Here is a 72,089-nt window from a genome sequence, read left to right as displayed (position 1 = left end):
TGTCATCCTCCATGACTTGGGACTATCTATGGATGCCATAATAGATTCACAAATAGGACATTCGTTCACATAATTAAAATAACATTTCAGAAATTATAACTTATCGCATAACAGTTGAAACATAGTTCATATCAACATATCTTTACAGAAATGTTACTCACAGTGGTTCTCGCAAACGGTCAATCAATCTCCAGACATTGACCTACAAACACAAAGTACATAATACCAACATTTCTTATCATTACGCATTCATGTGTCCATCACGGCTTAGCTTTTGTTACATTGGTTCTCGTTCTTTCTTATCACAATGCTTAAACACACACACACACACACACACACACACACTTGCAGTTTCTCAACTTAGTACATTCCTTTCGTAGTGTGTTTCTAATCCATAACCTCATTACTATGGCTTAATTAAGGCTTATGAATGCCTAAGATGCCATAAGGATACCAAAATGTGAGTTGGAACACTTAGTCAAATTTCTGAAAACAGGGTCCTCGCTCGAGCGTAGCTTTCCTCGCTCAAGCGGACATACAAAATATGAATGGCCGCTCAAGCGCGGCTTCCTTCGCTCGAGCGGTCTGCAAAGATATGAAACTTTTAGGAGCTTTCATTTCATGCTCGAGTGGACTTCTAGTCGCTCGAGCGGAAGTGTATGAACTCAGAGTGGTCGCTCGAGCGTAAACTCCTACGCTAGAGCGTAGATGCAAATTCTGGAATTTCCAGATTTGATCACCAAGCTCAAAACTCGAATTCAACTCTTCAAAATACATCTCTTGGGCCCCAAAACTTGAGATGACATAGTAAACTTGTAAAATGTGAAGAATTAAGGATCATTTCACAAAATCATGGCCCAAGAGTTTGCTAAAAGCTCACAATTCATCTTGAAATTTAAGAAACAAAGCATGCATGTAAAATCCTTCAAATTCTTTTCCCCAAAGCTTATGAAGTTAACAAAATTGAGCTCATAAGCTCCATGCATGTAAGAAATTCCTTCTCAAAACATGAGTTCAAGTGATTAACATAGTAATTCTAACATGCATGTACCAAATAACTTACCATAATAACTTAGATGCTCAAAATCAAACTTAACATGTCAAAACTCCATATATTCATGCATGCATGTGGATTTCTCTTCCAAATTCTCTTTCAAGACTTCAAAAACATAGGATTGACTTACAAAACTTGATGAAATATGCATGCATGTACAATTCAACCTCCAAATTCAACACAATTGGTGAAACTCATAGCTAACTTGGTGATTTAACACCTACATGAGCATGTATGTATGAATTGTAACCCAATCCTTTATCCTAAGCTCAAAGTACACATTTAAACTCATAATCTTCATGTTAATAACTTAGATTCATAAATTAGGGATTGAATTCATACCTATAGTCTTGAATTCACTAGATTCTTGCACAATATTGGTGACTCAAGCAAAATGTTTAACTCTACCTTGAATTTCTTCTTCCCTCTCTCTAGAATTGCACTCTCTCTCTCTCTAAAATAAATTCTTAGATTTTGGCACTAAGAGGTAAAAGACTTGAGCTCAGAAATGAGCTTAAGGCTCATATATATAGTTATGATGCCAATAATACAATAATTAGAACATAAGGCTTGCCAAACGCAACTTAATGAATCAGACTGAATCAATTTTTAACAAAAATTGCCATAGTGTTCTAAAAATTCCAAATAATACATTCATGTAACCAATTCCGATTCCAGATGCCGATAAGGCTTTTAATTTTCATATTAAAGCAGATTTCACAATAGATGTTACTACAAGTGACAGATAGAAAACAAAATAATATATAAAATACAAGATAAACACATAATTTATTTTATCCACTTAATTAACATCCTCAATTACGGGTTAGCAGCTAATCGCGGATCGGGGTTGTTACATTCTGAAATGCTATATTTTGTATGAATGAATTATTACCTAATTTCTGACGTGTATTTGTGGTATCCCTAACGTCATGTGATATCTGTTAGCTGTTACCCGGTATCGGAGGTTGCTTTATGGAATTGACAAGTATGATGGCCCTTGGCCGGAGGTAATAATACTATGGTCTCATGGCCTTTGCCCTAGGGGTAACAATACCGTGGCTTAAGTATGTTACAAGTTTCCGGTACCGGAGGTTCCTCTATGGAACTGACAAGTATGACTCTGAATGCTCTGTATTTGATCTGTTAATGCTATTGGATATACCATGTATAATCAGGCACAGATTCAGATTTCTGTTTATGATATGAACAAGAATTTGAATCTGTTTCAAGAACATGAACCTGTTGCTACTCTAAATTCTGATTTCTGAATTTGACATGGGACATCATTCATTAAACCTCTTTGCTTTGTTATTATTCACTGGGTTTTCGCTCACTATTTATATTATGTATGTAGATGAGCAGGCGCATAACTAGGCCAAAATTGCTGCCTGGAGAGTTTTGGGTCAGCTAGCCACCGTGCCTTCCGAGGAGGTTCCCGTTTAAGAAGTCAAGTTTTGTGGACTATGTTAGAGTTTGTCTTGTGAAGAGCGCTTTGTTTTGTTTTTGTTCATCCGCACACCTTGTACGGTGTTGCAAGACTTATGTGGATATGACGTCATACATATGTATATTTTATACAAGATTTAAATTTATGTCCCATATATGTCAATATAGCTCAATAGACTACGTATATTTATATATTTGCTTCTGTAGCCTCTAATTATATATTATTCTGTTCAGAGACCTTTGGTAATTCAAGGATCACTGGCCGGTTACGACGCTAAACTTTTAGGGGCGAGTTTGGGTCGTGACAATTACCCTCATTTTCAAATTTTTAATCAATTTTTTGAAATTTTTATGAGAAAAATATAAATTAATTTGACAAAAATAAATACCAAAAAAATATTTTTTAATTTTTTTACCCCTAAAAAGATGAAACCATATTGAAATAAGAAGTTTTTTTTATCATTATTTATTTTTGAAAACATATTATAAACCTATATCAAATAGAGTCTAATTTATTTTTATTTTTTTTTCTTTTTTTCGTTCATCCACTCATTTTTTACTGTTGTTGCCGTCACTTTCAACCATTTATTGCCACCACCATCGCCACTTCTAGCTCATCCCCCTCTATCCTAGGGATAAGGGGTGACTGTTGTGCTCAAAGCACAGCAGTCACTGTGGTGTCTCCGTTTGAGGTATATTATGGCCTTATTTTTATGATCCAAACCGTTTATTTTGTAGGGTTTGTTAAGTACTTCATGCCTACCAAAAATCATATTAATCGGATATCAACAACTATATGATCAAAAACCAAAAATATAAATAATAAGTTTTTCATTTGAGAAATAGCATAAACAATATGCTATTCGATCATATAGTTATTGATATCCGATTAATATGATTTTTTGTAGGCATAAAGTACTCAACAAACCCTACAAAATGAACGATTTAGATCATAAAAATAAGGCCATAATACACTTCAAACGGAAGCACCACGGTCACTGCTGTGCTTTAAGCATAGCAGAGACCCCTGTTCCCTATCCTAGACCTTCACAATTAACATTGAGTGATTCATGGTGAGAGACTTGTAGGAGTGTATGGTTCATGGCGGAAAATGATTACAGTAGATAAAAAAAGAGGCAACGAGAGGGAATGACAGATGAGAGAGGTGGCATTGGTGATAGAGGATGGTTGTGGCATTTTAGAAATAGGGTTTGAGTAGAAGAAAATGAGGGTATTATGGTATTTTTATTCTAGGACAAAATTATATTAATGAAAATTTTCATTAAGTGTGTGAATTGAATGGAACTAGTGTATGGAAATAGAATTACTCATTTATTCATAAGGATAAACCCGTATAAAATGACTAAACTACCCATATATATATTTATATATATGTGCCATATACGTATACACTGACGCCCCTATCTCTCGAGTTAAGATCCTCTAGAGTAATACCCTACAATGATTTCCTTAGTGAAAGAGAGACAGTCGACACATGGCCCACTCACCAACCATGGGCTGAGATTTAAAATCACCAAAACAATGTCGTTTTGGTGAGTAAATTGAAAAAAAAAATTTCAAATTTCTTTTGTTCTGGGTTTTACTTTTATCACCGACCCCCTCTCTAAACCTAACCCCACTCCGGCACAACCTTCCTCGCTGGCAATCTTTCCGTTATCACCCGTCCATCTTCAACGATCTGTCGCCTCTTTCGTCCTCGTTGTCTGTGTTAGCTTTTGATAAAACTCTCTTTAGAATGAACTATATTTTGTATTGATTTTTTCTCACTTATTGATTCATATCTTTTGCCCAAAGGCTTACATCTTTTTATATAAAGAAGGTTATACATAAGTTCAATGAATAAGATCCATGAACCTAAACAACATTGTAATTAACTAGGTACATGAATATAATCTAGACAATGTACTTAATAAATATAAAATACATGAATATAAAAATACATGAATACAAAGAATGTATGAACTCAATGTATCCAATGCATGCAATGTATCCAATGTATCTAATGTAAATATGGCATTAATTTTAACACTCCCCGTTAATTCCATACTGTGTGACACCCAACATTTCTCTTAAAAATTCAAATTTGTCCCTTGGTAGAGCTTTGGTGAAGATGTCTGCAACTTGATCTTCAGTCTTGCAATGCTTGATTTGAATCTCATCATCTTCCACAGCTTCTCTAATGAAATAATGTTTGATAGCAATGTGTTTGGTACGAGAATGGTAGACAGGATTCTTTGTCATAGCAATAGTAGATTTATTATCACACATAATTGGAGTAGCTTCACCTTGCTTCTCACCAAAATCATCCAAAATTCTTCTTAGCCAAATTGCTTGTGCAGTTGCCAATGATGTTGAAATATATTCGGTTTCAGCAGATGATTGTGCCACAATTTGTTGTTTCTTGGATGACCATGAAATTACACCCGATCCAAGAAAAAATGCATACCAAGAAGTGCTTCTCATATCATCAACACATCCGGCCCAATCACTATCACAAAATCCAATTAACTTTGCATCAAGAAATTTCTCATAAAAAAATCCATAATCAAGTGCACCTTGAATGTATCTTAACACTCTTTTTGCAACCCCAAAATGAATTTGGCTTGGACTGTGCATGAACCGAGACAATAAACTTGTAGCATATATGATGTCCGGTCTTGTAGCAGTTAAATACAACAAACTTCCAACCAAACTTCTATAACAAGATGCTTCACCTTCTTTGCTTCCAACTTCCTTTGACAACTTTTCATTCACAATCAAGGGAGTAGCAAATGCTTTGCAATTCTTCATTTTAAATTTCTCAAGAAGTGTTTGAGCATACTTCTTTTAGCAAAGAAAAACACCACCATTGTTTTGGAAAATTTTAATGCCTAAAAAATGATGCAATAGTCCCAAATCACTCATTTCATATTTCTTCATCATCTCCCTTTTAAAATCTTCAATCAATTTTTCATCACTACCGGCAAAAACCAAATCATCAACATAAAGTGAAACAATAACAATACCGGTTGTACCTTGCCTCTTGATGTACAAAGTTGGCTCACTTTTGCTTCTTTGAAAACCCTTTTCATTGAAGTAAGCATCAATTTCACTATACCATGCCCGGGGTGCTTACTTTAGGCCATATAAAGCCTACTTCAACTTGTATGCTTTATCTTCTTTGCCTTTGACAACAAATCCTTGAGGTTGATCAACATACACCTCTTCTTCTAATTTTCCATTTAAAAATGCTGATTTACATCAAGTTGGTGCAAGAACCAACCCTTTTGAGCTGCCAAAGCAATGATAGCTCTAATTGTATCAAGTCGAGCCACAAGAGCAAAAGTTTCTTGGAAATCAATTCCAAGTTCTTGTGAATACCCTTTTGCCACAAGTCTTGCTTTGTTCTTTTAAATAGAGCCATCTGAATTGAACTTTGTTTTGAAAATCCACTTCACTTTTTTGGGTGAATAAGACATAAAAGAAATCCACTTCACACCAATTATTTGAAAATCCACTTCACACCAATTATTTCTTTTTCTTTCGATTTCTCCACTAACTCCCAAGTCTTGTTCTTCTCAATCACATGAATTTCATCTTCCATGCTTCATCTTTAATTGCCGCTTCAAAATTTTCAGGTTCAACAATGCATAAATTGCATCTTGCATACATATCACTAAGACTCCTTATATTTCTTGGAGTTGAACTTGGAGATGAAGAACTTGAACTTGAACTTGAACTTGAATTTGGAGAAAATTGTGAACTAGCAATTGGTGACAATCTTTGTGGAGATTCAAGAGTTGCAACATCTTCAACTTGTAGACTTTCTGATTCTTCATTGAAAGAAATGCTTTGATCTTGGACTTTCTTTTCCTTCCAATCAAAAGACGCCTTCTCATCAAAGAGAACATCTCTACAAATAATCACCTTTTTTTGATCCAAACTGAAGAGTCTATAGCCTTTGGATTTTGAGCTATAACCCACAAAGATGCACTTCTTACTATTTTCATCAAGCTTGTGCCTCACTTCTTTTGGAACATGAGCATAACAAATGCAACCAAACACCTTCAAGTGATTCACCGATGGTTTCCTTCCACTCCAAGCTTCAACTGGAGTTTTGTCCTTAAGAGCTTTTGTAGGACATCTATTCATCAAGTAAACTGCTGTATACACGGCCTCACTCTTTTGGGTAGCCCCTTCTCATGTAGCATATACTTGGACATCTCCTCTATGGTTCTATTCTTTCTTTCCGCCACACCATTTTGTTGTGGAGTGTACTCAACAGTCAATTGCCTTTCCATTTCAATATCTTCACAAAATTTCATAAACTCATTTGAGTTGTATTCTCCGCCTCTATCACTTCTCATCAAACAACCACTTTGTCTTTCAACAAGATTTTGAAATTTCTTAAAGATAGAAAAAACTTCACTCTTTTGTCTCATGAAATACACCCAAGTAATTCTAGTAAAATCATTAACAAAGATAATGAAGTACTTGTTACCCCCATGAGTTGGTATATCTATAGGTCCGCACACATCGGTATGGACAAGCTCCAATGGTGCTTTAGCTCTCCATGCTTTCTCTTTTGGAAATGATTCCCGGTGATGCTTTCCAAGTGCACAACCTTCACAAATATGTTGCACTTCATGAATGGTTGGCAACCCAAAAACCATATTGTTTTGTTGTAGATGCTTCAAGCTTTGAAAATTCAAGTGCCCAAATCTTCTATGCCAAAGCCATGAATTATCAATCACATCCATCTTCAAAGCCGCATTTTTGCTATACCGGAAAATGAAAGGAAAACTTCTATTTTTCTCCATCTTGATTTTTGCTACAACTTGGCTTTTCCCCCATTTGTCAAAAATTTTGCAAAAATCGTCTTCAAAGTGAACAAGATATCCATGCTCCATAAGTTGTCCAACACTTAGCAAATTTTGCTCCGAGTCTAGAACTAAGAGAACATCAGAAATGAATCTTGTACCCATCTTGGTTTCTATAGCAATAATACATTTTCCTTTTGTTTGGACTAAGGCACCATTCCCCATTTTTACTTGAGAACTGGAGGAAGCATCCATTTTCACAAAAATGCTTTCATCTCCTACCATGTGATTGCTACATCCGCTACCGAGAAACCATACATCCTTGGTTTGATCCGATGCCTGTGACAAGCATAGAACATGTGCCCTTCACTTTCTTGCTCCTTGGAAAAATTAGCTTGTTGAGTGCTCTTGACCAGGCAATCCTTCTTGACATGCCCAAATTTGTTGCAATTGTCACATTTTAGCTTTCCTCGAAACCAACAATCTTTATCAGCATGATTGCTTCGGTTGCAAATTCCACACTTTTGTTGAGTGGACTCTTCATTTTCCTTTCTTTGAAAATTAGACCTTCCTTTTCCTCTTGCATTTCTTGCTCTTCCGGTTGCATTTCTTCCTCCTCCTCTTTCTCTTCCTTAGGAATTAGAGGTACTAACATTAAGCTTGGATTGAAAGGCACTTTCAATTGACTTTTCAGATTGCCTACTCAACCTTTGCTCAAATGCTTTAATTGAACCCATCAATTCTTCAATACTCAAATCAGCAAGATCTTTAGTTTCTTCAATGATAGCAACAATGGGATTGTATTTCTTCGGTAAACTTATCAAAATTTTCTGAATAACTCTTTGATTAGTAATATTATCCCCATAAATTTTCATTTGGTTTACAAGTTCCGTAACCCTAGAAAAATAATCCTTCAACAATTCCATTTCCTTCATCTTTAAATTTTCAAAATCTCTTTTCAATGATTGAAGTTTGATGGTTCTTACCTTCAAGTTGCCTCTATACTCTTTCTGAAGAATATCTCATGCCTCCTTCGCTTTTGTCGCATTGATAATTCTTGGAAAGATTGCTTCTGAAACTCCTTGTTGAATCAAAGAGAGAGCCTTTGAATCCTTCTTCCTTTGCTATTTTAATTGGTTCTTTTGGGGATTTGTCAAACTTCCTTCATCTTCAGGTTCCTCGAACCCATTCTCAACAAGATCCCAAAGCTCTGTATAGACAAAAATAGTTCTCATTTTCACATACCAAGAATCAAAATTTTCATCATTAAAGATAGGAGTAGATACATTTTGGTTGTTGGGATTCGCTATGGACGTCGGTTTGTTCTTCTTCGAGGCTTGTTTTCCCGTATCCGATCTCTACGCCTAGCTTGCTCTTGACCCAACCAAAGCTCTGATACCACATATGTTAGCTTTTGATAAAACTCTCTTTAGAATGAACTATATTTTGTATTGAATTTTTCTCACTTATTGATTCATATCTTTTGCCCAAAGGCTTACAGCCTTTTATATAGAGAAGGTTATACATAAGTTCAATGAATAAGATCCATGAACCTAAACAACCTTGTAATTAACTAGGTACATGAATATGATCTAGACAATGTACTTAATAAATATAAAATACATGAATATAAAAATACATGAATACAAAGAATGTATGAACTCAATGTATTCAATACATGTAATGTATCCAATGTATCTAATGTAAATATGGCATTAATTTTAACAGTCTGCCACCCACATCGTTTCTCTCTTCCTCATTTTCATTCTCCTCCCCTTAGAGCAATGGTGCCTTTTGCGGTATAGCAGAAAGAAGGAAGGGACTTGGATTCTCTGCCAGCATCGCCGGATTCCTCCCTCTCAGACGCCGAAGCCATCTCCAGTTTCTTCTTCTCCTTCTCATTCTTCCACTAACTGTCGCCCCACCTTCCTCCACCAAAAAATCTTCAACTTCAAACCATCTCTTAATTACACACCACCAGTTTGGTTCAATCCTTTTAAAACATTGATTTATGACTCTTTTCAAACACCGAAAATGAAAAACTTTGTGAAATACCCAAATCAAATTTCTGAACATTCCACGTATATCATTCACAAATCCAGAAAAACAAAAGAAAATAAAATTTGTCAAATAGAAACTATTTTCTCAGTGAGTATCCAAGAAACAAAAATTTGACAGATCCTGAAACACTCAAAACCTCTACACCCAAAACCTCTACACCCAAAATAAAAATTCTGAAACTTTTTTTGATAGCTTTGTAGGTAAGGTGAAGGATGGTGGTTGGGAAACAGGCGAGGATGGTGGTTTTGGACTGCGGATGGAGGGCTGACGACGTGGGGGTGCCGTCCGAGACTATGACGGTGGAATGGAGGGACAGGGTCGGTGATGGAAGTGCAATTTGTTCGTCCATTTGGCTGGTTTGGTTTTTGATTTTTTTTTTAAAAACGATGTTGTTTTTCTGTTTTTAATCTCAGCCATTGGATGCAATAGAGAGATGACTCTAAAGGGTATTACTCTAGAAGATCCGCACGCCTCTCTCTCTCGAGCAAGGATCTTCCCCTTCATCTTTCTCCTTCGTTCCCTCCTTGCAGGGGCCTTCGGGTCCACTTTGAGACCCAATTTTGATAATCTGAACCGTTCATATTTTAATATTTATTCAGTATATCATACCTGTAAAAAATCAAGTTGATCGGATATTAGAAAGTATGCGTTCAGAAAATTGGGACTACAAACTATTTTTTAATAAACAGTTTTCCGAACACATACTTTCTGATATCCGATCAACTTGATTTTTTACAGGTATGATATACTGAATAAATCTTAAAATATGAACGGTTCAGATTATCAAAATTGAGCCTCAAAGTGGGCTCGAAAGCCCTGCAAGGAGGGAATAAAGGAGAGAGATGAAGGGGAGGATCCCAATTCCTCTCTCTTTTCCCTCTATTCTCTCTCTACCTCACTGTTCGTGGCCAACTTTTCGTGCACTTCTCCGAGTTCAAAAATCTCCTCCGTCTATCGTCGGCGACGCCTCTCCTCCGTTCATCACAGGCGACGCCTCTCCTCCGAGCTTAAGAGTAGAAACTTTTGTAGAGAAGACCATTGATGCGATGAAGAAAAGCATCAATCTCATTCAAACAACTGTCGCCGATTCAACGGCGGTTTTGGAGACCACCAACGCTGCCACCGCACTTCTGATCACGAATGTCGCGCCGTCGCCTCTTCACCTCCTCTCCAGATCTGATCGGTCGGCTTCTCTCTCTCTGTTCTAGATACGTTGCTGATCCACAGCCACTCTCACTTCGTCAGTGTGCACAAGCTTTGTCGTCCAGACCCACTTCCAATTTGACTCTCCATAGCCTTCGTCGCTCCTCTGATAAAATCTAATGGCTGGATTTCATGGGCCATAAACCCTACTGCCACTGGAATGGTTGGCTGTCAGGCTTTCATCGCCTTCAAAGACTCGAACAGTGCGATGACTGTGAAGACCTTCAATATCAGTTCCTACAGGTTCATCGTGCCTTCGAACCTTTTTTTTGATGTTACGGCTATATCTGTCGATTCATCAGGAGGTATGATGAGGATTTTTGCAATGTTGACTTTGTCAAACAAGACGTCGACGACTCCGAACCAAGTCCGGCAGGTCAAGCCTGCGGTTACTGATGGTTTTCCGAACAAGCATGATTTTCAGCCTACAAATCTCAACTCTAAGGAACATGAACCTCGCGACCATGCATTTCGATTCAGGAACCGGAGATTGATGAGGATTCACAAAATCCTCAGCATTGCCATCGATGAGGCTCGTGAAGAACGAGCTTAGCGCCAAACCTTACTGCATGAGGCTAGAGTTTTGTTGATTCTGCTGCTCATTTTGATTTTTATGATGATGATGATGATACAGATCTGAATTCATGAACTCTCTTGGGAATCAATCTTTTGAAATCAATCTTATTAAAAAATCATAAGTAAAACATGTATTTTTATAGATACATGTATTACCTTTATATATGCACCAATTAATTCACACACATTGATGGTCATGGAAACTTGTTGAGGTTTTGGTTTCAGATGTTCTGCATTTGCTGAAAATTTGGTTTCTACAACGATCTAATTTAGTTATATATTCTTTTTGTCTGTTTGCTGAGAAAATTATACAAAAAAATTTGTACAAATAAAAATTGCACAAATATAAAAATTGGTCTAGAAAAATTTGGATAGAAAATTTGTATAGATAAAAACATGAACAGATAGAAAATTTACATAGAAAAAAATTGAATAAATACACAAAAAATGAACAGATAGACAAAAAATTTGAATAGATAAGTATAAATTTGAACAAATAGTTAACGAAAAGCCAAACAAATAAAAAAAAGGTCAAGGGATATAATTGAAAATAAAATGTCTTCTAAAACTTCTCACCAAACTATTTCACAAATGATGGACAAAAAAAAAAAAAAAAAAAAACCACTAGACGTAATGCCTTAGACAATTGTTAGAGTGGATTTTCCCCTAATTTTTTCTAAAATTTTCTTAAATTATAATTTGTAAAATTTTTAACTTATTTAAAACCCCTAAATAAATATAGACAAAATAATTGATTGAGGCCGAATTGTGTAACACTGAGGCTGATAATTAAGATCTCTTAATCCTACGTGCCTGCCAAATTATATATTTTATGCATATTTGATGTCAATCAGACTAGACACCATGGAAGCATAAAATGAGCAAAAATAGAGAAATTGGAGAGAAAAATGTTTCTCGCACGTGCGGTCTTTTCATCATAACTAAACAGAGCCTGAAAAAATTGTACGTGTAGAGGCCCATTCCTACACGTGCGGAACCCTCTCTACACGTGTGGTGGAATTTTCCACATGTGCAGGCATATCTCGAAAAGCATGCCCGATGTTTTGAATGTGAGAAAAATAGCAGAGGTATAAAAAGACAAAGAAAAGGCTGGATTAGGGTTTTGAAAATTTCAAAAGAGATAAGAAGCTAGAGTTTGGAAAAAAAGGATTCTCAAACTTCAAGGATAATTTTCATGGAGGGTTCTTCTTCTTTTACTTCTTCACACTCCTTCATAAGTGGCTAGGCTCCTATTTCTAGGGTTTTAATGAAACTCTAGCCAAGTAAATAGGTTTTCTTTTTGGTTTTCTTTTATGTAATGGTTTGAATAGTTGTATGGTTCTCAAAAAGTTTTTTAATATATTTTCCATTATTTCTTCAAGTATTTTGCTTTCTGTGATTGTTGAATACTTTCCATACAATGGTGTTCTATTGTTTCATGTTCAAGATATGAGACGAGCCATACTACAAGGGACAAGTCGTGTTACTACCCTAATTTAGAGCGAATGACTCGTACTACTTGAGATGGTTCATGCCTATACACTGAACGTGTTGATTCTCTTGATAATGCTTCGAGCTTGTAGTTGTGAAGTATTATTTAGTTCGAACCGTAACATAATTAAGTCTCAAATTGAAGCCTTATTTATGTAACTGGTGGTGAATGCATTACTCTAGGTTTTTTTCAAAATCAGTAAATTCCAATTTTACTTTTAATTGCTTAGTTTAATCTCTTAGTTTATTTTAGTTATTACTAGTTTATGAATCATCATCTTTTTAATCAAATTGAATTAGGAATTTAACAATTAAATTAGTTTAATTTCCTATTTGTCTCTGTGGATCGATACCTAGACTTACCATTATTCTAAGGAATTTGGTACAGTTTAGTGTTTATTTTTGGTGTGTGAAATAACCCATCAAGAATCTCATTTTTCTTTTTGGTCTTAATTATAATTTTTGAGGACATATTGGATATTTGTATTATGTGACAACTTATTTAATTAAACAAGTTCAACTTTTTTAGAAATTATGAAAAATTACATCAAATAGATTTAAAACTTATTTAAATTTTTTTGAGCTAATAATTCGAAAAGTTTCAATCATAAAGCCAATTTAAGTGATATCAAATTGACTAACACATAATTTTTTAGGGCATATTGGATATTTGTATTATGTGGCAACTTATTCAATTAGAGTGATTCTACTTACACCATTATTTTTCATCTTTACACTCTCAATCTCATTATATCATTAAAAAAAAAATATGTGATTCTTATTACACTTATTATATTACCAAAATTAATCCTAAAGTAGATTCCTTAAGACATTTTTATCTCTTTACACCAATAGTTTTTTGAGGGAATAAGAGAACAGAGAAAGATGCAGGGAATACAGTGAGTGAAACCCACAACGAAGTGTCTGTTCTCACATAGTGCCAAACAATTACATTCCTCCGGTGTTATGTTGTCGGAAAAAATATATTTCTCTAACTTTTTGTTGCTATACATTTACAAGTCACTTTCTTCCAAACAATGATTTTTAAATTTGTACCAGGCTTGTTCGGTAATACAATGCTAATGAATTTAAATTAACCAAGTACCATGTTACCAGACAAACTTTTTTTTTTTCCAGCAATATGTTGCCGTTCAATTGGATGATAACAAGAATTTAATTCGGAGCCACTTGTGAAGTGCCTGTTCGGTGATACATTGCTGTACAAATTAAATTATTTTAGTGTTATGTTGCCAAATTATAGTAAATTTATCTAGCCACCTGTCGCTGAACGTTAAAAGATTTATTTTTTCCTTCAAACATCCATAAAAAAATCCATAAATCAATACGCATCCATAAAATCATATATGAAAAAGTATCCATAAAAATATCAAGTATACGAACATTCATAAAAATATTAATAAAATCTGCCATTATTTGCATCCATCAATCAAACATGTTATCACAATTTGTCTATATTGATAGTTTCGGTAGTTACTACATCGGGGTTGACAAGCGTACGAAATTGATGAATACGGGTAGTATATGTTTTCTCCTATCCATTAGTACACGGGTAATGAAAATAAATCCAATTATTTGCCATATGATGTCTTTATAACAATGAAAAATTCAGTCTTCTTCTTAACGTCAGAAGCGCATTTAATTAATGCTTGACGACTACTAAAAATCTAAAGATAATAAATACATTTATACATCAAATTAATAAAACTCAATACAAATTAAAAATAAGAAAAAATCGGATTCAAAAAAAAACTTAACAAATCTCGTTTGTAATGAATTCATGGGAGTCCACTAATAATGCAATACTTGCATTGTTGCAATGAGTAGATGCATAATCCTTCCAAGCAAAAAAATATATAAAATATAAAAAAATGAAACTAAAAATATATGGTAATGAGTAACCGAACAAATTAAAAGCATCCGGCCTAGGGTTACTAGAAATATATCTTTTAGTCGACAGTTGGTTACAAATATATATATTTTATTCGACAATGTAATATTAGACTATTTTATTTTGTTCGATTTCGAAACATCAAACAAAAGTCGAAGAACAATTTAGAAAAACGAAACAAAAACCTATCAAACAAATAAAAAACCACATAATTTCACTTCTTTTTTTTTATGGTTTTTCACTACCATTTTTTCATTCATTCCTTTTTCTATGATTAAAATATTATATTCTCACTTTTTGAAAAGAGATTTGTAAGAGAGAAGAAAAATTGAGAAAGAAAAAAGAGGAGTAGGGATTAAAAACTAAGGGGTGTAAAGAGATAATAAAATATATTTAATTTTAGTGTTTTGTCTTAAAGGTAATTTCACACATGGATAAAATTGGAAAAAAAAAAAGAAAACCTCATATAAGGGTGTAAAAAGATAAAGTAGTAATGTAAATAGAATCACTCTTTAGTTAAACAAGTTCAACTTTTTTTAGAAATTACGAAAAATTACATCAAACAGGTTTAAAACTTATTTAAATTTTTTTGAACTAATAATTCGAAAAGTTTGAATTATAAAGTTAATTTAAGTGATATCAAGACACCTCCATTTTATTTTTAGGAAACAAACAACCCATGGACTATTTTAATTAAAAGTTAAAAAATTATTAAAAATGTCAAAAAGATTTAGTTCATACAAAAGAAAAAAGTATAAGATTTTTTTCTATTCACTTTACTTTTTGTGCAATTTTTGTAAAAGGTAAAAAAATTATTTTCAAATATCTTGTTTAGTTTGGAATTTTCAAAAATAGTTTTCTAAATTTTTAGTTAGTATTTATATATTTTTAATAATTTTTAAAGCATCGAAAAGATTAATAAATCTCAGTATGTGAAGTGATTAATCATTTGTAATGTGATGTCAAAACATAGAAGCACTTACTATTTAGCAATTAAAAAAGTAATTCAAGTAATAAATTCAAACTTCAGAGGCTTTTCGAGAATTTTTTATTTAATATAATTAGCCGAAAAATAAATTTTCTAACTGTTCTCTTATACAATAATAAAATTATTTGAATTAATTGAAATAAATTTTTGATATTATTAAAAACTGTTAATTGATTTAATGATTTATTAATAAAAATGGACTATTTGTTATAAAATTAGAAACTTTAAGGGACATGATGTAATTTTTAAAATTATAGAAGGCAATTCGTATTTTAAGTAAACATTAACATGGTGTATTTGTAATTTATCCTAAAAAATACAAAAAATAAAAATTCAATTTTTTTTAAAAATAAGTTAAACCTAATTTTTAAATTTGAATTCTCTCAATTTGACTATCTTAACTTCAGAGACCGTTTGAACTTATTGGCCTATTTTGAAACCAATCTCAGGTGATCTTAACCATTTCAATTTTTAAAATTCAGTGAGTAGAATATTCCTAAAAAAAGCAAGATGATCGAACGTTAATAACTATATGTTTAAATCATATTTATATTATAAAAAATAAATAAATATTCTTAAAATTATATTTATCATCCATTTTTAAAAAAAATAAATATGATTCCAACATATATCCAATATTTTGATTTTTTACATTTATATTATACTTAATGAGTTCTAAAAAATAAATATTTTATAATATGAAAATTAGTCCCAAAATAGGCGCACTAAATATAAACATTCCTTTAAATGGAATGACTAACTTGGAGAATCAATCCTAATTTTTTTCACTCCATATTTTTTTTTAAAAAAGAATAAATTATAAATATACCCTTGAAATTTATTTAAATTATAAATTATCCTTGTGGTTTTAGAAATTATATTATGCTCCCTAAGATTTCTAATTTCATAATAAATATGTCATTTTATTAATAAATCATCAAATTAATTAACAGTTTTTAATAATGTTAAAATTTTATTTCAATTAATAATTCAGATAATTTTATTATTGCATAGGTGAACAGTTAAAATTTTTACTTTTTCAATTAATTCTGTTAAATAAAAAATTCTGACAAGAAAATATTTGTAATTTTTCAAATCACAAAAGATAATTCATATTTTAAGTAAAACTCCAAAAGTGTATTTATAATTTTTTTTTAAAAAAAAAGAAAAAGTACTTAAAAAAAGTCACCTATCAAACAGATAATAATTTTTACATTTTCCATAATTTTGGCTTTTCCCCTAATTTGAAACCCTTTAAATAATGACGAGGAGGTGAGGGAATTTGAAAAGGCAATTAAAAAGGAAAAGTATAAATAAAATATATTAATATTTTACTTAATTTCATATATATATATATATATATATTTTTTTTTTTTTCAAATTATTTCATAAATCCTTTCACCGAACACAGGATTAAGACGTCAAAAAAAAACCAGAGGGGCGACGCTCTTGCGACTGTGATTCTCCGGTCTGGTAATAAGCGAGTGCTGCTGCTGGTAATTTTTGTTTTCACCCTCCGTTTGGTTGCCTAGAAAACCAAAAGAAAAGAAGCGAACTTTTCAATTATATTATATGATTTATTTCTGAATAAACACCGTCTAGAATCAGGGAAATGTATTTCTGCATCTTCTTGCACATGTTGTGATTGATGCCTATATCTATCTGTCTATATATATGTGAGCGACTGAGATGAAGTGACAAATTTTTCTATCCTATATTCGAAAGTGTGAGCAGAATTTGAACCCAATCCTTAGATTTCATTAAACACTTCTACCATTTACACTATATATATATATAGGGAAATGATTTGGAGCCCTTAAAAAGCCCCCCTAATCCCCAAAACGACGTCGTTTTGAGGAAATTTTATTTTATTTTATTTTTTATTTTTTGCCTTGGTCTCAATTTTCAGGGGATTAGGGCTTCCCAAATTAGGGGATGTAGCATGGCCCATATATATATTATAATATTAATTTTTCTATTATTTATTTTTATACTTTTGAATTACACACGCATCCCATGTCACCAGGTAATATATATACACGCACATTTTATGTTGTGATTGTGCCTTAATTTATACATAACAACCTTCACAATTAAAACAATTTTATTTATTCTAATTTTTATTTCTTTGCTTGACCCAAATCATCTAATATCCCTAACCTTTGCAATCAAAACAATTTTGATAATCAATAAATCAAATTATATAAGATTTCATACTTTTGTAGAAAACAAAAACACAATATACTAGAAAATGAAATAAATGTACTTGTTATAATTTGATAACCAAGGGCGATTTCTTTGTAGATGAGATGATATTTTTACTGCAAAGGAAGAAAAGGGAGAGGGATGCAATCAAATGAGTTGTTTTGTTTTGATCTGCTTGATATACTGACAAAGTGAAGTGCACATTGCTTTTGATTTATTTTGACGCGAAAGAGAAAAAAAAGAGTTATATAAAGAGAATTTTTTTTTTTTTTGTTGATATGACTAAGACAGTTTTGATGAGCTTTTATTTAATGGTAGAGACACTTTATGAGTACAACATAGAGAGATGGAAAGAGAGTTATATAATGAGAGAGTTTTTACTATTTATTTTGTAATGTAGAGAGAGAACCTGCTAAGAGAGTGGTATAAAGAGGGCTTGTTTTGTCTTGACGAAGAGAACGAAATAAGTGTAAATATAATGATGAGACCCTTTTTGTATCTGATGATAGGTTGTTTTGCTTTATTTTTTATTTGATGAAGAGACTAGTATACCTGATGAAGTGTGGTATTCTGTTTTGATAATTTAAGATTTGACCATTTTCATTTATTTACAAAAAGTTTTTTCACTACTTTTTTGGTTTTTAATAATTATTTTGATTGATGGTTTCTTTTTGGGAGTTGTTATTCGCACTTCACTTTTTGTTATTTGTACTGCACATTGTGTCTTTGAAAAAAATGGAGTGTATGCAACAAAATAGTTGAGTGTGAATAATAATTCCATTTCTTTTTGTGTATGTACACATTCAATTTCTTTTTGTGTATATACACATTGTAAAGTGAAGATATAATAAGTAAGGTCTCCTTTACTTGGGGCCTTAGGCAAGCACCAAAGCTGCTTAGCCCTTGAGTTGCTACTGCTAGCAAGCTGATTTTCAAGGGTGAGTTCTATCCATGGGTTGTATCATTTGGTGTCAAAGCAAACCACTACGGAGGGGGAGACCTATAGTCTAGATTAAAGAACCTTAAGCCTTGTTTGGGGTGTACTAATAAGTACACACTTTTTATTTTTTTTCCATCACATCACCTCTCTACTTTTTTGCACATCTTTTCGTAAAAAGTCAAAAAATGCACTTATTTAGATCATTCCAAACCACTCCTTAGTATTATGTATGGACATGGTACTATAATTTAGGAGACTGTGATGGGATAAGGAGTTGGATAAGAATAACATGCTACGTAATTTAAGTTCTTCATTTTTCTGATTGCATTAGGGGATAATCATAAGACAATGTTTCACCAAATTTGGAGCAACCTAAGCTGTGTATAGGAATTTAGCAAGTGTGGACTGTAGCGTACTTTGTTATTAGAAGTTAACAAAGGATGTGATGCGAATGATGTGGATATATAAAGGGTGTGATCTTAATCTTGTCACTATGTATTTTGTTTTTTTCCTTATCCTTTCAGCGATGAAAAAGAGAACCCTTCATATAATTCTTTGATCGTGTAGTTTAAAATTGCGGGCATTTATGTTAGTGGTTAAGGTGCTATATCATTCTAAATTTTTATTCTCCCTCATGGTACTTCATTTCTGGATATATGCAATGCAGAATTCCTAATATATTATGGTTTATGAGTTGTTAAGATATTTAAATTTATTGTTTTTCTAATCATATATGTTTCAGATAGGTAAGTTATTTTAAGCAGGAGTTTCATGGGAATATTGATGAAAGTTTACTTTTTCCTTTTTCTCAGTGATTAGATCAATTTTCAAGAATGTATAGGATTCTGAAACAAAAAGTTTCTCCTGGAGCTTTGGGAGTTTCTTCTTTTACGTTACTGCTATGTGGACTTAAACTAGTACATTCTACATAATTGGTGAACATATTTTGTTTTATTTGATCTCTCTCAACCTTTCATATGATTATTTCAGATTTTAGCCAAGTCGCTGAAATGGATTCGAGCTGTGGTACCTAAACCTACGAGTTATACGACTAATGTGACCACAAGAAGAGGGGTATTAAATTAATTTGCTTGAATTCTTGTTGTATTTCTCTTTTGTTCTTTAAAGTGTGTGTACATATAGTTCGTCATTGTCATAATCATATCTTATTCAATGTGTTTTAGTGTTGAGTTGTTGTCCTATCACCTATGAGGATTTGTTGATTAATTTTGCTTCCATGTTTTTTGACTGCCTGGTCCTTGGACAATGGGTTTACATATGAGTAACCATGTCTTTCTATTTTGATGTATAGAAGCATCGCAATAGGTGAAGCATTTTGTTGGACATAACATGATGTGGATATGGTTGCCAATAAAAAAAAAAGAGTTCATGATACGGATGTGGTGTGGTGTGCGACACATCTATTGTAAATCAAGTATTTGCAAGGCTTGTTAGACAAAAGAAGAGAGAATCATATTCGTATATTACAAAGCTTTATGCTTTGGCACATGTCCCCCTAATGCATGGATATTTTAATATGAGTGGAGAATTCACGTTGGATACAATCTCTTTCACATTAAGAAATCTTAACAGGGTACCTAATCATGATAACAAGTGAAATTCCATTGTGTTTGGGTGGTTTTGACGAAGGATGGTCAACCCCATGGTTTCTATATGAAGCTCAATGACCAGAAAGTGGATCATTGTGAGATCTTGAGTAAGATCAACTATAATGCCTATCAAGTGCACTTGCCTCATATGAATACTTCCAATACCTTAAACGTTCAAACATTGAGCCCTCACTTGAGGACAAGTTCTTTTAAGAGTGGTGTCCTGATGTAAGTAAAATGTGCAAGGCATGTGAGTGGGAGTTAATGTTAGTTGGTAGTAAGAACAGTAAATTTGAATAACAAAAACTACCCTAGATTGTTATACTATTATTACAATATTGATAAAAACTATATAAAATAAAGTAGGATTTTAATTGACTGGAGCTACTTACTAGTTTAATTACACATATATACATAGATGCTTAGAAATTTGAGAACTTTGTCCTTTCTTTTTTTTTTTTCTTTTTTTTTATGACGTATATGTCAGCTTTGTTTATCAGTTTGAGGTGGATTTAGTGTGATAAGTTGTGCGATGCGATTGAGCTTGCTTTTATCAATTGTAAATTGAGAATCAACTTTCACTTCTCTTTTCTCTCTTCTCTCTTCTCTCTTCTCTCTTCTCTCTTCTCTCTCTATTATTATTATTATTATTATTATTATTATTATTATTATTATATATAATATATGTCACCCTAATGTCTTTTCTTTTTGAGATAATGGATGAAGAATTGTTGAAAACCAGCTCTCTATTCCCCCCACAAGAGAAGAGAGAGGGAAAGAACCTTGCCCAAACCAGCAAGAGAAGTACTGTTATGAAGTTCTCTTCCCAAGAAGATCATTTAGAAACATGTGTTTTATATGTTTTTGCTTTTTCGTTTTTTTGTTTTTTTCTTATATATTTGTTAGAGTCAACAAAGCCTTAGTTACTGAAGGAAATAAATTTAATTTTGATTCCCCAAATACATTTCTTTCTCAATTCTTGATGCCCCTCGTCCGCATGCAATTCCTATGTTGTAAGTAGGTAATTGAATCATGGCTTCATTTTCAGTTATAACAGCCTTTGGACAAGATGTTGTCACTTGTTACCTTTCTGGTTCCACACATAATTGTTAGGCTCAAGCTATATGTTATTCTAATCAGTTGCTTTGTTTCTAAAAAAAAATTGTTGAGAGATCAAGAATAAAAGTTAGTATACGTGTTGGAGGAGGATATTATAAGGGCTAGTGCTGGTTTTTATGAGCAGCATTATGTATAGTCTGGTAGTTGGAGACCAACATGTGATCTACAAACAACTAAAATAATGAAAATAATTATTAGGGTTTAGGGTTGTTACTATGAGAGTCGTAATATTAGTTTATATGTAAGGGTAATTTAGCGTTTGTTTCGTTATAGTTTCCTAATTGGGATTTAGCTTTTGTTATATATACTAGTGTTTGTAATCTTATTAGATTAATACAAAATATTGTTTCTCTTCTTTCCGGTGTATCCCCCTAGAAAAATTATACGGTCAGGTTCCTAATTACTTATTGTTATGTGTCTTTCTTGGTGACTCCCTCATCTCTTAGTGTAGTAAGAAACAGTTTGTTGTGGCCCAACCAAGGCCAAATATCGTGCTGTGGCGCATACCATTGTTGAGATAGTCTGGCTTCATTGACTTCTTTTTGATTTAGGTGTTATTTCTACTTCTCCTCTATGAAGCATGGGTGCCAGTACGGATATGGGTACAGGTACGATATGGGTATGCCGATATGCTAAAATCTAAAAAACGTAAGGTACGGGTACGGTTAGGGTACGCCAAATATTTATTTATTTATTTTTTAAATTTATAGCTAAACATCCCACCTACAAATCAAAGTTCAAAACAATAGCTATAAAGAGAAATTATAAAACCCAAAATAAATCAATATTCAACAATACAAATACAATACTATACAACAATAAATGGAAGAGGGCAAAGTTACTCAATAACCGTGTAAAGAGTTGGTGGTTCTAAATTACATAAATTTTTTGAAGATGATTAAGGAGATATAAGGCTATAGACTTGCATCAAATTCCCACTTTTGGAAAGAAAAAATAAATAAATAAATAAATTGTTGTGGAGTACCCATGGAGTATCCACCCCACACTCATTGAGTAGCCACCGCATACCCATGGCATACCCGGTATGCATGTAGCTGTATCGGTATGCGAACCCGCACCCGGTACTTGTACGGCAACATTTTTGGAGTACCTGAGCTTCATAGCTTCTCCTACTCCCCTCTACTGTGACTACAGGATTGCCATTCAGATAGCGTACAATTCAGTTTTCCATGAGCACCGAGTGGACTAAGTACATTGATTGTCACTTTGTTCATGAACACTTTCAGTTGGGAACGATTGCTCTTCCCTTTGTTCCCTCTACCTTGCAGCTACTTCTTCTCCAAAACTCTCGAGGCTCTTGGGGCTCTCATCATGAGTTTGATTGAGGGGGTGTGTGTGAGAGAGTTGTAATATTAGTTTATATATAAGGGTAATTTAGTGTTTGTTTCGTTATAGTTTCCTTATTAGGACTTGGCTTTTGGTGTATATACTAGTGCTTGTAATCTTATTAGATTAATGCAAAATATTATTCCTCTTTTCTAGTAGTTGCATCTACATAGAAACAACTAAAATAATGAAAATAATTATTTTGGGACAAAAATAATTAAAAAATGTGACATCGTGGCATGACTGATATGTATCCCACCGTGTCCAAGGTGTCTCACACGTGTCGGATATGGCTACAAAAACTAAGTTGACATATCCGTACTGCATAGGTGATGAGTCATACTACAATGTTCTCATTCTTAATCTTATTACACTTTTTTTACCACGATTTTTCTAGTAGTTTTAGTTACATCTACATACAAACAACTAAAATAATGAAAATAATTATTTTGGGACAAAAATAATAAAAAAAATGTGACATCGTGGCGTGACTGATACGTATCCCATTGTGTCCAAGGTGTCTCACACATGTCGGATATGGCTACAAAAACTTAGTTGACATGTCTGTACTTCATAGGTGATGAGTCATACTATAATGTTCTCATTCTTAATCTTATTACACCTTTTTTACCACGATTTTGCATAATAAGATTATTTTTTTTACTTGTTGAACTGTTGTTATTCTTTCAGGCTTAATTCTTGTGTTTATGTCTTTTGAGCAGGCATTGGCTTTTGAAAGAGAACTCACACCCTTATGGGGCATTGGTGATAATTTGATTTTAGGTAATATTGCATTGTTCTATGTCTTCTTTGCTACTTGTTAAGAGGGTGTATACAGTATCTCTGTTTTGTGACCAATGCTTTCAAATTTTTTACAGGTGCTCCAGCTAGTTCGAATATGAGGAGGTCAATTATACATCTTTTGTACTTGTGACATTGCATTTGGTACGCTAATGCTAGTTTTTTGCTGTATTTTTTTGTTGTATTTTTTTTCCAATTTCTTTTCTTTGTTCTTCTACCCCTTAAGTTCTTTGCTGCAGATCCAGTTTATTCACTATCTTAATTCTCTGACCCAGAGGCATACCTTTGTAACCTAACCCAATTCGAGGTTGTTTGGGAAGTGCTAAATAAGTGTACTTTTTGACTTTTTACAAGATATGCAAAAAAGTAGAGAGGTGATGTGACTCAAAATAGATAAAAAGATAAAAATGTGCACTTTTTAGTATATGCCAAAAGGATTAATACTGCCACTCCATATCCTAAAAAATGTTGCTGTTTCCATCACTGTTTTACCTGAATTTCATGTCGTTAAACAGTACTGGAACTGGCACTGTCAACTGTTTACAGGGGCTGTTTACAGCACCCTGAACAGCTTCATATTTTCTTTCTTGCTTCAATATAACCACACAACTTTTCTTATTGTTATTCTCTACAAACCTTAGTAGTAGGAAACTGCTATTGGGGCCTTGCTCCTCGCTCCAGAACCTCGCCCCTTCCCCCACCCCCACCCCCACCCCCGCTTCCGCTCCCGCTCCCAATCTTAAACTCTTCTATAGGGCCCTCACTCTCCGTCTCCACTCCCGCTTCATGCAACTATGCAACAAACACTGAATCCCATGTGCTTTTACCAGTGATTTAACTATAAACTTGTTATAGTCAGCCCTAATAAAGCCCCTCTGTATTTTGGCATTAATTCTTGTAGGAGAGTGTTTCATCACACTTATCCTGCATCACTCCCATGTCTTGTTCTCCTTAGGACGATTGGATAAAGATTTTGTTTGGCCTAGCCACAGAATAAACAGATCATAATTTATGGACTCTTCCTCCCCTTCCTAAATCAACTGCTTCCACTTTTGCAAGTGTGCTCCTCCCTCTTTTGGATACCACCTTATTCAGATTTCCACTTTTTGCTTGGCTGTGTTTGGTCTATTTTATCTCCTTGTTTGAGTTGTCAACTTGGAGTACTAAAAGTTGTACCTTTCCCTGTAGTAATAAGTGTACTACCTCTCTGTTCTATTTTTTGCATTTTAGTATGAGGGGTTAGCACTTGCCAAGGTCTTAATTGATATATATATATATATATATTTTATTTTATTTTCATTGCCAGATTATTGCTGTTTTATGTGTCTTTATTCATGCATACTTGGTCTCACCTGTATTGAATATAGAGCACTGCTGGGACCCCAGTGGGGGGTGACCCCCAGCACCCCCACCTCCACGAGGGTCAAAACAAAAAAAAACAAAAAAAAGACAGTTTTCAGCCAATCAAAAATCAGTGGGGGTAGTGGGGGTCACCCCCACCGGGGGTCCAATGCATTTTCCATTGAATATACTAGGATCTACTAATGTGTTTCGCACTCAATCCTTCGACATTGTTGTCTTTTGGCCTGATTATGGACGTTGAGTACATAAACCACTCATATTTGAACAAATTTTCCCATAATTTTTATGTGTAGATCCATCAGCTGGCTGTATGCTTTATGTAAACATTGCTATCTTTCACATGTTGCAATTGCTATTTACAAATCCACACTCTTGTAAGCATTAATTGAATTTTTAGAAGATTAATCCCTTCTCTGATTTATCATGCGTTATTCACTAGGTTTTAAGCTCGCATATCCTTTTGCCTATGTGACTAACTCTCTCTCTCTCTTGCTGGGGTTGGGTGGTGGTGCAGGCAGTTGGAGATGTTGTTTTGAATTTTTGTTGGATTCTAGTGACACTTTTGAAAAGGTCATAGCTGAAGGACTTGGATTCAGTAAACTTGCTTTTTTGGCTCATTGCAATGGAGCTAAAGTTGAAGTTTTTCAAATGAATCTATGCACTATTGATGACTTTCGCAATTATGTCTTGAAATGTGCAACTTCAACGGATTATTATATGGTCTCATACTTTGATAGATCCCATTTCAACTAGGTATGCATCTTTTGTTAGATTAGTATATTATTAGTTGTATTATTATTCAAGTGTAATTATTCTATGCCTTAGGGCTCTGTTGTAATTATTAATCTTCATTAATATAAAAAGGGGATGATATCACTGTTAGCATATTATATTAGCCGAAAGGTACACTAGGGTTTGTCTGTAATCATTTTTTGCACTCAGGGATAGCACTCAGGGATCATCTTGTAAATTACCTTCCTTGTAAACCCTAATCTTCATCTATAAATAAGGGGTGATATTCTATCATTCCCTAAGCTGGTTACCCAAGCTTCATGGTATCAGAGCTACACCTCTAGGGTTAGGGTTCAAAACGTACCTAGTTGGATCGTCTTCGTCTGCTTCGTCTTCGTCCCTCAGCTCGTCTGCTTCGTCTTCGTCTGGTCGTCTGCTTCGTCTGCTTCGTCTTCCTGCCTCAGCCCGTCGATCTCCTCAGCCCGTCGATCTCCTCCAGCCGCCATCGCCCTTGTCGTCTTCGCCTCTCTCTGTCGACATCGCCCTGCTTCGCCTCAGCCCGTCACTCTGGTATCTCACACACTTAATATATAAATATATATAGATATATATGCTGACATATATATAAATATAACCTGATATATATATTTATATATATATAAATATATGTATATATAAATAACTCAATATATATATATATAAAAAAAAAAAACAAAAAAAAAAAAAAACAAAAAAAAAAAACAAAAAAACAAAAAAAAAAAAAACAAAAAAACAAAAAAACAAAAAAAAAAAAAATAAATGATTTCTTAAGTTTTTGTTATGTCTTTATAGTAGTCATTGTGCCTGTTATCTCACTACCACCTTCCAGGTTTGTGATTGTCACTAGTTTTGTTGCGGGTTCGGTAGTATTGTATCCATGACAGATTCCACCAGTGTCTCCCCTTCTTCTCAAACACCAAAGAGTGAGAGTCCCATTCTACCTACTACCATGACTGAGAACCCCAATCCTAGTCTGAAAATCACCACCTCTCTATTTAATGGTCAGAACTACCTAGCATGGTCTCAAAGTTTGACTTTGTTTTTGAAAAGCAGAGGAAAGATGGGGTATGTTGATGGCAGGATACAGGCACCTAGTACCACTGACTCAGGTTATGACCAATGGGAGATTACCAACTCTTTGATTATGAGTTGGCTTATCCATTCAATGGTTCCAGAACTTGGTGAGGGATACTTGTCTATGGAGACTGCCCAGGACGTTTGGGAGGCTGTGGCTGTTACCTATTCCCGCAAAGGAAATTTTTCACAGGCATTTGAGTTGCGCCGCTCTATTGAGAGCTCACTTCAGGGGGAGCAAACTGTTCTTCAGTACTTCACTTTCCTCACCAACGGCTGGAAACGCCTTGACCACCTGGAAGATTATAAGCCCGTTTGCCCTACTGATTCTATCGGGTACAAAAAGTTCATCGCACGGGAACGGGTCTTTAAATTTTTGGCCGGCCTAAATGTGGAGTATGATCCAGTTAGGGGTCGAGTTCTGAGTATGGATACTCTTCCTTCACTTCAGGAGGCATTTGCCTATGTACAAAATGAGGAGAGTCGCCGGTCTGCCATGATGTCCCCTGTCTCTACTGACCGTTCCGCATTACTGTCTACTCCTCGAGATAGCCTCAGCCTGCCTCCTCCGTCTGCTCATAAGGAATCTGTATTCTGTGATTATTGCAAAAAGCCGCGGCATACTCGTGAGACGTGTTGGAAGCTTCATGGGACTCCATCCGGGGGTCGAGGTGATCGGTCTGGTTCTCGAGGAGGTCGGTCAGGCCAATCTAGAGGACGTGGTTCCTATTCCCGGGCTCATCAGTCTAGTGTCGTCGATACCCTTGATTCTAATTCTACTTCTGTTACCCAAACTTCTGATACTGAGCTGGAGGATGCATTGCGCCAATTGTTGGAACGCCGATCTTCTACTGCTCTCAGTACCGCTTCCTCGTCCTTTGCCCGCTCAGGTAACTTAGCATCTTCTCCTTGTGCTTTCCTGTGTCATACATCCTTGCCTTGGATTATTGATTCTGGTGCCTCAGATCATATGTCTGGCTCCTCTGATCTTTTCTCTGTCTATAAGCCCTCTTCAGGTCAGGACAAAGTTAGGATTGCCGATGGTACTGTTTCTTCCATTTCTGGAAAAGGTTTAGTCCAAGTCACTCCTACCATACATCTATCTTCTGTTCTCCATGTTCCCAAGTTTTCTGTTAATCTGTTATCCTTAAGTCGTCTTACCCAAGATTTGAATTGTAGTGTGACGTTTTTTCCTGATCATTGTCTTTTTCAGGACCTTGTCACGGGGAGGACGATTGGCAGTGGTAGTGCCGAAAATGGTCTCTACTTCCTAGATCAACCGGACAAACTTGCTTATTCTTCCACCACATCTTCTACTACCCCCGCTGATTTATGGCTGTGGCATCGGCGTCTTGGGCACCCCTCATTTCATTTACTTAAGCATTTATTTCCTTCTAGTTTCGCAAATCATCATGTGTCTGACTTTCTTTGTGAGTCTTGTCAACTTGGAAAACAACATAGAGCTTCTTTTGCTCCCAGTTTGAATAAAAGCTCCGTTCCTTTTTCATTAATACATTCTGATGTTTGGGGTCCCTCTCGTGTTCTGTCTGTAAAAGGTCATCGCTGGTTTGTTACATTTATTGATGATTTTTCTCGTGCTACTTGGGTGTATCTCATGAAAGATAAGAGTGAGGTTTTCTCTGTGTTTCGCACTTTTCATAAGATGATTTGTACTCAGTTTGGGGCCACTATCAAAATATTTCGTTCTGATAATGGCGGGGAATACATCGATTCAGGGTTAGGGCAATATTTCTCTACTCATGGCATTATCCATCAGACCTCTTGCACCAATACCCCTCAACAAAATGGGGTGGCCGAACGCAAGAATTGGCACCTTCTTGACATGGCTCGGTGCATGTGTTTTTTTATGAATGTGCCTCGGCCCTATTGGGGCGACGCTGTTCTCACCGCTGCCCATCTTATTAATCGTCTCCCTACCCAGGTCTTGGACAAACAGGCTCCGCTTCATGTCCTCCTCGGTTCTCCGTCTTTGTTTTCTATTCCTCCCAAAATATTTGGTTGTGTCTGTTTTGTCCATAATCACTCCCCCTCTCGTGGTAAGTTGGACCCTCGCTCCCTTAAGTGTGTTTTCCTTGGTTACTCTCCTACTCAAAAGGGGTATAAATGTTACCACCCTTCTTCTCGTAAGTGGTTTGTGTCCATGGATGTAACTTTCTTTGAATCCCAGTCCTTTTTCTTGTCCTCTCCGGTGTCACCGTCCTCATTTCCGGGGGAGCCTTGGTGTGAAGTGAGTCCTGTGCCTCCTATGGTGGAACCGGTTATTCTTGCACCACCCTCTGTGCCTCCTATGGTGGAACCAGTTGTTCTTGAACCCCCCTCTTCTACTGGGACTATAGAACCCACTGTCACCAAGAATACGGACGGGCATGTTTATGTCCGGGACATAGACAGAAAACAAGTTAACTGGATACACGGGACCGTTTCTGCTACCCCACTGCCATCTCCTGCTTCTGATGAGAGTCGAGGTAACTTTGAATCTCTCGAGTCCATTGATCTTGATGTTCCTATTGCCAAGAGGAAGGGTGTGAGATCTTGTACTCAACATCCTATCTCACAGTTTGTATCATACTCTCATTTGTCATCCTCATATAGAGCGTTTGTGTCCAATATTTCCTCTGTTAGCATTCCTAACCATTTTCAGGATGCCCTTGCTACCTCTGAATGGAAACTAGCCATGATTGAGGAAATGAAAGCACTTAGGAAGAATGGCACTTGGGAATTGACTGAATTACCTCCGGGCAAACGACCTGTGGGATGTAAATGGGTATATACTGTGAAACACAAAGCAGATGGGTCTATTGAGCGTTACAAAGCAAGACTTGTGGCAAAAGGGTTTACTCAGACATATGGCATTGATTATCAGGAGACCTTCGCACCCGTGGCTAAAATGAATTCAGTCAGAGTACTTCTCTCTCTAGCAGCTAATCTAGATTGGCCGCTTTATCAGTTTGATGTCAAGAATGCTTTTCTCCATGGTGACCTCGAAGAAGAAGTATATATGGACATTCCTCCGGGTTTTGAGGATCATCAAACAGAAGGCAAAGTATGCAAACTTCGGAAGTCATTATATGGTCTCAAACAGTCTCCAAGGGCTTGGTTTGAGAGATTCACTCAGGCTATGTTTAAATATGGCTTCAAACAAAGTCAGGCAGATCACACATTGTTTGTGAAACATTCCTCACATGGTAAAACTACAGCACTTATTGTTTATGTAGATGACATAGTTCTTACAGGCAATGATAGTGGGGAAATACCTCTGTTGAAGAAATATTTAGCTAAAGAGTTTGAAATCAAAGACTTGGGCAGCTTGAAGTATTTTCTGGGAATTGAAGTTGCTCGCTCTAAGGATGGGATATTTATCTCACAGAGAAAATATGTGCTTGACCTATTGAAGGAAACTGGGATGCTTGGCTGCAAGGCATGTGCCACCCCCCTGGAACCCAATCAGAAATTAGGAGATGATGAAGGAGGAGAAGTTGTGGATAAGGGGAGCTATCAACGATTAGTGGGTAAGCTCATTTACCTATCTCACTCCCGTCCTGATATTGCTGTTGCTGTCAGTATAGTTAGTCAGTTTATGCATGCTCCTCATCAGATTCACCTTGAGGCTGTCATGAGAATCTTGAGGTATTTGAAGTCTGCTCCTGGTAAGGGTCTGTATTTTTCAAAGTATGATCATCTTCGTGTAGAAGCCTATACAGATGCTGACTGGGCTGGGTCAGTAACTGATAGGAGATCAACTTCAGGGTATTGCACATTTGTTGGCGGCAACCTAGTTACTTGGAGGAGTAAGAAACAGAATGTGGTTGCCAGGTCAAGCGCAGAAGCTGAGTTTAGAGCTATGGCACAAGGTGTGTGTGAACTTTTATGGATCAAATTATTGTTGCATGATCTAGGTATTGCTCAGACAGACTCCATGCGGTTATACTGTGATAATAAGGCCGCCATCAACATCGCTCACAATCCAGTTCAACATGACAGGACAAAACATGTTGAGATTGATCGCCACTTCATTAAGGAGAAACTCACTAGTGGTATCATTTGTACTCCCTTTGTCCAGTCTGGTGAACAACTTGCTGACATTCTCACCAAGGGGATTGGGAATAAACCATTTCATGACATATTAGGCAAGCTGGGCATGAGAGATATCTTCGCACCAGCTTGAGGGGGAGTGTTAGCATATTATATTAGCCGAAAGGTACACTAGGGTTTGTCTGTAATCATTTTTTGCACTCAGGGATAGCACTCAGGGATCATCTTGTAAATTACCTTCCTTGTAAACCCTAATCTTCATCTATAAATAAGGGGTGATATTCTATCATTCCCTAAGCTGGTTACCCAAGCTTCAATCACAATCATTCCTTAATCTTGGTATTCTCTAAAATCATCATGGTATCAGAGCCAAATCCTAAAACCTAAACCCATCTACCTATATAGTTCCTGTTACCCACCGGAGCCACCAGCCACCGCCGGAGCGACTAGCTGCTAACCGGAGACAAGTTCTCTCTGTCGGCTCAAGCCGACCCACTCTGAGGGGCTTCGGCTCAAGCCGAGAAAGACCCAAGTGGTTTCAGGTGGGTTGATGTCTGTCTAGGGTTTCGGCTCACCCTTGTTGGTCGAAATGCCTTGATCACCTACAAGACTATAAACCTATTTGCACTGTTGATTCAGTCGGGTACAGGAAGTTCATTGCATAGAAAAGGGTCTTTAAGTTTCTGGCATGTCTCAATGTGGAGTATGATCCGGTTCAAAGTCGGGTTCTGGGTATGGACACTCTTCCTTCACTTCAGGAGGCATTCGCCTATGTACAAAATGAGAAGAGTTGTCGGTCTGCTATGATGTCACCCGTCTCTACTGACCGCTCAGCGTTACTGTCTATCCCTAGAGATGGCCTTAGTCTGACTCCCATCCCTCCGTCTCCTGTCAAGGAGTTTGTCTTCTGTGATTACTTTCGCAAGTCGTGGCACACTCGTGAGACGTGTTGGAAGCTTCATGGGACTCCATCCGGGGGTCGAGGTGATTGGTCTGGTTCTAGAGGAGGTCGGTTAGGCCAGTCTAGAGGACAGGGTTCTCATCCACGGGCTCATCAGTCTAGTATCGTTGATACACTTGATTCTACTTCCGCTTCTGTTGACCAGGCTTCTGATGGTCTTTCTAGCATGACTACTCATGAGCTTATGGATGTTTTGCGTCACTTGCTGGACCGCCGGTCTTCTACTGCTCTCAGTACATCTTCCTCATCGTTTGCCACTCAGGTAACTTAGCCTCTTCTCCTCGTGTTTTCCTTTCTCACAAGTCTTTGTCCTGGATTATTAATTCTGGTGGCTCCGATCATATGTCTGGATCCTGTGACCCTTTCTTTGCCTATTAACCCTCTTCAGGTCAAGGCAAAGTTAGGATTGCAGATGGTACTGTTTCTTCTATTTCTGGGAAAGGTTTAGTCCATGTCACTCCTACCATACCTCTATCTTCTGTTCTCCATGTTCCCAATTTTTCTGTTAACCTGTTATCCTTGAGTCGTATTACACAGGATTTGAATTGTAATGTGACGTTTTTTCCAGATCATTGTCTTTTTCAGGACTTCACATGGAGGACGATTAGCAATAGTAGTGCAGAAAATGGTCTCTACTTCTTGGATCAACCGGACAAGTTTGTTCATTCTTCCACCACGAGTCCTACTACCCAAGATGATTTATGGCTATGGCATCGGCGTCTTGGGCATCCTTTTTTTTATTTACTTAAGCATTTATTTCCATCTGTTTTTGCAAACAATAATGTGTCTGAGTTTCTTTGTGAGTCTTGTCAACTTAGAAAAAACACAAAGCTTCTTTTGCTCCCAGTTTTAATAAAAGTTTAGTTCCTTTTTCATTAATACATTATGATGTATGGGGTCCATCTTATGTTATGTCTGTGAAAGGTCATCGATGGTTTGTTACATTTATTGATGATTTTTCTCGTACTACTTGGGTGTATCTTATGAAAGACAAGAGTGAGGTTTTCTCTGTGTTCCTCAATTTTCATAAGATGGTTTGTACTCAGTTTTGGGTCACTATCAAAATCTTTCGTTCTGATAATGGGGGGGAATACATGGATTTTGGGTTAGGACAATATTTTTTTGCTCATGGCATTATCCATCAGACCTCTTGCACCAATACCCCTCAACAAAATGAAGTGACGGAACGCAAGAATCGTCATCTTCTTAACATGGCTCGGTGCATGTATTTTTCTATGAGTGTGCCTCGGTCCTACTAGGGCGACGCTGTTCTCACCGCTGCCCATCTTATTAATCGTCTTCCTACCCAGGTCTTGCAAAAACAAGCTCCCCTTCAAGTCCTCCTAGGTTCGGAGTCCTTATTTTCTATTCCTCTAAAAATATTTGGCTGTGTCTGTTTTGTCCACAATCACTCTCTTACTCATGGTAAGTTGTACCCTCACTCCCTCAAATGTATTTTCCTTGGGTACTTTCCTACTCAAAAAGGGTATAAGAGTTATCACCCTCCTTCTCGTAAGTGGCTTGTATCCATGGATGTCACCTTCTTTGAGTCTCAGTTCTATTTCTTGTCCTCTCCGATGTCACAGTCCTCCCTTCAAGGAGAGCGTTAGTGTGAAGTGATTCTTGTGATTCCTATGGTGGAACCTGTTGTTCTTGCACCACCGCCTCTTACGAGGACTACAGAACCGAATGTCACCAAGGATAGGGAAGGACAAGTTTATGTTAGGGACAAAGACAGATAGAAGGTTAACCACTTCTGCTCACCCACTGCCATCTCCTGCTTCTGATGAGAGTCCAGGTAACTTTGAATCTCTTGAGTCCGCTGATCTTGATACTCCTATTGATCTTGATGTTCCTATTGCTAAAAGAAGGGGTGTGAGATCTTGTACTCAACATCCTATCTTTAATTTTGTGTCCTACTCTCATTTGTCGTCCTCATATAGAGCTTTTGTGTCAAATATTTCCTCTATTAGCATTCCTAACCATTTTCAGAATACTCTTGCTACCTCTGAGTAGAAACTTGCCATGATTGAGGAAATGTAAGCACTTAGGAAGAATGACACTTGGGAATTGACTGAGTTACCCAAGGGCAAACGACATGTGGGATGCAAATGGGTGTATACAGTGAAACATAAAGCGGATGGTTCTATTGAGCATTACAAGGCTAGACTTGTGGCAAAAGAGTTCACTCGGACATATGGCGTTGACTATCAGGAGACCTTTGCACCCGTGACTAAGATGAATTCAGCCAGAGTACTTCTCTCTCTAGCAGCTAATTTAGATTGGCCACTTCATCAGTTAGATATAAAGAATGCCTTTTTCCATGGTGACCTAGAAGAAAAGGTATATATGGACATTCCTCATGATTTTGAGGATCATCAGACAGAGGGTAAAGTATGCCAGTTTCAGAAGTCATTATATGGTCTCAAATAGTCTCCAAGGGCTTGGTTTGAGAGATTCACTCAGGCTATGCTTAAATATGGCTTCAAACAGATTCAAACAGATCACACCTTGTTTGTGAAACATACCTCACGTGGTAAGACTACAGTGCTCATTGTTTATGTGGATGACATGGTTCTTACAGGCGATGATAGTGAGGAAATACCTCTGTTGAAGAAATATTTAGTAAGTGAGTTTGAAATCAAAGACATGGGAAGCTTGAAGTATTTTTTGGGAATTGAAATTGCTCACTCCAAGGATGAGATATTTATCTCACAAAGAAAGTATGTGCTTGACCTGTTGAAGGAAATTGGGATGCTTGGCTGCAAGGTCTGTGACACTCCACTGGAACCCAATCAGAAACTGGGGGATGATGAAGGAAGAGCAGCTGTTAATAAGGAGAGCTATCAGCGATTAGTGGGTAAGCTCATCTACCTATTTCACTCCCGTCCTGATATTGTTGTTGCTGTCATTGTGGTTAGCCAGTTTATGCATGCTTCTCATCAGATTCACTTTGAGGTTGTTATGAAAATTTTGAAGTACTTAAAGTCTGCTCCTAGTAAGGGTCTTTATTTTTTAAAGCATGATCATTTTCGTGTGGAAGTTTATACTGATGCTGACTGGGCTGAATCAGTAACTGATAAGAGATCGACTTCAGGGTATTGCACCTTTGTTGGAGGCAACCTAGTTACTTGGAGGAGTAAGAAATAGAATGTGGTTGCCAGGTCAAGTGCAGAAGTTGAGTTTAGAGCTATGGCACAAGGAGTGTGTGAGCTCTTATGGATCAAGTTATTGTTGAGTGATCTAGGTATTGATCAGGCGGACTCCATGCGGTTATACTATGATAATAAGGCCGCCATCAACACTGCTCACAATCCGGTTCAACATGACAGGACAGAGCATGTTGAGATTGATTGTCACTTCATTAAGGAAAAACTTACTAGTGGCACAATATGTACTCCATTTGTGCAAACTAGCGAACAACTCGCTGACATCTTCACCGAGGCCGTTGGGAGTAAGCCATTGCATGACATCCTAGGCAAGTTAGGCATAAGAGATATCTTCACATCAGCTTGAGAGGGAGTGTTAGATTAGTATATTATTAGTTGGGTTATTATTTAAGTGTAATTATTCTATGTCTTAGGGCTCCCTTGTAATTATTAATCTTCATTAATATAAAAAGGGAATGATATCACAGTCATTCCCTAATCTTGGTATTCTCTAAAGTTATCATCTTTAATTTGTTAAAAATCTATTTTTAATTTTGAATAGTTTTCTTTTCGTTCATTTTTTTTTTTTTTTTTTTTCGCTACCCAAATTGCAACTTACAATAAGATTTAAAAATCTGCTTCAAATACTTTTGGGCTAAGTTTCTTCATGACTAACAATATTCAATGTACACACGTTGAATGTCTTGCTGGTCACAGAGTTATCCCATAGTATGACACTAATTTAAAATCATGTTTGTTTACCTGTTTCTTTTTCTTCTGCTTTTGATAATGAAAAGTGTTTCACGTGAAAATTATGTCTTATAATGGCAGATTGGTGGCAGTAATATTTCTCCAATTGGCGCATATCATGGTGGACGGGATTTGGTACTTGTCATGGATGTTTCTTGATTCGAGTATCCTCCTTTCTGGATTCCACTGACACTTCTTTGGCAAGCCATGACTTCAATTCACAAAGCAACTGGAAATCACATGGGGTATGGATAATGTTTACCAAACCCTATTGATGTTAAACATTAATCTCATTGTTCCATTTATCTTCTATATTTGATAAAAAAAAAGTGAAATATTGTTGTTAAGAGTATGGAGTATAGACAGAGTGAACCGACATAGCGATTACTTTCTGCATGATCCCCGTTATTCATAGCTTAAAGCACAAGCATTGATGTAGATCAATAAGTTACCTAGGCAATAGCCACCAATTGTGAAATGCGTTAAAGATGACCTACAATTTATTGAAAATAAGGTACCGATGATCATATTGTTCAAATAATTTAAGGTATTGTTAAAACGGTGGTCAACTTCCAAATTTACATTTGATGAACTGATACAGTTAAAGAAACTATGACTAGTTTGCTTGGCAGAAATTATGCTAAGTTGAGGAGCAACTTTGATGGGAATTGTCGGTCTTATTTTTATTGTTTTTAATGAAAATAATGTGTTGTATGAAAGAAGGAGCTTTTGTGAGGATTATTTTTGGGGTTATTCCTGCTAATTATTAATTAACAGACATCGGTGTGAATACAAATGATAACAAACATGCTCCTGGAAGTTGGCATCCTGTGAAGTCTAGCATACCTTTTAAGTATGAGTCACTTAAAGAGGAGGTGGAAGAATAACTATGGGGCCAAATTTTGGTTTGGAATTTCTTTCTGGTTTGGATAGGCGGTTTTAGATTTCTTAGTTATGTCTATTCGTTTTTTTTTTTTTTTTTTGGATAAATATCTTAGTTATGTCTATTCAACAATATTTTGATGAGATAATTCTGGATGCGGTCCATAAGATCTGATTACATCAGTTTTGGGATTCTAGCTACCTGTACCCACATCTGTTCTACGTCAGTCTCGAAGTAGAGTGAAATATTGTCTATCTTGAGGTGTTAAATATCCTTGCTTATGGTGTTAAAACATCTATAACATCATATCCTTACTCAAAAGACTATAATATTCCAAAACTTATTTCAAGGATGGATCACCTCTACCTGCATACCAACTATACAAAACAGACAAAATTCTACCCTTCAATATAAAATAAGGTTCATCCACCCTATCAAAAGTCCTCTGATTGCACTCTCCCCTAATAATTCATATCAAAGCTAAATGCACCAAAAACCAATCTTTTTTTCCTTCTCTTCCCCACTCTAGCCCCCCTTCCCAAATTCGATAAAATCCAACACATTCCTAGGGAATTCCCACACTAAACCATAGCCAATAAATAAGGAGACAACTGAAAATTCCCCATCTTGCTTGCACATATAACATCACTCAACATGAATTGGCCGCCTCCTAATCAAGTTATGAATGGCAACTATTTTTATACGCACTTCCATCCATACAAGACAGAGCTTTGGAAACCCAAACTCCTTTCTAAGGAAAGGACAAACCTTTATGAACTCAAAGCCTTCGGAGTTAAATCTTGTTCACCACAGGACATCCTCTCCCTCTCCTATATGTGGAATAGCATAAAAAATACCTGGAAGATTCCCAAACTCCTTCGCCTCCCAATCATTCAACTCTCAATGAAAAGCAATATCCTCAAAAACTTGAGTGCCTTCCTCTTAAAGATATTCTCTAACTACTCCCCTATTAACGAAAATATGAGCAAGAATAGAGAAATGCTCTTCCAGCTTGTCCTCTTCACGCCAAAGATGACTCCAAAAGCAAACTCTTCACCATTCCCAACAACAAATATGACTTGGAAAATCTTTTTGAAGTGCCGTTCCATATGACATAGCCAAAAAGTATGGACACAAACATGGACATGTGACCTGACACAAACACACCAACATGGAAATTTTCAAAAAGTGTCAGAGATGACACATGAGCAACGCGTACAAAATATATAATTTTATATATTACTTATATGTCATATATAGGGATAGATGATTATTATATGTCAGATATGAATATTTAATTCAAAGATAATAAATTTTAAAATTTGAAGGAGGAAAATAGGTATAAATTTAAATTATTTTTCTTTTCTCATTTGATACCAAGTTAGTTTATTCAAACTTGTAAATGTGTGAAGTGTTGGGAAGTGTCCAATGAGTGTCGTGTCAATGTGAGACCCGGTGTTGGACCTGACACATTATCTTCTTAGAATGTCCATGGTTTTTTGGGACATAGAAATCTCCATCGAAGACCAATCCCCCTCATACTTTCATATTTTGATTTCACCACCAATTAAAATTGATACAGTAAAGAGCAGAGTAAGAGAATGAGAAGATAGAATGTATGGCTATTGAGAGAGACCCAAAAAGTAGGGTTGCCTCTCATTTACACTTGTATTTATATTAAAAGGGTTAATTACACACACCTTGCTTGAGGTTTTTGGCAATTACAAGGTTGTGCCCTGAACCCAATTGTAGAGGTCAACCCACTAGTGAGGGGAAAATAGAGGGAGAGAAGGGCAGATTGAGAAAGAGAAACATCCCCATTGGCTACCCACTGGAACACACTGCAACTCGCTATTGCTACCACCCAATAACCAAACCACCATATTCCATCATCACTGCAATCTATCACCATTACCCCCACTACAAACCCCCATAACCACTAACTACGACCTGTAATGCCCAATCTTCCAAACATAGAAATTATTTGAAGCACAGTGCAAGCTATGTGTATTCATACATACATACATACATTCAACTACAAAGACCCATTCCCAATCCAATAGGGAAAACATCTTTCAAGCAAGATGAATTGATGAAGAAAGAGCAAAATCTACTTGTAGAAATCAACCTAAAAACCAAAAACCACCAGTTATGAATTCCACCATAGACTATAATTCCGTAACTGATTGCATTTACATGCTTAAGGGTTTCATTTTTTTAGATGAAGGATGCAACCAACAATTACTGATCTACCAAACCTAAAAGCATCATCACTTTAATTTCACCATTGCAATTTAAGGACCCAAACCCTTAGAACCCACATGTTCTTGTGGAAATATATTTAAGAGAAAAGAAGTGGGAGTATACATGAAGGGACCTACCTCCCTTTCTCTCTCTTTCTCTGTCACGAGTGGTTGATGGTAAAATGTTAGCTTTCTCATTATCTTCCATGTAGGCACTGGTCATTTTTGTACGTCACTTTATTTAACTGCTATTTCTTATTGAGAAAGCCAGTTGGTATGTAGAAAATTTCATATGTTTTTCCACTTCAATAACTTGTGGGGCTTGTCATCTTTTTGTACACTCTATTATTTACATTCCTTTTAATGGGTAAGTAACATTATTTACATCCTGTTTCTGATTCAGAGAGCCTATTGGTTATAAAGATGAAGTTCATATGTTTCATCCACTTTATAAACTTGCACTACTGCACTACTTGTATGGAATCAATACACTTGTTTTCTGCAATTTTAATTCTTGTATTTCTGTTTTTATAGGTTTATGGTTCTAACATGGCTTCCCTATGATCCTTGCGTGCTTTATACACTGGTATGATGCTTGCTGCAAGATCTTTCGGTTATAATTACATGAATTCATTATTTGTCTTTCATTTATAAAATAGTCATTATTTATGCCTTTTCTTGATGCACTTGTTTTCCACGTGCTGTTTTATTTTGAACTGACAATAGTCAGGAATTGGTTTCCACTTACTGGGATTGGCTTAGAATCATGTTTGTTGATTTTGTTATTTAGTTTATTGGTTGCTGTTTTTAGGATTGAGGAAAATTTTGATCCCAGTGGAACCACCAATTTTCAAAGAATTCTTCTTAAGAATGCCCATATAAATGAAGTACTTCTACAAGCATTAACGATTCTCTTCTCAAAAAATTCCGCAAAGACTTTCGTCAAATCAGATTTAACATCTCAACAATCTCAAAAAACTGCCATAGAAAGTCCATCTGGCTTCAAAGACTTATATCTTTCACACTCAAAGGCTGCCACTCTAAATTCCATCTTGTCAAAAGTTCTTTCCAACCAATTAGTTTTATTGCTATTCTCAAATGGAGACCATTCCAAACCTTCAGGGATAATTTGAGGTGTTCAAATAATTTCTCAACAGTATTGGCGTCAATCCTCCACATGGATAAGATCAACAGTACAAACCGATCATGCACTTGCCTTAAATCTATATGAGTATGTGGCTTAGCTTAGGAGCCAATCCCAATACTCACACTCACCACAAAGATCACCAAGGGATTTGTAAACCTTAAAAGAATTACCAAGAAGCTCAAGATATGTATGTATGCGGATTATAAGCTAAAACTCACTTAAGCTCTCTCTCTCTCTCTCTCTCCCTGTCTCTTATGCATGTATGTTCTAACATAGAAGACGAAGCATCTATATGTCAGAAAACATAACCAAAAGGATATAGAAAACCAAAATCACAAGATTTTGATTCAGATACATTAATACTAGGTCATACTGACAGCACATTCCAATGAAGAAGCCGCACATTCTAACATAGATCCTACTATAATCCAACTTTACTTTTCCATTGAATAGTGCATTCGAACAAATCAAACTTGTGATTGGACAAGCATTCTATTGACTTAAATAAACTGTTCCAATCGAATGCTTATAATTTGTGTTCGAATGCTCAAGGAACCACATTCTATCTTGCACAACCTTTGTGTTCTACAATGTCGCACTTCGGAGATAATGCACACAGGCTTTGCATTTCTATTATGCGCACTTCAGTTATGAGCATTATAGGTATAAAATGCACTCATGCATTTACATAGACACATTTAGTGGGTTGAGTGTTATAGCGGTTCACAACCAAAATCCCATCCTAGTTGGATTAAAGCATGACCGGCCCATAGCCATAGACTACCGAGTCCTACCTATACCAAGTGAAAGGTGCATTTGAAATATATGAAATTTGTTGAAAATATATGTTTAGTGGACATTTGATTTTTCCTAATGAGATCTTCTTGGGATTGTTATGATAGTGGTTAGCTTTCAGTTTTGGCATTTGCATTGCTTTTGTGGTTTTGTGAATAAACATTGGACATAAATTGTTGTGGACTTTGTGCAGAGCTGTCGTGATGGGAGTTGGATCAGGACTGCAAATCATCTTTCACAAATACCCCTTCTATTAGAGTCAGAGGATGTAAAAGATGTTAATCAAATTCTATCCGTCCTATTTATGTCAGTCTGTACCAATTTCAGTGTGTTTATTAAGCAAGTTGCTGAAGCCCAAGGGAAGGACGGGCATGTTCATTCAAGCGAAAGGGAGAGGAAAAGGCTTACTACCCAGGTGTCATTTATCTTCTGCTACATATGCTTCCTGTTACTTTCCTGTTGAAATTGAAACCTCTTTCCCTTCTCCCTTGTTCTCTCTAACCTCTCCCATTTTATCTGAAGATTATCTTATAATTTAGCTTCTTGTTTTTGGGTTTCAGGACCAGTTATTAATGCAATTACGGGAGACAGAATTGCATAAGCGAGTCAGCAAATGGATGGATTCTATGAATTCTGATAGCGGATTTGTGACAAGTTCTGGCAATCAGCATGCTTTGCTTGAGATTGCAGCAAATGTGGCTTCTTATGGGGTCAAGCATTCAAAATTGAACCCTGGTTCTTCTGGTCGATTATACTCTACAGATTCAGCGGGTTCTTCAAAAGGCAATTATGAAAGTGTCTCTGTTGAAATGAGTGAGCCAGTTACCTGCAGCAGGGAGCAAGGGCCTGGTAAAATGATCCAAACTATTGATCCAAGTACGAGTGGCTGCAGTGTAAACAATGGCCATTTAATTGTCAATGATGCTCTAACAATGTTGCTGTTGGCCCTGCCCTCTCATATGTGGTCTGGAATTAAGGAACCAAACCTATCTGCAGAGTTTAACAGCCTTGTATCAATTGAGAGTGTTCCTCACATACTCAAGAAAGAGGTAACAGTTCTTCCTTTTCTTGTGTCTTACTTTCTTTGATATTATATCTCACTTGCATTAATTGGTTCCTTACTGTGTTCTATTATGTCTATGCTGGAATAACAAAGAATCTCCAACATTTTGGGGTTGCTTGAATCTTCAAATATTTACAAATGATGTCTAGCAAATACGAAATTTTCAAAGAATTTTATGCAGCGCATTCGGAAGGTCCCCTATAGATTAATATATATTGAAACAGGAAGCGTCTAAACTATACATTGAAAAAAGATTAACCTCCTCTCTATGGTGGTGTTTAATAAAGTTGAAAACTGAAAATTAAGTATTAAAAACTGAATCCTAAATTTTTTAAGTTGAAAAGATGTTTGATAAAAATTTAACTACTGAATTAAAAATAAATTATTTGATATATATAAGAAAAAATTTAAAATTTATTATTAAATTATATATTTTAATTTTTTTATTGTGATGGTGGTGGTGGTGGTGGTGGTGGAGGAGGAGGAGGAGGAGTAGTGGTATATGAGAGAGAGAGAAAATTAGGTGATGTTTGTTACGAGCAACTGGGCTGACATCATCTAATGTCATCCTTTATAAAATATATATATATATGAATCTTATTCCCTAAAATTGTGTTTCTGTTTCAGAATAGTAACCAATAAGAGTATTTTTTAGCAATTTTATGATTAAAAGATCTTGATGGAAAACCTCTTAAACTTGACTAATAAAATCTGTGAACTTTAATTAAAGTGTTGTATCTTGATCCGCCAGTTTGCTCAAGGCCCAAATATTTCCTAGGCCTAGGTTTAATTTTCTGGCCCATGACTTGGCTGGGCCCAGCCCAAATTTTGGCGGAAGCCCGCGCAGCCCGACATGGGCTGGCCACACCTCGGACCCAAGTGAGGCAGGTTGGGTCAGACCAAATTTACACCCCTAAGTGAAATGATACAAAACCGTAGTTTAAATCAAAGTTCACAGTATGAGTTGTTTTTGGCAGTCCCTGCAAAATGAACGTCATTGTTTTCCTCAGTTTTGATTTGCTTTCCTTAGGTTTATTTTCTGATTATTGTCCAGTAATGATCTTTAATTACCTGGAACGATGAAATATGTTGTTGCTAATAAAAAAAAAAATGGCATTAACTATGTTGTTGCCTTTTTGCTTTATGATGTGTGAGTATTCATAATGTATAACCCATTTTCTCATCAGCTAGTTGCATAATCAGGTAGTTGATATCAGGAGGTATAATCTAGAGGCTGATACTTCATCTTATCATTGCAAGTAAGTTTTGAGACATAGTGATTGCTTTATTATCATCCTCCATTTACTTTATTCTTCTGCCATTTATTTGTGTGGCTTTTTGTTTTTCCCTTATTTGTTTTGATAATGATTCCGGCATTGTACAGCTCATACCCCTTGACTCCGTTGATTCATCCTTGGCAGTTGGGTTTTACTGCAGGGACAAAGTTATGCATGCTGGCTGGCTGTTCTTGATTAAATTCCATACATTTATTTTATTATTGCTCAAGGATTGAAGCTTTTTTTGACCATGGCATTCTTCTTTTTTTCTTTTTCTTTCTTTTTTTTCTTTTTTTTCCCGGTTTGACAGATGATTTTGATGATTTTTGTAACCGTGCTTACAAGCTAGCTGATGAATCAAAGGGTGTTCCATTCGCCAAGGGCAGCCAATCACTATGACATGCTAAGTGACACTAGTCGGAATCAACAGGACGAGTCTTTTGACATTGTGCACGGTAATAATTCAGAGGGCGGAATACAAGAAGATGACTGTGATTGGCAACTCCTTTGACTGAGATGGTTTGTATTCCGCATCTGAAACTAAAAGTTGCGGTTTTGGGTTGGAATCTAGCAATCAATGCACTCTCAACCTGTACACAACTCCACAACGCCTCTCTCATTAGCAGAACCACAATCTCAATTGGGTTCACGTTTGTTTGTTATTTTATCCAAATTGTTGGATTATTAAATGTGTAGAATAAATTATTCAACCTATTCATATGATTTACCATACACGGATGTTGTAATTTAAAATGCAGCTATTTAACTTATTGTTTCACAATTCTAAGCCATTTAAGTGCCGATTATTTGATTGAAAGTTTTATACCATTATATGAGTTGTGGCAATTTTTTTCGTAAATGGGTACTTGGATGCTGTGGTATGCCAGTTCTGGGGCTTGGTTCGAGTTATAGAAGTTGAAGTGAGTGTTTTCATCGGATTTTCAACTACCCAATACTCAATAAATCTAGGAATTGATCTATTGAGGTTTTTATTGTTTAAAATTGGCATTGCAAAGGTAGATTTTCATTACTGAAACAGTCTATTAATGTTTGGATTTTTCAATTTTTTAGACTTTTTTTTTGTATGTGAAGTGAGGCAAAAAGAGAAATGGAGAGGAGGATACATTTTGATCAACATTTGGAAACTATTAAAAAAAGGTTTTGGGGTTTCAACTTTTCAGACACAAGCAGATTGAAATAAATAATTTCCAGAAAATCATAGCCTAATTATAAATCACTACATAAACGCCCACATAGTGAAATCATACAGGACAATACAGAAAAAGTACTATGATACGAACCCATTACTCAAATACAAAAGTGCTGCCACCTAATTTATTTGATGCACTTGTTATAAATTAAAAGTTAAACCATGAAAACAAAAGTTAAAATTACCACTCATCTAACTTTTAGATAATTAGTTTTTCTAATTTATTTGAACTATTTTTACTTAATAAATTGTAAATTGAACATGCACTAAACAATTTGACACAAAATTTTAAAGTAAACAAATTATAAATTACTCAAATAAAATGACTCAAACAAGGCCATGTATTATTAAGAGAAGTGTTTGTCCTTTTTTTTTTCTCTCTCTCTCTTATATGGTGCTTACAAGAAGTTCTATAATCTTATGTCTTTAAAATATTATTATAAGGATATCAAAATTGACATTATATTTATTTATTATCAAACTAGCATTGATCTAATGTAATACACCAAATAAACAAATTTGTCAAGCTATATTTTATAAATTTTAATTAAATTATTTATATGTAAGTCTATATATATAAATAAAATATCATTTAAGAAGTCAAATATATCTGCTCCAGCATTGAGGGCAGAAGCATGTCTCATTCCTCTTCCTTCACAGGTGTTTTGTTTCGTTCTCGTACGGATTTCGCCAATTTGATTTCACATATTACACTCATTATATTTATTTGATGGTTTTTTCTTAAATTATAATTTTACTTGGGTAAATTACATTTACCTCCCCTGAGATTTCTGATAAATACAGGAATCTCCCGTGTGGTTTGAATAATTACAGTAACCTTTTCAGCTTTACCGGACAATGTCAAGATTTCCCTTTCTGTCAAATTGTTCCAAACGGTGTTACTTTTTGTTATAGTAAATTACCTTATTGCCCTTCCTTTTAAAATATTAAAAAATATTTTTGGATTGGAGGACAGGTTTAGAGGAAACAAACAGTGTTTGGAACAGTATTTTTTGATTTATTTTTTTTTAAATAATAAAAAATGTTTAAAAATTTATTTTTTTATTTTAAATATATAATTTTTATCTAAATATTTTATTTTATTTTGTAAATATTTTAATTTTTTTAATTTTAATATTTTAAACTCAAAACACAACTTCACACTCAAATCGTAACCAAATACATAACTCAAAACTCAAAACTCAATTCAAACATTATTTTCAAACCTCATAACCAAATACATAACTCGACACTCGACACTACTTTCAAAACTCTACACTCAAATCGTAACCAAACGCGTAACAAAAAAAATTAAAATATTTAAAAATATATTTATAAAATAAAATAAAGTATTTAAAATAAAAACTATATATTTAAAATAAAAATAAATAAATTTTTAATTTTTTTTTAATATTTAAAAAATATATTTAACATAAGTTTGTATTTTTTTAAGTTTGTGTTTGGTTATGAGTTTTGAGTTGTGTATTTGGTAAACTCTATGAGTTTTGAAAATTTCTAATTGGAATTGTGATTCTAAAAGAAAATCAAACATGTTTCTAAAAAAATCTTTTTTCGGAACATGTTTTTACTCAAAACTCAATTCAAAAATTATTTTCAAAACCCATAACCAAACACAAACTTAAAACTGAATTTAAAACTCTTTTCAAAACTCAAAACCAAACTTTTTCAAAAACTCTATTTTAAAAGAAAAAAAATTCAAAAAAAATTATTTTATTTTTGAAAATTATTTTTAGAATCATGATTTGAGTGTGGAGTCGTATTTTGAGTTATGAGTTTTAAAAAGAAAAAATTTGTTTGGTAATAAATTTTGAAATTTTTTGAAATTATTTTTTTAGGATAAATATTTTATATTTTAAATATTTATTTATTTATTTGAATGTGCATTTTATTTCATACATCTATGTGTTGTATTTTTTTTTTAATATTTTAAATATATTTTTTAAATTAAAAAATTTTAAAAATTTATTTTTTATTTTAAATATATAGATTTTATTTTAAATATTTTATTTTATTTTATAAATATATTTTTAAATATTTTAATTTTTTTGTTAGGCGTTTGGTTACGATTTGAGTATAGAGTTTTGAAAGTAGTGTCGAGTATTGAGTTATATGCTTGGTTATGAGATTTGAAAATAATTTTTGAATTGAGTTTTGAGTTATCTGTTTGGTTACGATTTGAGTGTGAAGTTGTGTTTTGAGTTTAAAATATTAAAATTAAAAAAAAATAAAATATTTACAAAATAAAATAACATATTTAAAAATATTTAAATAAAAATTATATATTTAAAAAAAATTTAAACATTTTTTAATATTTTAAAAAAATAAATCCAAAAATACTGTTCCAAACACTGTTTGTTTCTTCCAAACCTGTCCTCCAATCCAAAAACATTTTTTAATATTTTAAAGGGAAGGGCAATAAGGTAATTTACTATAGCAAAAAGTAACACTGTTTGGAACAATTTGACAGAAGGGGAAATCTTGACATTGTCAGATAAAGCAGGAGAGGTTACTGTAATCATTCAAACCACAGAGGAGGTCCCTTTATTTGTCAGAAATCTCAGGGGAGATAAATGTAATTTACCCATTTTACTTTAATTTAAAATTATCAAAAAAAAAAAAAAAAAAAACTTCAAACTTAAAGATAGACCAGAATTTAAACCCAAGGATAGACAAGAGTTTAACTAATATAAACAGGTTTCATTAATATAAGCAAAGTTGTAACTGAAATAAACTTAAACCTAAAGATAAACAAGAGTTTAAACAAAACTTAAATTAAACTAACAATTCTTTAAAGAGAATTTTTTATTGAAAACTTAAATAAACTAACACCTAAAATAAACTGAAACTGCTTCAAATCAAAGATAATGACTCACTCACTCAAATATCCACCACCATTTCCAAAACTGCCATTTCCACCACTTTCAGAGTCCGATAGTGATGGCAGAGACGGAATGAAAGCTAATGATGGAGAGTGTCATGGTGTTGCTGGTGGTATGACTGCATTAGGCTTCCCTCTAAGATTGTCGAGCTTTCCATTTATGGCATTCATTTGTTGAGTAAGATTGTCGAGCTTTCCATTTATTTTCTCAGTGATGTTGTGAAGTTTTCCATCAATTGCATCCATTTTTTCGGTGATGTTGTGAACTTTCCCATCCATGACATCCATTTTTAAGTAAGATTGTTGAGCTTTCCATCTATTTTCTTAGTGATGTTGTGAAGTTTTCCATCAATGGCATCCATTTTTTCGGTGATGTTGTGAACTTTCCCTCCATGACATCTATTTTTTAGTCAAGTTGTCAAACTTCCCATTTGTTAAACTTATTTATTTTGATGATTTATTTAATTATGTTTTAATTTATTTGGAAGAGAAAAATAGAATCAAAATTTATTTTGATGATTTATTTGAAAGAGAAAAATAAAACCAACATTTATTTTGATGATTTAATGTTTTAATAAAATCAAAATTTATTTTGTCCTATTATTTCTTACCTAAACCTTTATCCTAAATGTTGTTAGAATATATTTAATATTTGATTAAATCAGGAGTTCAAACAGCCCAAAACAAATGTTCAAACAGCCTAGCACAGCAGCAGGCCAAAAGGTTCAAAAGGTTCAAGTGGAAGATATTCAAATTTGTAATGATGGAGTGAAAGAAATTCAATTGGAAATGATGGAAGTACAACGGTTATAAATGGCTATAAATTCAAATGAGTACAACGGCTATAAACGGCTATAAATTCAAATGAATACAACGGCTATAAACAGCTATAATTTTCATTATATATACCAAAGCCTCTAATGTAAACAAGTTACAAAAACCTGAAAATATTCTTTATTCTATAATCACTCACATCTATTCTCAGAAATTATACACGCCTTATAGCATTAAGCTTATCTTTCTTGTGTGAGATTTACAGAAAAATCAAAACTTCATTTTATATATCTATCTTTGAGAAATATTTATTGTAAGCTTTCTTTAAAAGCAAAAATACCATTTCATCTTATAAAAGTGTTGCAAACACTGTGTTCTCGAAATCTTGAGAGTGATTGTGAATCACCTAAGATTTGTAAGGGTTTGGGCTTGTGAAGTCTGTGTAAAATCCGTGGAGGATTGCTCCATTTGTAAAGAGGTTGCCAGCACCCCTGTGAAGCTAGAAGATAGTGAAAAATCTCAAGTGAAGCTTGAGGAGTGGATGTAGGCTTGGTTGAAGCCGAACCACTATAAATCTGTTTGTCTCATCTTCCCTAATCTCTTTACTTTCATACTACTGCTATAGCTATCTAATATTCATGTGTTAATCATTTGATTTACCCTGTATGTTTGTTATACTTCATTATTATTTTGCTTGATCATTTACTGCTAAGTTCATCATTGTGCTTGTTAATTATTTGTTGTACTAGTAGTTAATTTTATTGTGGTATTATTAATTTTATTTTGTAGAAATCTAATTCACCCCCCTCTTAGGTTGCTTTTTGGGTAACACCATTCATGTCCTTGTCCATGCTTTTAATGTATGACAGAATTTTCGTAATAGTCCTCATCTATTACTTGGCATCCATGCTAGTCATGGATTTAATCACCTCTATTGATGCCTCTTTAGGAGACTTGTCTGCGACAGAAAGGAAAGTGGCCAAACTCTTCAAACTCATATCTCCAATACCCTGAACAATCATAACCTTGGAGAGAGATTCCATTGAAGACGAATAGAATTCACCTTTCTTCTTTTCATTCTCTTCCTCAACTTTCTTCTTTTCATCAGGCTTCTCTTCTTCATTCTTCTCCTCCTCATTTTTCTCCTTAACAACAAGCTCCTTTTCATCTTTTATCTTCCCATCAGTTTCCTTCTCAACCTTCTCTTCATCAAGTTTCAGCTCATCATTTTTCAAAGTTTTTTTAAAGAAACTCATATTGCTCTCCATACATAAATTTGTTTTGTTATGAGAGTAAAAAGAGAAGAGAAAATAGAACTCTTGTATTCAATTCATTAATGAATAGGTACATACTCCTTTATATAGGAGAGAAGATAAGTAAATACAGAGAATATACTATATAACAGATATATACAAAGAATATACTAATATACAATATTAACACCCCTCCTCAAGCTCAAGGTGGTAATGCAGATATCAAATTGAGCTTGGAAAGTAAATCAGAAAATCGTCCTGGAGGATGAGCCTTGGTGAAGATGTCAGCGGTCTGACCAGTAAAGGTAATGAAGATAAGACAAACAGTGCCACTAGTAACGTGTTGCTGGATAACGTGACAATTAATCTCAATATGCTTGGTGCGATCATGGAAGACATCATTATGTGCAATTTGAATAGCACTCTGATTGTCACAATAGATGGTAGTGATAGTAAGATGGGGAATTCCCATATCAGTAAGAAGCTAACGAAGTCATACAAGCTCTTGAGTAGTATCCGCAAGAACACGATACTCAACCTTAGTACTAGAACAAACAACAAGAGTTTGCTTCCTGCTACGCCAGGCAATGAGCGAATCACCCAAGAAGAAGCAGAATCCTGTAGTAGAACGGCGATTAGTAGGTTCACCGGCCCAATCTGCATCAGAAAATGCATGTAACTGTAGAGAAGTGTGTGCTGAGTAGTGAAGACTATGGAATATAGTGCCTTTTAGATAGCGTAAAATGCAAACTAGAGCATCATAGTGCGGAGAGCGAGGAGCAGCCATGAACTGACTGACAATGTGAACAACATAGGCAATGTCTAGACGAGTAACCGTGAGATAGACAAGTGGACCAACTACCTGACGATATGAAATAGCATCAGCTAATATGTGACCATTAAGAGGTGTGAGACGAGTCTGAGGATCAACTAGAGTAGTAGCAGTCTTGCAATCGGTATGACCAGTAGGAGTCAAGAGATTAGAGATATACGTGGGATGGGTTAGAAAGTAACCAGAAGGTCATGAGAAATTTACAAGCCAAGGAAATAGCTAAGCAAACCCAAATCTTTCACCTCAAACTGGTGATTGAAGAACTGTTTGAGACTAGAGATACCCACTGTGTCATCACCAGTGATGATCATATCATCCACATAGAGAAGAAGAATAATAATACCACACTATGTCTGACGTATAAACAAGACAGAATCATAGGCACTTGATGAGAAGCCAAAGTCATGAATAGTAGAACTGAACTTGGAAAAACCAGGCACGAGAAGCTTGTTTCAAACCATACAAAGCACGGCGAAGTTTGCAAACTTTGATGGATGGAACAGAGGAACCAGGCTGAGGTTGCATAGAAACTTCCTTAGTGAGATCACCATTGAGAAATGCGTTTTTGATATCCACCTTATAAAGACTCCGGTGGCGAGCAGCAGCAACTGCTAATAAGCTGCGAACTGAAATAAGACGAGCAACATAAGCAAATGTTTCCTCATAGTCAATCCCATACTCTTGAATGAATCCTCGGGCAACAAGACGGGCTTTGTCACATTCAATGGAACCATCAAAGTGAGTTTTTATCTTATAAACCCATTTACAACTAATAGCAGTCTTGCCAGGAGAAAGATCAACCACGTCCTAAGTATGAGTTTTATCCAAAGCCTGCAGTTCATTATTCATAGCTTCTTGCCAAAGAGGGTTAGAACAAGCCTCACGATATGAAGTAGCTTCATGAAACAAAAAAACAGTGGAACCAACAATATAATCACGGAGAAAAACAGAAGGTTGTTTTACCCGAGTCGAATGACGATCTTCTGGAGGAGATGGTGGTGGGGATGGAGAAAGCTCCACAGGAGATGATGGAGGAGGCTCCACAGGGGGTAATAGAGAAAGCATAGGACCATCATCAGATACAAAAACCTCATGATGGATGGTAGGCATAGGCAACTATGAATGCGTTGGACCGGAATCTGCATCAAATTCAGGAGACAACAAGTCTATAGAAAGATCAGTAAAAAACAGAGAATGGGTGGACTATGGTAGGTGAAACTTAGAAAAAGTAGAGAACATTTTGTGTTCCCAGAAAACCACATGACGAGAAATACGAAGACACTTGGAGACTGGATCCCAATAATGATACCCTTTATGTTCTATACCATACCCCAGAAAACAGCAAAGACGAGAATGAGGTTCTAGTTTAGTGTGTTCATAAGGTTGAAGGAGAACAAAACAAGCAGAGCCAAAAACTTTATAAGTGGTATATGTAGGAGGAAAACCATACAGACATTCATAAGGAAAAAGATTGGTAATGAGAGGAGTAGGCATACGATTTATGGTGTAAACAGCAGTGAAAGCATCTTCCCTCCAAAACTTTTTAGGACATGAAGAAGAGATAAAAAGGGCTTGAGTAGTGTCTAGAATATGACGATGCTTTTTTTCAGCGCGACCATTTTGTTGGGACATGTTTGCACAAGAATGATGAGATTGGGTATCATGTGCCCGAAGAAAGGAAAGAAAATCAGAATCCAAGTATTCCATAGCGTTATCAAAACGAAAGATTTTAATAGTTTGAGAAAACTAAGTGTGGACCATGGCAGAGAAATCATAATAAATCTGTTTAAGTTCAGACTGATTTTTGAAAAGAAATATCCAAGTATAACGAGAAAAATCATCAACAAAAATCACAAAATATCTAAACCCCCCCCCATGGTCGGGGTGGGAGAGGGTCCCAAAATATCTGAATGCACAAGAGCAAACGGGGTAGTAGAAATAGAATTAATTTTTATTAAACGGTAATGCAGGCTGTTTAGCAATTTGACAAGGTAAACAATCAACATTTTTAGAACTAACACGACCTAACCGACCACTAGAAACCAAAGTTTTTAAGACTAAAAGAGACATGTCCTGAATGATAATACCAAAGGTGAAAAGAAGACATAGAAGTAGAAGCAATGGAAGAGGCAACAGAAGCAGCAATGAATGATGTAGATGGAAAGCGAAGATGAAGAAGCTCAAATAGATGTTCATGCCTACAGCCTATCCTAAGGATCTGTTTCGTCTGAGGATCCTGCACCAAACAACCATTAGCAAAAAATGTAACGGTGAGACCAAATTCACACAATTGACCAATAGAGATAAGGTTTAATTGAAGAGCAGGAATGTAATAAACATTAGAAAGAGATACGGTGTAAGTAGAAATTTGACCAATGTGACTAACGGACATATGAGAACTATCAGCAATATGTATAGGGGAACAGAAAAGGATGATGAGATAAAAGAAAATATAGTAGAATCAAAGTTCATATGATTATAGCAGGTGGAATGAAAATACCATGAAGGATTACCCGATGTGACTGAAAGGGAAAAAGAAGGAAGAGTAACGGATTCGGTAAGCACCTGTTGGATAATGGACTCAACATCATTCATAGAAAATGATGGAGCAATAGGATCCGTAGAGTGGGGAGTGCAAGAACTCTCTGATGCAACAGCAGCAGCAGCAGGACGAGAACCATGAGTAGATTCAGACTGATGCCCAAAACGTGAAGACCCTTCCTAGATGAAGAAGTAGGGAGAGCTCAAGGACAATTGCTTTGGAGATGACCAGGAGCAGTCTTGTGGCAAGTTAAGCATTCACGAACTTGGCACTGAAGTAAAGAATAATTGGCAAGTAGGCCATGATTGCGACAATAAATGCATGAGCTAGGAGGCTGTGAAGATGAAGAACCTCGTGATGATGGCATAATAAGAACAAAATCCAAGTGTTGAGTTTTGAGCATCCTAAAACGAGTTTCTTTTGACAAGAGCTCGGTAATGCCTTGCTCCAAAGTTGGTAAGGGCAGACGATGAAGCAAGGAAGCATGCATAGGTTCAAAGGTGCTATCAAGAGCTATAAGAAACTGCAATAGCCGTTAATGATTCCTATGAACAATAAATAACTGTGCATCCTCCGAATGTGCCCAAGTAGGTTCAGAAAAAGCCAACTAGTGCAAGACAAATGACATTTGGGATAAAAAATCATTAATTAACTGACTAGGCTCGTGGCGCATGTGATGAAGAGTTTGTAGGAGTTGATATTGGTGAGCATGTCCAGTAGTCTGATAGCGTTCCTTCAAGAAATCCCAAACTGCCTTAGCATGAGAGACAATGGAATTATCATCCTGAAAGCGTCCAAACTGAAGGTTAATGGAAGGAACAAAAGTAGCCCGGAACCATGTAAAAATCTGGTAGTTCTTCCCTTCTCATTCATCAAGACGCTCATTAAAAACAAATGCAGTCTCTTTTTCTTCCTGGACGGGTTTAGAAAGAGAACCAATGATAATACACCAAAGTTGCTTCATTTTGATGAATCCAGAGAGAGCTGGGCCCAGAGAACATAGTTGGACCCATTAAGTGTAACGGAGACGGAATGAATGTTGTCAAAATGATCGATGATGCTCAAACAGGGCAAAAAAAAGAAGAAGGTGCTTTGTAGAGGCTAATTTTGCCAAAAAAGAACACACCAGCAGATTCATGAGGCCAAAAACAATTGGGATATGGCTGAATGGACCAAAAACATGACCAGAAATGCAATGAATCGGCTGGTCAAAGTGGGTTGACCAATCTGGTCAACTAGGCTGATGTCACAGCAAGAGAGATGACATCAGCACGCGCGAAGCACGATAGCAAGCAGAGCAGCAGTGGCGCACAAAACCAAGGTTGACGTCAGCTAACATCAGAAATACGTGGCTTACATTAGCAGATGAGGCCGCGGTGCACGATAGCGTGAGAGAAGTACAGGAGGCACGCAGGGCGCGTGGGAAAACGGTACAGCATGTGGCCAATATTCTGGCAGTGCGTGGGTCGTCGGATGAAAATGAGTCTGGTGGCGTTGGCTTCGTCCTAAAGAGATGAAGAAGCTGGTATAGTCCAATCGTCGAAACATGAAAAGACTAGATACGCAGAAACCAAAGTGAGAAGGAAACAATCTGCCAGATAGAAAAAAAAAAAAAAAAAAACTGTGATGTAGAAGAAGAGGAGGCTAAGAGAAAACCCTAGGCTTTGATACCATGGTATGAGGGTAGAAAGAGAAGAGAAAAGAGAACTCTTGTATTAAATTCATTAATGAATAGGTACACACTCTTTTATATAAGAGACAAGATAAGTATATACAAAGAATATACTGTATAGCAAATATATACAAAGAATATACTACTATACTTTATTAACATGTTTAACTTCATCTTCATCTTCTATATATCGAAACAATCGCATTCTTCATATGAAAATTCAAAAAAAAAAATGTCAGAAAAATTCACGTAAATCGAAAGAAAATGAAAAATAATCATATCATACCTTTAAACTTTGCAGCATTCAAAGCTCTTCCAAAATGGTGCTTACTAATGGAGAAGGTGGTAGCAACGAGAGAACCTCTCTTAGCCATTACAAGAACAGACTCTGAGAATAATGAAAAGGCTAGCGAGAGACAAGCTTATATGCATAGTATATATATACTGACGGTGGGGTCAGGGTTTGCAGTGGAAAGAGATGGTGGGTGAAACGTACGGGAGGGGAAATGTAGGGAAGTGGGAGGAGATTTGCAGGTGAGGTACAACTTATAGGAAGCTCAAAAAAAGGTACAGGTCTACTACATATAGAATATATATATATATATATATATGTGCACACATATTTTGAAATATCCTCCAATAGAATATCTTCTTACTTTTAGGTTTTCAAACATTTGTCTAACAACAATTGTATATAAAAATCACTTTTTTTTTTTTTTTGTAGTTTTTGTTTCTTTCTCTATAAGCTGATAATGGAAAATGTTAGCAGAAGGGACCCACAACATAGTTATTGGATGGCATTGGCACTTTGGTATTTCAATAGTGTTGTGATTGGTGAGAGGGATGTGATTTATAAATTTATATTGGGTGATTAGAAAATATGAAAAATTATGAAAATTTATGATTGGTGAGAGATACCGCCATGTGATTGAGTGATTAGAAAATATAAAAAATTCTGAAGATTTATGATTGGTAAGAAATACCGTCACATAATACCCTAACGCTGTGTTTGGTTGGGGGATTTGGGAAGTAATTTGGAAAAAAAAATGAAAAAGTAGGTGAAATGTGAATAAAATATACCTATATTTCACCTAGTTTCACACACCTTTTTCTTTTTCATTTCCAAATCCTTACCCAAATCACCCAATCAAACACAATATAAGAGTATCAAATAATTTTTTCCAAGTCTGGAGTCCTTTCTGTCTCTCATGACCCTTGTTGTAACTAGGAATGGTAATTTAAACCCGGCCTGATGGGGACCCGTCTCGCCTCGCCCCGTCCCGCCCCGAAAAGCCAGGTTTTTCCTAAAAATTACCCCCATAAGGTCAGGGCTGGTATTGAAAAATATATCCCCAACAATTTTCGAGCAGGGGACAATGATAGGTTCCCCCGCCCCACCCCAATCCAACCTGAATTATCCCCGAACCATCGCCGTATATATATATATATATATATATATTTAAGGTTTTTCCTTACTTCACTTCTCTCACAATCTCACAGATCTCAAATCTCTTCCAAAATGGTGCTTAATAATGGAGAAGACGGCAACAACGAGAGAACCTCTTTTAGCCATTACAAGAACAAACTCTGAAATTAATGAAAAAACTAGCGAAAGACAAGGCTATATGTATAGTATATGTATGCTGCTGGTGGGGGCAGGGTTTGCAGTAGAAAGAGAGGGTGGGTGAGACGTATGTGAGGAGAAAGGTGGAGGAGTGGAAGGAGATTTACAGGTGAGGTACAACTTATAGACAACTCAAAAAAAGGTACAGGTCTGCTACATATATATACATATAGAATATATATATATATATACACACACATATTTTGAAATATCCTCCTATAGCATATCTTCTTACTTTTAGGTTTTCAAACATTTGTCTCACAACTGTTGTATTAAAAAACTTAAATTTTTTTTTTTTTGTCGTTTTTGTTTCTTTCTCTATAAGTTGATAATGGAAAAGGTTAGCGAGAGGGACCCACAATGTAGTTATTGGATAGTATTTGCACATTGGTATTTCAATAGTGTTGTGATTGGTGAGAGAGATGTGATTTATAAATTTATATTGGGTTATTAGAAAATATGAAAAATTATGGAAATTTATGATTGGTGAGAGATACCGCCACATGATTAGGTGATTAGAAAATATAAAAAATTATAAAGATTTATGATTGGTAAGAATTACCGTCACATAATGCCCCAATGCTGTGTTTGGCTGAGGGATTTGGGAAGGAATTTGGAAAAAAAATGAAAAAAGTAGGTGAAATGTGAATAAAATATACCTATATTTCACCTAGTTTCATACACTTTTTACCTTTTTATTTCCAAATCTCTTCCTAAATCGCCCAACCAAACACAGTATAAGAGTATCAAATAATTTTTCCCGAGTCTGGAGTCCCTTCTGTCTCCCATAACCCTTGTTGTAACTAGGAATGACAATTTAAACCCGACCCGACAGGGACCCGGACCACCCCCCCTCGATAAGCCAGGTTTTTCCTGAAAATTACCCCCATAGGGCTAGGGCTGGTATTGAAAAATAGATCCCCAACGATTTTCAGGTTGGGGACGATGATAGGTTTCCCCGCCCGAATAATCTCCAAACCATCCCCGTATATATATATGTTTAGGGTTTTTCCTTACTTCACTTCTCTCACAGTCTCATAGATCTCAAATCTATATATATCTCTCTCTCTCTTCCTCTCCCTAATGTTGTGTTTGGTTGTGGGATTTGGAAAAGAATTTGGAAAAAAAATGAAAAAAATAGGTGAAATGTGAATAAAATATACCTATATTTCACCTAGTTTCACACACCTTTTTTCCTTTCATTTCCAAATCCCTTCCCAAATCACCCAACCAAACACAATATAAGAGTCAAATAATTTTCCCGAGTTTGGAGTCCCTTCTGTCTCCCATGACCCTTGTTGTTACTAGGAATGACAATTTAAACCCTGCCCGACGGGGACCAGACCGCCCCGCCCCGATAAGCCAGGTTTTTTCCAAAAATTACCCCCCATAAGGCCGGGTTGGTATTGAAAAATAGATCCCTGACAGTTTTCGAGCCGGGAACGGTGATAGGTTCCCCCTCCCCACCCTGCCCCGAATTATCCCCGAACCATCCCCGTATATATATATGTTTAGTGTTTTTCCTTACTTCACTTCTCTCACAGTCTCACAAATCTAAAATATCTTCCAAAATTGTGCTTAATAATAGAGAAGGCGGCAGCAATAAGAGAACCTCTCTTAGCCATTACAAGAACAGACTCAGAGAGTAATGAAAAGACTAGCGAGAGATAAGCTTATATATATAGTATGTATATATACTGATGGTGGGGGCGGGTTTGCAGTGGAAAGAGAGGCTGGGTGAGACTGTAGACATCCCATTTTTGACCGACCTTAAGACTCAGACGTCATCGATTGAGCGCTCGGTGATTGCGCATGTTGTGCTTGGTCTGAGGTTACGGAGTCTCGGCTGAGAGCCTTGCTTCTGGACTTCGGGACTCTTTTGTGCTTTGCCTCAGTTTGCGAACCAGGTTCTGTTTTCTCTTCCCAAAGGGAGGGAGAGGTCTCGTAGACCATCTCTCAGTGGCCGTAGGCTACTTTTCGTGGTCGTAGACCACTGTTCCCGTTTGGAGACCAGTTTTCAGTTTTCGGAGCCGTCGACCGTGCGCCTCAGTTCGGGACCGCTTAACTTTCTCCGTTTGCTCCGGTTTTTGGCACACACCTTGTTTCCTCTATCTAGAGGGACACTGTGGCCCGAGAGACAAGCTTCGTGGTCGCACGCCACTTTCGATGCTTAACAGTCAGTTTTCGGGGCACCCGGCTGTGTGTTTTGGACCCCGAACCCTCGTTTTGCACCCGTCTTGATTCATTTTTGGCATGGACCTTGTTTTCATTGTTTGGAAGGTGGAACAAGGGTGGGAGACCACCTTTTCTCCTTGGAGACCACTTTTCCCCCGCCGATCGGTTTCCTTGACAGGTAACTGGTCTCCATCACTTTTGAGCCACAATTGCTGGTCTCCCACCACACCACTAGCTTGCATTCAATTGGGAGACCACCAAATGGGCTGGCCGACCACCTTTCTTGAGTTTGAACCTTTTGAACTAGTCAGCCGACCAGGGGAAGTGGTCGGCCGACCACTTGAACTAGTCGGCCTGCCTCCCTCAGTCTTGTCTCTGTGAGTTGTTGCCAGCTGTGCCAGCTGGAAGGCACAGATTGTATCCTCCATACACGTGTATGGAGGATATACAACCTTGTTTAGCTTCTCCAAGAAGCTTGACCCCTTTGATTTCTCTATAAGAGAGGGCCTTCCTCTCCTTTAGAGAGGTTCAAAATTTGGCTAAGGCATGTACATCTATCTCCTTTTATATCTCTCCCTTTAGGCTTAGAAAGTGCTAAGTTCATGCCCCTTTGCACACTATCTCTTAGCCTAACACCTCCAACACCAACCTAAGCTTCTTGGAGGGTCTTGATAGGTCCTAAGGAGCTGCATTTTTGGTCCATAAGCTGCTGGAGTTGCTGAGCTACAAGGGTAACACCCTATTCCTTCTTTTGAGCTTTATTTTGCTTCATCTTTTAGCCATACTTGCAAGAATTTTCAAGCTTTGGTGTAAACTAAAAAAAGTCTTATTTTGAAATCCTTAACATGTTTGTTTAAGATAATTTTTCTGTTGGGGGTCATCTACCCCCTTGCATACTTCATTTGGCCTTATTTTAAGCCATGCATTAGGGCATTTGCATTGACCTTTGTTTGGCCTTCTAGCCACTGAAATCCAGTGGATTTTCAGTGGCTAGAATGCTATTTTGAGTGCCAAAATCAGAGAGGGGTGACCCTCTTTCCCCTTGTTTTGTTTCCTAGCATATTTGGCCTAACAAAGGAGCCCTTATTTTCATGCTTTCGAGCCATGTTTCAGGCCTTTTTTGGTAAGTTTTAGGACCTGCATAGGCTCTGTCTAGAGCTTGTTTTTCCATATTGGGTGTCCATCTTGCATGTGTAGAATAACCCTCTTCATAGCCTATCAAAAGAGCATGCCATTCTTGCATGCATTGACTATGTTTCAGTGAGTTTTTGGGCTTTACTTGGCATGTCATACCTCTGAATTTTGCTGGTTTAGTGACCTCTTGAATGCTTCATATACTTGTAGTGTAAACCCTCTTCACTAGCTTGTATTGCATGCTATTTTGGTCTTTGATTCTAGCACTTTTTGGCCATGCCTTAAACTGATTTTGTGCATGTTTTGGACTTCCTTAGCTCAGTTTTTATGCCGCATGGTCGAATGATGCTTGCTATGCATGGTTGTAGTGTAATACCCTTGCCTAGCCTTGAGTTTTGAAGCCTATTGCATGCTTATACTGAGGTGTTTTCATGTTTTGGGGCCATTAAGTATGTTATTTCAGAGCCTATACTTGTGTCATATTCCCATGTTTTCCATTCCTTAAAAGTGTTTGAGAGTTGTGCATGAATACCTCATTTATGGACCATTGCATGAGCTTCATTTCTATGCATTTCAAGCCATCATTTTAGACCATTTTCCCACTGTCTCGGACCTGCATAGGGACTGTTTGGGACTGGTTGGGTCATTTGAGCATTGCTTTGTGTACCTCTAGTGTAATGCACTTCACTAGTTTCGATATTCGGGCCATCTAGCATGCATCGTGTGAGATGTTTACATGATTCGGGACCATCTTGCATGTCATTTCAGAGTTGGAAAATGTGTGATTGTATGCCATATTTCATCCCTTGCCATGCTTTGGTAGAGTTGCGTTTGGTGCCTTAGGTTTGGTCCCTTGCATTTGTGCATGTTTGCATGTGCGTTGTTGCTTCATTTTCATCATGTATGGCCACTGATTTGAGTGTGGCTAAGGCCCATTCATTTTAGTTTAAGTCCATCTTGCATTATGTATTCCATATCCATGTTGTCGCATGCTTGATCGTCGCATTGTGTATGCCTTGTTCATGTCTTCGTGCATGTCCATCTTCGTATGTGCATTGCGTATGCCATATAATTCATGTGCATTGAGTATGTCATTCTTAGTTCATAGCATTGTGTATGCTAGTTGCATGTTTGCATATCATCCCTCGCATGCTAGCATGATTAGGTTGCATTGCGTTTAGGGTTGCATGCTAGTCGTATTGTGTATGCCATGTATATTGCATTGTGTTTGGAATAGGGTTTAGTCCAAACACGGGAAACGAGGGACGTTTCGTACTCCAAGTGACGAAACGTGCCTCGATTCTCGGTCGCTGATACTCCAGATTACCCATGATGGAGTTTAGGCCTTGTTGTGTTTATATGTGCATTCATTTTACATCAAGTCGTGTAATCCGACTCTTCGGCCATCATGCATTGAGATGCGCGATTGGTGACACGAGGATCGAGGACTACACTCCCTGGAGCTTGTGCAATGATGGAGAGAGTGGTCATGCACACAGATGTTGAAAATACTTTGCCACGCCCCTTTCTCGCTCTCTATTGCAGCAAACCGGAAACCAGCAGCAAAAACTGGTCAGCAGCCTTCTGGAGCTTTGTACAGTGTTCTGGGACCAGTTGCAAACAGAGGCAAACCGGGGCATCGCGATGGATTTCTCAACAAGGCAACTCGAACATGCATGCATCCATTGTCTTCCAAAATAGAGCCGAGGCAGCCCACATTCATTTAGTTTACTTGCTTACTTAATTAATTTATTAATTAATTAATGTTGTGTAATATTTAGCTGCAATTCGTGATTCATTTCGGTTGTGTAATAACTAGTTTAATTAGCTTAGATTAGCTAGTCGGTGTTGTATTATTTATTCAGACCCTCCGAGAGATGGCAATGTTGTAATAAGTGTGCGTGTGTGTGATGTATGTCTTCCAACCCCACGTCTTTCTCCCTTTTATTTACCAGCTTATGATGGTTAGTTTTAGGGCATGTTACAATTAGCATCTATATGTTCGCATGTTTGCATTCATTCATCTGTATTGCATGCACCGGGCTCGGCGCATCATGCTAACTGCATTGTATTTCAATTCCGAGTTGAATACGTGTATCAGTTGTTGCATTTCATATGCCATTTTAGAATAGTCGAGCCTATCTTAGTTGCATTTTTGCATGTGTTGCATTAAGCATTTCAGCGTAGTTAGGATTCATGCATGATTTCTAATTAGCTTCTTTCTTTGGCTTGGAGTACTCGGTAAGTATTTATGCTTTAGCATCCTTGCATGCGTGTGAGTGACTGCCATGATAGCATGCTTACCATGAGGCTATTTGCTTATATGATATAACTGCCTAAATGCCTGTGGGTGAAGGTTGGATTATTTGAATTGGAATAATTCATTGATTACGAGTTTTAAGCCCACTTGAGAGTGGCAAATCACCATATTTTCTAAACCCACTTGAGGGTGGAAAAATTCACATTTTAGCCTACTTGCGAGTAGCAAACCGCTTTCAAAAACAAACATGAGATGTTTTGTTCCAACTTAGGTGATCCAGTCTATACTTGTATGCTGTGCCAATCACATAGTAATTCTAGGCTAATAACCGGAATAAGAGCACATAATGTTTTCAAAACTCGATATCATGGTTAGTAGAGGCCGATCTTTGATCGGGCGAGCGGGGGTGCTCACGAAGTGACCTTCCCCAATCGTACCCAAGTTCCCGAGCCGAGGTAACTTTGGTGATGACGGACACGTGGCCTTAGGCACAAGTCAGGGTTTCCTGAATTCCCCCAAAATAAAATATTTAGGCGGCGATCTTGTATCTGGCAAAGCAGTCCATGTTTGGCATTTCTTTCTAAAAATTAGTTTTTCAAAATGATTTGTCGGATTTGGACTCTTTGATGATTCATCGGTCTTGCATTGCACTCTGCGAGATTAGATACAGGACCGTGACATTGAGTCCTGAACTGTAGTGAGCCCAAATGAACAAAATGGGATTCCCTCCCGAGACGTTCGGGGACGTCTACAGAGACGTACGGGGGGGAAAGGTGGGGGAGTGAGAGGAGATTTGTAGGTGAGGTACAACTTATAGGTAGCTCAAAAAAAGGTACAGGTTTGCTACATATATATACATATAGAATATATATATATATATATATATGTACACATATTTTGAAATATCCTCCAATAGAATATCTTCTTACTTTTAGGTTTTCAAACATTTGTCTAGCAACAGTTGTATAAAAAAATCTTCTTTTTTTTTTTTTTTGTCATTTCTGATTCTTTCTCTATAAGCTGATAATGGAAAAGGTTAGCGGGGGAGACCCACAACCCAGTTATTGGATGATATTGGCACCTTGGTATTTCAATAATGTTGTGATTGGTTAGAGGGATGTGATTTATAAATTTATAATGGGTGATTAGAAAATATGAAAAATTATGGAAATTTATGATTGGTAAGAGATACCGCCACGTGATTGGGTGATTAGAAAATATAAAAAAATTATGAAGATTTATGATTGGTAGGAAATACCGTCACATGATACCCTAACGCTGTGTTTGTTTGGGGGATTTGGGAAGGAATTTGAAAAAGAAATGAAAAAAGTAAGTAAAATGTAAATAAAATATAACTATATTTTATCTAGTTTCACACACCTTTTTCTTTTTTATTTCCAAATCCCTTCCCAAATCGCTCAACCAAACACAATATAAGAGTATCAAATAATTTCTCTCGAGTCTGGAATCCCTTCTGTCTCCCATGACCATTTTTCTAACTAGGAATGGCAATTTAAACCTGGCCCGACGGGGACCCGCCCCGCCCTAATAAGCTAGGTTTTTCCCTAAAATTACACCCCATAAGGCCGGGGCTGGTATTGAAAAATAGATCCCCGATGGTTTTCAGGCCGATGACGGTGATAGGTTCCCCTGCCCCGCCTTGAATTATCCTCAAACCATCCTCGTATATATATATATATATATGTTTAGGGTTTTTCCTTACTTTACTTCTCTCAATCCTCGATCTAATCCTTTAACTTGGAAGAATGGATATGGATACCATATGAATGCGACGATATGACAAAAGTTTAAAAAATAAGATATGGATACGGTTAAGATACGTTTATAAAAAAAATATTTTTAAAAAAATTATTAGTAGTCAGTTACGCATGAGCTCAAAAATGTTGAGACACCATACTGTAATTAAATAATACAAAATACTAATAATAATTATGTATTAATTTAAGTTGGTAGCTAGTTTAGTTCTTTTAACGTTTAATAGGTCATACAAATATTTCATTTCAATATCAAATCTAGTGTGTTTATATTACAATAATAGAACAACAATATTTAATTTTATTTTATTTTCTAATTGACGTGCATGACACAATAAGAATAAGTCAATATGACAAATTAAATTACTTTAATTCACTATGTTCTTCTTATCAAAAAACTAAGCAAAGTATTAATTTATTTATTTTTTTTTTTTTTGTATTTATGCTCACAATTATATTATATTATAATGCCATGCAATAAATACTACAATTCAAATTTTGTGAAAGTAATACGGGACTTAAAATATCCGATTCTTCAAAATTAATGAAAAATTAATTAAGAAGTATCCGATATTTTTAGTAAGTATCCAATACATATCTGTGAGTATCCAAGGAGTATCGATATCTGATATGGATATGATACGGATACGGATACGTTGCCTTTTTAGAAGTATCCGTGCTTTATAGTCCTTTAACCTTGTTGATTCTTGTGTTCCTTAATCTGCTCTTATGCTATCATTCAATTGAAAATTGAAACCTGATTCAATGGTCTATTATTGTGTCTTTAGATCTTTTTAATTTTTTTTGATTTAATGAGTTCGTTGGCTTGAGAATGCATGGTTAATATTCTATGTGATCTTTGTCCTGTTACCGATTTAAAAGTCAACCGGGATTTGGCTTCTCTCTACGTGATTGTGATGAAGTTAAATATATGGATGACTCAGTACTCTTGCACAATCAAATGATCTGATTGTTTAAATTTTGCTTATTAAATTTCTTCATATGTATCAGTTTTAAACTTTCTGTTTATTTTTGGTGTGGTGTTGTATTTGGTGGCTGAATCTGGTGCATTTTGAGCATGATGAAGGACTTCATTGAAAAAAGAAAAAAAACAAACAAACAAACAAACAAACAAACTAGCAAGGAAGAAGAAGCATGTCCTTTGTAGATGACTCTGTAGAACTTGTAGTATATGTTTTTATAATTATAATATAATGTTTTGTAAAAATGCCTAGAAACATGTTGTAACAGACGATATAAGTTTCTTGTTTCGCTCAATGAATTGCTTCTCTTGAGACTTGAAGGTGAGTTTTGCTCTCTCAAATTCTTAAGAGGTAGAAATTAGTTGAGTTCCTTATTTTAGGACTGCTCTAATTACTATGCCTTTACTTCTTAGACCTCATATTGATACTGATTATTGACTGAAGCTTGCTCACATCTTGCACCTTAGTTGTGCTCGTGATTTTTATTTAGGCAAATTGCATAAACACTCCCTGTTTTTAACAAATACCGGGACACCCTGTAGTTTTTTGAAATTACTAGAAAATCCCTGTCAAAGATTAAGGGTTGACAAATGTTACAACGTGCTTGATTTTACTTATTTACCCTTGTACCAAAAATAATTATTTCAGTATTAAGGTTAGCGTTATGCCAAAAGAAAGGGTTGTTTTGTGATCTGCTCTCCTCCAACTCTATCATGAATGGGTACTTATGTCTGCAGAACAATTCAAGAGTATTATTAGCATTACACAATTTTTGCTGATGTCAGCATCTTTCCTAATGATGAGCAACCAAGGGGTTATTTTTGCATATTGTTAGTTGAAGTATTTGGTGTTTCTCAATTTTCAAAAAATTCAGGGGTGTCGATTTACTCAAGGTAGCAACCCTTTCCTAACAGTTCAAGGTTTTGGGACTAGCGGTGATCAAACAGAGATGATGTGCTTCTTTTTATTTTTATTTTTTGAACAAAGACGATTTGCTGCTGTGTACTTGATTTTCTACAATTTTCATTTGATGTAGTTTTTCATGCATGGAAATCCTTATATTATTGTTATCTATGCAAATGTCATTCAAACGTATCATTAGTGGCAAATTTAATTGTGTTAGTGTTCTACATACTAAGTTATTTTTATGCAATTTGATAGGGGTGTACTTGGTTCAGTTTGTTCCAGTTCTGAGGTAAATTAAAAACCGAACCGATTTCAACAGTTTTGAAAATTTAGGGAACCAAACCAAATCATGTAAATTATGGAACAGAACCAAACCAACCAACCCTGTGGAAAGCGGTTTGGTTTTGATTCATAACGATGATTCCAATCCTAAGAACGTTCCACAAATTAGATGTTAAAAACTTGTCTTAATATTTTCTCTCAAATTTCTTTTGTTCATTTCTTTACCTCCTTTCGTTGATCTTTTTATATTTTTTATTTTTTATAATCTTTTTTTTATATTATGCTTTATTAATAATCTCTCACAGTTCTAAAAACACTCTTTATCTATGTAAACATATGAATCTTTCTGATCTTTATTATTTGGAGATTGTTGTTAGTTGCTATCTCATGATGTTAAATGATGCTGATTTAGAGTTCGAATTTTTGTTCATGGCCAACACATGTGCTGAGTTTGCGTCAACAACTCGAGTTTCTTATGATGGATATTGGTTCAAATGTTGTGCATAAGGGCCTAACTATAGTATCAGACTGAAGTACACTGAAAAAGCCATGGTTCAAGAAGTTTACTATGTATGAATGATTTATACTTTAAATTTAAAATTAAGTTATTACTATTTTAGGTTGGAAATTGGTATAATGTTGCATATATATATGCATTTTTTGTTTTATTTTTGGATGATATAAGCATGGTATATATAATGTATCTAATATACTAGGCTTATTATAGTGGGATTTTGCTAGGGCTACATTATTATAAGTTTATACTAGTTTGCTAGCCCAAGTCCTCTAATTATTTGGAGACCAAATTATGACCAGAGTATCCCGTTACATGCTGACGCTTGTAGTAACAGTAGTACTTTTTTCTTTTTTTTTTCTTTGGTATTAATATTACGTTGACAAGCATTATTTACATTATTTGAAAAAATTTAAATTTAACAACTTTTGATTTGGATATTTGATTTAAATAAAAAATTTATATTTTAGGAATCTTCTTATCAGGATCTATAAAATAAGATTCATGAATTAGTAGCTCACACCAAGGGAATCTTAATGCGAGTTAGGGAGCAAATGAAGGGGTTAAATATAAATGGAGCGGGTCTAAGCTTTGGGTCAGTCCAAACCATTAAGCCTAGACTCAAATGACCATCTGATATGGGCTAGATACCCGCGTGGGCCAAATCATATTGAGCCCAACTTTACATGGATCATCCTCTCAAGTCCTCAAGCACTTGGGACAAGATCATGATGATAGAACCAGCCCATGTGGAGTGTTGAGCTGGGCCGTACCCATCAATAGAATTGAATTGGGTCAAACCCACACGAAGTCATCCAAATGGGTCAATCAATTTCTACAGGCAATTTCATGAAGGTCGAATCAAGGTATGGACGAGACCGATTTGAGGCATCCTTAAGCATGCATGGAAGCTGTGAGCACATGCATATGCAAAATGCCACCTCAGCTTATTACCCTCCCTAGAATCATGGAAATAGTTGTAGAGGGAATGTGATTTGTTATATACATGGTTAAAATGAGAATGTGCCTTCATGGCTAACCACTTTGTGGTCCTCCACCTTGAGCAATGATAAAGAGAGCCTTGAGGCATCCAAGTTCTATGACCCTCACATTGGGAAATAAGTTAAGTCTTCTATTTAAGCAAACACTCTCATCACATTAAAGGTAACTCGTCTCAACTAGTCCTAACTCAGCTTTTCCTCTCTCTACATCTAGAGAGAGAATTTCATTTTCTCCAACCACTTATTCTCACGCTGAAGAGATTTTTCAGCTAACCCTGACTAGGCAGCTCTAACGGTGCTTCATATATATATATATATACACATTTATATGTATGTGTGTGTGTGTGTATGTATGTATGTATGCATATGTATCTCATATTCATATATATGATGAAATTTTAAATACCAAGTTTATGATGGAGTTGCTGCCAAAAGTGGTGATTCAATATGAAGCAATCTTTCTCTTCTCACCCTACCCCTCACACTTTGCCAATTAACTCCTTTTTCACCCTTGATGTGCAGTTGATCACTTTGGTTGAATACTTGGTGGGTGAAACTGATTTCGACATTGTTTAAGAAAATTGGGATTCTTACAACACAACAAAGCTAGAAGTTTTAATCTGGATAAATTACGTTGACCTCCTTAGAAGTTTAGTGAAATTGTAGAAACCTCTTTCGAGGTTTCTGAAATGACATAAACCTCTCTTAATGTTTAATTTTCAAACTAACCTCCTCTAAGATTTAATGAAATTGCTAAAATGACAAAAACCCTGTTGAGGTTTAGTTTTTAATTACGCTAACCTCCTCTTAGATTTTAATGAAATTGCTTAAATGATAGAAACCCGTTGAGGTTTAGTTTTCAATTACACTAACCTCCCTTAAGGTTTAATAAAAAGGTAAAAATCTCTTTCGAGGTTTCTAAAATGGCAAAAACCTTTCCTAATGTTTATTTTTTTATTACAAATTCCCCTCTTTGTTACTTTATGGTAAAATGAATAATATAAAATGTTGACATCAACAAATAATTTAATTACATTTTCAATTTTACTCTTTAATTTAATTACATTTTCAATTTTATCAATTAAAATTGTGTCCATTTAGCCACCAACCAACCCCTTTTATACAATAATTTCTTTAACACAATAACCAATTTTCTCCCTTTATGTATAAATAAACACACAGATGTGTATATTAAAAACACACCCAAATGTACATATAAACACATAGAAACACAATTCGACCAACCAATTGAAATACAAAGTTGAAACTAAACGATTCAACAATTGTAGAACCCACCAATGCATTGTAGAAAATTGAGGTAGATGGTGTTGTAGTGGCGGTGGATGAGATGTCATGGGTTGGAATGGCTATATATCTTGTGAGATTGGAAGAAGATGGTGGTTGGTGGTGGTCCTAGTGGTGACTAGAGGAAAAAAAATGGGATTGCAATTGTGCTTTGGGGTTGTAGGGGTGGGTGTTTGCACTTGACGTAAAGAAAAACAAATGGTTCATGATACTAACTCCAGTAAGATTGAGAGACAAACAGAGGGGGGCTGGGATTGAAGATGAAAGGATATAATTGTGTGGTTATGTCCATAGTAAGAGAAGTGTTTTATTTTGAATTTTTAATAGTATTTTTATAAAGGGTATTTTTGTAATTTCAATGGCAATGTTAATACTATTGTACGCAATTTGGAGGCCCATGTAATTACAAAAATTACAAGAGATGTTTGTGTAATTGTCAGATACCTCAGAGAAGTCTGTGTAATTAGCCCTATAAATAAATAAAATAGGCTTTTATTTTTGTAATATGTTGATAAATAAATTTAAAATCCAAGTAACAGTAATTATTTTATATGTTAATTTCCATGTTGATTATGGGATTAGGATGGAGTCTTGAGATGTGTTTGGCTTCTTTTATTTTGATTATAGGTTCTGTTTCGATTATTTGAACCGTTCACTTTTTAGTACTCGTTGAGTAGAATATTAATGTAAAAAATTAAAATGATCGGGAACAGAACCTATGGTGGGCTATACGGATCCCTTAAGTTCTTTCATGTTAAGATACCAACATGAGAGAAGCCCAATCCTAAAACAAATATGATTCAAATATATAGCAAGTGATGTCCAATCATCTTGATTTTTTACATGAATATTCTACTCAATGAGTCCAAAAAAAGTGAACGATTCGGATTATTGGAATTGATTCCAAAATGGGCCTACTAAGTACAAACATTCTCTTAAATTGAGATGACAACTTGAAGAAAACTTTACTCTTTTAAAATATAATTAAAGGTATCTTAGGAATACAAAATTACACTTGGCATGAAGAAAAACAAATGCTTCATTATGCTAACTCCATTATGTTAACTAGTGTACTGTTAAATTTAAAATATATAAATTTTAATTTTGATTTAAAAATATACATATTGTCTATTGCTCAAATGATAAGGGTTACTTTGGTCGTAATTTCGAGTATGTTACATTTTGTGTTTCATAGATATGAAACTACATATAGTTGAAGCATTTCTCAGCTATTTCTTTCGACAAAACAATGATTGTGCAGTGGTTATTGCTACAACTATATATATATATATATATATATTAATGTAAGCCTTTAAAATATATATTAAGATAGTTTTAAAAAAATATATATATTTTATTACACGTATTTTCATACCGAATGATAAATCCTTTTAAACTTCTTGCTAAAAAAAACTTATTTTAATAATTCAAATCTAAAAGACATAAGTATTTAATTGGTTTTAACTTAAGATATTGTTAATGAGTGCCTAAAGAAAATTAACTAGTAAAACATATTTTTATTAACACAAACTTTTATAACTATATATATTAATTTTATATTTATTAACAAATGCCCATAACTCATTAACAAAATTTATGATTTTATTAATAAATAGGTAATATATTTAGATTTTTTTAATTATAAGAACAAAGACAATAAAATAAATAAATAATACTTTAATCTAAGTCATTTATCTTTAGGGGGTTAACTTCTCTCTCTTTCCATGTTCTCCTCCTCCCCAGCAAAAGAGACATTTTAGAGAGAGAAATGTTGTAAATTTGCAACAAAAAATCTCCATGATATTGAATCTGGTTGATAAGATTAACAATATAAGGTCTGCTATAGGTTGAACTTGCCATCTAAAAAATGTATTGACTTTTATGCAGTGGATGTTTTTACTATGAATTCTCCAAACTCTTTTTTTGCCCCTCATTTCTACTTGTGAGAGTGAAATTTAAGACTTCCTCATAGCCAAAGAGTTAGCCACTTACCTTTGGTTTCACCAGGCTTTTTCTTATCACACACGTTAACTTCTTTCTCCTCTTATGCTTTCCTTCTACCCTCACGGTTTTTTTATCTCACATCCCAAATGATCAATCCTTGCACCAGCTTTTACATTATTTGTATACCTCCTTAGTCACTGCACATTTTTTCCCCCTATTAGTATGATTTCACCTTAAATGATTCTTGTTAATTTTACAATGTCTTGGTGTAGGTTGATGGGTTTGGCGGGGGTCTCTCTCTCCCTCTCCGTGAAATTTGCTTTTTATGATACGAATTAATGAAATTTGAGTTAAATAGAGCGTGAAATTTCACTGTGCAAAAGAATTTCACTAATTGAATAGAATCATGCTGAATTATGCAATTTTTAATCCTTAGTTTGAATATTTTAGGTTTCCATTAGAAATTAAGGTCTCAATTCACCCTCTTAATTTTGCAAGTTTATTTCTCAAAATTTTGAATCCTTTTGTCTCTAAAAATATTTTGAAATTTTACTACCGAATGAAATTGTGCTCAATACAACTTTTTAGTCCTTCATTTTGAATAATTTAGGTTTCAATTAGAAATTAATTGGCCCTCACTTTTGCAATTTTAGTTTGAGAAAATTATTAATAAGTTCTATTTTACTTTGAAAATTAAAATTGAATTGTAACGATTTTCAATATGGACAATTAAATCTTATTTTTTTTATAAATTGTTCGCAAGAAATTCAAATCTCTATAGTAGTATATTTTATTCCAATTTTTACTGTTCTCATTAAAATATAACAAAAATTTGTTTAAATTTTTATAATTAAAAATATTTTTCATTGATGAAATTAAATAAAATTATATATATAAGATTCATCAAGTATCTCACTTATTGAAAAATATATAAATTTGTTACGATATTATTTTGCACTGCTCTATTCAAGGAATTAAACTTTGGTACTTTTGAATTGTTTACCATTTTTTTCCCATAATTTGAAATAATAAAAACTAATATATTTTATGTTATAGATCTTTCAATCCGATTGTTGTTTATGATTTTGTTTAATATAATATTCATAATTTTTACAATTTAAGTAAATTAAAATTGTTCATGAAATTATTTATATCAAATGATAAAGGTAAAATTGAAATAATCTTGAAAAATAAATAAAATTTAATAAAAATAGGACTTAATCAAGTCGATCAGATAACGAAACTATATGTTCGAATCAATTTTGTATAAATAAAAAAAAATAGATGGTAAAAAAATAAATGGTTCATATAAAACTGATTCAAACATGTACTCGTCATTATCCGATTGATTTGATTTTTTACAGAGATAATGTACTCGACGAACCCTAAAATATGAACGATTCGAATTATTGAAACATGGTCCAAAAGTGGACCCACAGAGTGGACTGGGGGGTCTAGTCTCCAACTGGAGACAAGCTAGACCCTTCAAAAAAATATTTGGTTATACTATGATGTGTTTGATTATAATATATATTTTTTATATATATAATTATAATTGAAAAGATTTGATTTGATTATGATGTCATAATTTATATATGTTAGGGCATCTTCAACGATTTATCAGAAATTTCATCAAATCTGAGTAAAAAAAAAGATGAATTTCTCAATCTGATATCAGCCACTCCAACGGTGAATACTATAGCTTTCATCAAAACACTAGATGTCCGGGGGGACAATCGGAAAGAGGAAAATGAATTTTTTTTCCCACACTCAGAAGCATCACCACTTTGGTGAATGATTGTAATTTTAGTGAATCCATCTCTCTCTCTCCTCCTCTCTCTCTCTATGTGTGTGTGTGTTCTAATCCTTCTCTGATTCTGTTTTTTAGCCATGTCAACAAATA

At 35.4% G+C, this 72,089-nt stretch overlaps 1 protein-coding gene across 13 annotated transcripts; it reads left to right on the top strand.

The window, feature by feature from the left end:
- The first annotated feature begins 16,929 nt into the window (after positions 1 to 16,929).
- Positions 16,930 to 43,932, top strand: LOC114302859 (glutathione gamma-glutamylcysteinyltransferase 2-like). Of its 13 annotated transcripts, XM_082910538.1 has the most exons (11): positions 16,947 to 17,047; positions 19,687 to 19,770; positions 23,495 to 23,555; positions 23,651 to 23,717; positions 25,450 to 25,688; positions 35,775 to 35,938; positions 39,354 to 39,405; positions 40,955 to 41,176; positions 41,322 to 41,810; positions 43,028 to 43,083; positions 43,412 to 43,932. In XM_082910538.1, the coding sequence occupies exons 6-11, from the start codon at positions 35,901 to 35,903 to the stop codon at positions 43,413 to 43,415; spliced, it is 861 nt and encodes a 286-aa protein (XP_082766664.1). In that variant the 5' UTR covers positions 16,947 to 17,047; positions 19,687 to 19,770; positions 23,495 to 23,555; positions 23,651 to 23,717; positions 25,450 to 25,688; positions 35,775 to 35,900; the 3' UTR covers positions 43,416 to 43,932. The 13 variants fall into 13 exon arrangements, 12 of the variants coding, with proteins under 12 accessions (XP_082766665.1, XP_082766659.1, XP_082766662.1 ...); XM_082910539.1 differs by lacking the exon at positions 19,687 to 19,770 and having other exon boundaries at positions 16,930 to 17,047; positions 35,786 to 35,938; XM_082910533.1 differs by lacking the exon at positions 19,687 to 19,770 and having other exon boundaries at positions 16,930 to 17,047; positions 35,786 to 35,938; positions 43,209 to 43,932.
- Positions 43,933 to 72,089: the final 28,157 nt, after the last annotated feature.

This window comes from Camellia sinensis, unplaced genomic scaffold, assembly GCF_055761805.1.
Source record: "Camellia sinensis isolate YWXY unplaced genomic scaffold, ASM5576180v1 Unanchor1, whole genome shotgun sequence".
Taxonomy (NCBI): domain Eukaryota; kingdom Viridiplantae; phylum Streptophyta; class Magnoliopsida; order Ericales; family Theaceae; genus Camellia; species Camellia sinensis.
The sequence above is the reverse complement of the archived record's forward strand: the minus strand, read 5'-3'. Positions and strand labels throughout refer to the sequence as shown.

Excerpts from the sequence above, each read along its gene's own strand:
- LOC114302859 (XM_082910536.1), top strand. The coding sequence starts at position 35,901 with ATGACTTCAATTCACAAAGCAACTGGAAATCACATGGG. Across the intron at positions 39,406-40,954 it reads CTTGCGTGCTTTATACACTG|AGCTGTCGTGATGGGAGTTG; the intron begins GTATGATGCTTG and ends GACTTTGTGCAG. Across the intron at positions 43,084-43,208 it reads ACTTCATCTTATCATTGCAA|CTCATACCCCTTGACTCCGT; the intron begins GTAAGTTTTGAG and ends GGCATTGTACAG.